Raw genomic sequence first — 62,775 nt, forward strand, 5'->3', positions numbered from 1 at the left:
TGGAAAAGTCGTGGGAGCACTCGCACCAAGACACAGCTGTGGAGTCAATCCCATCCTGAAGTTTGCCTTCGGGGGTTTCCCGGCTCCTGGCTCTCCTTCTCACATGCGGATTGTGCGTTCTCAGCCCAGCATCCCCACCCCCAGACTCAGAACTCTTTCCCTACTCAAAATAATATGAGAACCTTCTTGGAACGCTTTATTATTTCTATGAAATGCTTGGGTAAATGATGGCTCCTTTTACCTCACAGTGGATTTAGAGTTTGGTCTTTGTTGTTATTCAGTTGGTCTGAGAGTTGGAGCACAGTCTCTTATGCACTCTATAGCACTTACACGCCCCTCCATAAGGACACACCACGAGCCCAGGCAGGAGGGTTAAGATATGGCCCAGAGTAGATGCTCTGAGATTCTCCTACTAACAGTCAGAAGATGGAAGCAGCCACACCATGCCCCGATTCAGCGATTCTAACTGAACCCCAGAGAGCATCTCTATGAGTACCATTGGAATCTCAGATATGCTCTTACATAGAGGGAGCTTGACACCTGAGCTCAAGTCATCAGCTGCCATATGCTCTAGTGGAAGCCAAGGGTGGAGCCCAGGGTGAGGGTGCAGTGAAACCTTACCTTTGCCAACATGTAAGACTGACTACTTATGATCCACAGCAATAGAGACACAATTCCCTGTGGCCTCAGCACATTTGTCATCCTGGAGAAATACACTAGCAGCTTGACATCACACCTGAAAGCTCTAGAACAAAAAGAAGCAAATACACCCAAGAGGAGTAGATGGCAAGAAATAATCAAATTTGGGGCTGAAATCAACCAAGTAGAAACAAAAAGAACTATACAAAGTATCAACAAAATCAGAAGCTGGTTCTTTGAGAAAATCAACAAGATAGATTACCCCTTACCCAGACTAACCAGAGGGCACAGAGACAGTATCCAAATTAATAAAATCAGAACTGAAAATAGAGACATAACAACAGAAACTGAGGAAATTAAAAAATCATCAGATCCTACTACAAAACCTATACTCAACAAAACTGGAAAATCTGAATGGAATGAACAATTTTCTAGACAGATACCAGGTACCAAAGTTAAATCAGGAGCAGATAAACCACCTAAACAGTCCCATAACCCCTAAAGAAATAGCAGCAGTCATTAAAAGTCTCCCCACCAAAAAAAGCTCAGGATGGTTTTAGTGCAGAAATTTATCAGACCTTCAAGGAAGACCTAATATCAATTCTCTTTAAACTATTTCACAGAATAGAAACAGAAGGAACACTACCCAATTCTTTCTATGAAGCCACAATTATGCACATACCTAAACTACAGAAAGACACAACAAAGAAAACTTCAGAGCAATCTCCCTTATGAATATTGATGCAAAAAAAAATACTCAATAAAATTCTCGCAAACTGAATCCAAGAACACATCAAAACAATCATCCATCATGATCAAACATGCTTTATACCAGGAATGCAGAGATGGTGCAATATTTAAAAATCTATCAATGTAATCCACTATATAAACAAACTCAAAGGAAAAATACACATGATCATCTCACTAGATGCTGAGAAAGCATTTGACAAACTTCAACATCCCTTCATGTTAAAAGTCTTGGAAAGATCAGGAATTCAAGGCTCATACTTAAATGTAGTAAAAGCAATATACAGCAAGCCAGTAGCCAACATCAAACTAAATGGAGAGAAACTTGAAGCAATCCCACTCAAATCAGGGACTGATTTGTCTGGCATGCCCACTCTCTCCCTATCTATTCAATATAGTACTGGAAGTCCTGGCCAGAGCAATTAGACAACAAATGGAAGTCAAATAGGAAAGGAAGGAAGAAGTCAAAATTTCACTATTTGCAGATGATATGATAGTATACTTAAGTGACCCCAAAACCTCCACCAGAGAACTCCTAAACCTGATAACAACTTCAGCAAAGTGGCTGGATATAAAATCAACTCAAACATATCAGTAAGTAGCCTTCCTCTACTCAAAGGATAAACAGGCTGAGAAAGAAATTAGGGAAATGACACCCTTCACAATAGTCACAAATAATATAAAATACCTTGGTGTGACTCTAACCAAGCAAGTGAAAGATCTGTATGACAAGAAGTTTAAGTCCCTAAAGAAAGAAATTGAAGATCTCAGAAGATGGAAATATCTCCCATGTTCATGAATTGGTAGAATTAATATAGTAAAAATGGTCATCTTGCCAAAAGCAATTTATAGATTCAGTGCAATCACCATCAAAATTTCAACTCAATTATTCATAGAGTTAGAAAGAGAAATTCTCAAATTCATTTGGAATAACAGAAAAAAAAACAGTATAGCAAAACTATTCTTAATAACAAAAGAACTTCTGGGGGACTCATCATTCCTAACCTCAGGCTGTACTACAGAGCAATAGTGATAAAAACTGCATGGTATTGGTACAGAGACAGGCAGGAAGATCAATGGGATAGAATAGAGGACCCAGAAATGAACCTCCATACCTATGGTCACTTGATCTTTGACAAAAGAGCTAAAACCATCCAGTAGAAAAAAGATAGCATTTTCAACAAATGTCTCTGGTTCAACTGGAGGCCAGCATGTAGAAGAATGCAAATCGATCCATTCTTATCTCCTTGTACAAGGCTCAAGTCCAAGTGGATAAAGGACCTTCACATAAAACCAGATACACTGAAACTAATAGAAGAGAAGGTGGGGAAGACCCTCGAATACCTAGGCACAGGGGAAAAGTTCCTGAACAGAACACCAATGGCTTATGCTCTAAGATCAAGAATTGACAAATGGGACCTCATAAAATTGCAAAGCTTCTGTAAGGCAAAGGACACTGTCAATAGGACAAAATGGCAACCAACAGATTGGGAAAAGATCTTTACCAATCCTACATCTAATAGAGGGTTAATATCCAATATATACAAAGAACTCAAGAAATTAGACTCAAGACAATCCAATAACCCTATTAAAAATGGGGTACAGAGCTAAACAAATAATTCTCTCTCTCTCTCTCTCTCTCTCTCTCTCTCTCTCTCTCTTTTTTTTTTTTTTTTTTTTTTTTTTTGGTTTTTGGTTTTTCGAGACAGGGTTTCTCTGTGTAGCCCTGGCTGTCCTGGAACTCACTCTGTAGACCAGGCTGGCCTCGAACTCAGAAGTCCGCCTGACTCTGCCTCTCAAGTGCTGGGATTAAAGCATGCACCACCACCGCCCGGCTAAACAAAGAATTCTCAACTGAGGAAACTAGAATGGCAAAGAAGCACCTAAAGAAATGTTCAACATCCTTAGTCATCAGGGAAATGCAAATCAAAACAACCCTGAGATTTCACCTCACACCAGTCAGAATGGCTAAGATCAAAAACTCAGGTGATAGTAGATAGTGGTAAGGATGTAGAGAAAGAGGAACACTCCTCCATTGTTGGTGGGATTGCAAGCTGGTACAGCCACTCTGAAAATCAGTCTGGCGGTTCCTCAGAAACTTGGACATAGCATTACCTGAGGCTCCAGCTATACCACTCCTGGGCATATACCCAGAAGATGCTCCAACATATAATAAGGACGTATGCTCCACTATGTTCATAGCAATCTTATTTATAATAGCCAGAAGCTGGAAAGAACCCAGATGTCCTTCAACATAGGAATGGATACAGTACATTTACACAATGGAGTATTACTCAGCTATCAAAAACAATGAATTCGTGAAATTCTTAGGCAAATGGATGAAACTAAAAAATATCATCCTGAGTGTGGTAACCCAATCACAAAAGAACACACATGGTATGCACTCACTGATAATTAGATATTAGCCCAAAAGCTTGCAATACCCAAGATAGAACTCATAGACCACATGAATCTCATGAAGAAAGATCAAAGTGTGGGTGCTTTGGCACTTCTCAGAAAGAGTAACAAATACTCATGGGAGCAAATATGGAGACAAAGTGTGGGACAGAAACCGAAGGAGGGGTCATCTGGAGACTGTTCCACCTGGGTATCTATACCATGTGCAGTCACCAAAGGTAGATGCTGATGTGGATGCCAGGAAGTGCATGCTGACAGGAGCCTGATCTAGCTGTCTCCTTGGAGGTCTGCCAGAGTCTGACATATACAGAGGCAGATGCTCACAGATAACCATTGAACTGATCATGGGGTTCCAAATGGAGAAGTTACAGAGAAGACTGAAGGAGCTGAAAGGGTTTGTGGCCCCATGGGGAGAGCAACAATACCAACCATCCAGAGCTCCCAGGGTCTAAACCACCAGCCTGGGAGCACATAGGGAGAGACCCATGGCTCCAGCTGTATATGTAAGGGAGTATAGCCTTGTCGGGCATAGGTGGGAAAGGAAGTCCTTGGTCCCTGAAAGCTGGATGCCCCAGTGTGGGGGAATTTGAGAGCAGGGAGGTGACAGTGGGTGGGTGGATGGATGGGTGGATAGGGGCACATTCTCATAGAATCAGCAGGAAGAGAGATGGGATAGGGGGTTCTAGCTGAGGAGGAAATGGGAAAGAGGGATAACATCTGAAATGTAAATAAAATATCCAATAAAAATGTTTTTTAAAAAAGTAATTAAGCCTGCCCCTCTGTGGCATACTTCCTCTAGCCAGGCTCCTCTTCCTACAGGTGCCATAACCTTCCCAAATAGTGCCACCAGCTGGGGACTTAGTGTTCAAATAAACAAGTTTTGGGGGAACACTTCTCATTCCCACAGCTATTTATTAGTGACCTGTTACAGTTTCAGTGCTGAGGACTGAAGCCAGGGCCTTGTTCATGCCAGACAAACACTCGGCCACTGAGCTATGTCCCCAGCCCAGATCCTGGGACTCTATCCACCAGTTACAAGTTAAATACATACTATCAAATGAAATAGAGAGACAATGTTTCTAATTCCTCCTGGAAGCTGCCCTTGTGTGTTGAAAACGACAAACAGCACCGCCCTTTGATATACACTGCCATTTTCCAGAAATTATCCCAGAAAAGAAGTATGCACAGCCTAATGTTCATGTGTTTGTATTTCTAATATAAAATACAATAAGCTGATAATAGAAAATATAATAAGCCATAATACTAAAGCTGCCTAGAAACTCACCAGAAGAGAAATGTAAATATTTTATCTATTTAATAGAATATTGAGCAGGCATTTGTGTATCATGCTTTAAAAGGCATAGAAATCAATAATGTCATAATAAAATAGAAATCAGGACCAAAACACACCAAATACAGCTTCACTCAATGTTTAAAGATATCTATGACCAAAAAGAAAAGACAAAATAAAAATACTTCAAGTATTAATAGTATTTTTCCCTGGTGTATAGTCACCTGAATACTTTTATGGTCTTTTGTTGCTGTCGAATTTTCTAGTGTGGCTCTGTATTTATCTAGTGTGCTGATTTTTATTTGTGTGTAGTGGTGCCAAGGACAACTTTGCAGCTATGCCCCTGACCTAAGATGATATTTATGCTGAGAAGGATCAAAAGTAGGGAGTAATGATGACGATCAGGGCTGGAGTTACATATCATTCATTGTTATAAACTCCTGCCGTGGATACAGGAACGGAACTCCGGCCCTCTGGAAGAGCAGCAGGTGCTCTAACTGCTGAGCCGGCTCTCCAGCTCCCTTGACTCGTTCTTCCGAGTCGCTCTTCTTCAGTAGCTTTTGGAGGTTTACATTTCTCCCTGACCTTTCTCCCTGAAGCCCTCATCTGAGCCTTTCAGAACAGCAGGTTTGGTTTCTCTCATCTGTTCAGGGAATATTTTCAAGTTGCACTTGGGAAGTTGGAACACAGGAAAATGAGTCCCCCTCACCTTCCTCTAAGGAAGGCTGTGACAGAGCCCTCAGAGCCCACAGCACAGGGACATGACAGGGTAGTGCATGGCATTCCTGTCCATCAGAGTGACTGTCCCTCTCTCTTCTTCTTCTTTTGACTCAGCCTCATGATGATCCTGAGACTTGTCCTGCTGCTGCTGTAGCACCTAGAGAAGCCGAGAGCCAAACTCCCAGCATGCTACTGTGCCTGGCACAGCAGATTCTTTTTTTAACCCTAATATTAAGGACTATTTTTTTTAATTTAAAGTACAAATTTTTAGATGTTTCTATTTGCTAATCCTGGTCTTTAATGAATTGTTACATGGTCATTTGTTTGTTTCATTTTATATCTGGAAATTGGAGTTTGCTATTTTCTGCTTTTGACAATCTCAAACACTATGACTAGAGTAAGTTAAATACGTTTAAGTTAACTGCAACCTTTCAGACAATGGGATTCCTGGAGTAAACAGCAGGGAGTGTTAATGAGTTGTGTGTCACTTTGTACATTAGGGGCTTTGTTTGTATCGTTGGAGGTGAGGTGTGTTTTCATAGACGAAATGCTATTCTCAGCACATCAGCGTCCTGACAGAATGCACTCAGTGTTCAAATAAAATGCATCTTAATCTAAGCCTTCTTATTCATTTCTGACTTTTCTAGAAACTCAATCAGTCATTCATTTTGGCTTTTACATGTTCATTATTAGTGATAAGGATGTCAAGGGAAGGTTGTTTACATCAGAGCTCCATACTGCTCAGGGGCATCTGCCTGTCTCCCAAGCCCCTTTAAGATACCACTGCATTTGAAAGAGCAGTTATAACTTGTGATGTCCAAGGCAGTTTAGAGACCAGATGGACCATCTGGATATTCCTGGTGATTTTCTACTGTTTGCTATGGTCTGTGAAAAAACTGTTTCTCTCTTGAGGACTCAGTTTCTCATCTCAGTTGGGAGGAAGGAATGTCAGTGGCTAGCTTGTCCTCCAGGACACTAGACTCACAGTTTCAGTTCTTCAGACTGTGGCCTTGCTGACTTGGAAAGGGGTGGAGAGCTCCATCTACTGGCCTGGGAGGCAGGAGTACTTACTCTGCTTGTAAGTGCCAACAGGATGTTAACCTTTGAGCCATGAGGAGATAATTGGAGGAGGGAGAAAGTAAACCTTTTAGTTAAACCAAATAAGAAACCCTGCAAACTTCTTTAGTGTGCTTTCAATGATTCCCCATTTAAAAAGGAAAGACAAATCCCTCTGATTCCAGCAATTCTGAGCATGTGGTTTCCACTGGCCAAGGTGGAAATGGCAGGTAGTCTGTTCCTTTCCATGGCAACAGGCAAGTTTGACAAGGGCTTCTGTTCACACTGTGATTGACACTGACCAAGGTGAGTTGAACAATTGATTCCAGAAACAGTTGCTGTATCTGTAAGATACCCTAGTGATGGAGACATTTACAAGCTGTTGGAAGCTATGTTACACTCTGGACTTTCACCAAAAAGTAGTGAAAGTGAGTGATTCATTCTCTCTCTCTCTCTCTCTCTCTCTCTCTCTCTCTCTCTCTCTCTCTCTCTCTCTCTGTGTGTGTGTGTGTGTGTGTGTGTGTGTGTTGAGTTCTAATTTTTAACCTTTGATAGTGAGCAAGATGGTTCAGCAGGTGAGGTTGCTTGCTGCTAAATCTGATGACCTGAGCTCAATCCCCAGAACTACAGGATATGAGGAGAGGTGTTCTCTGGCCTCCACACATGTGCCACAGCAAACACAATCACATACATACATACATACATAAATACATACATACACACACACACACACACATGCGTTCAATGTAATAAAAACTCCTTGACTTTCACTTACTACATACAAGTTTATTTTAGGACCATACAGAAGGCAGAGGACTCCTTGGGTTTTCTGAATTTGGCAGCGTGTCTTATTTTAAACAGGAATTGGCACTTCTACTTTATTGATAAGTATCTAGTAGTTTATTTCTTTACACATATAATATTATCATTACTAATATTCTAACATCGCTAACATACTACATTACTAACATTTATTCCTAACTTCAGGATGTTTCTCTGGTCATTGATAGAAAGGCAGTGTGAAGTTACTCAATACATTTACTGAGTACTTCAGCCTCTGTCACTGTTAATACTCAGCTACTATGGTGCTCATGTTTTTAAGAAACATGCCTCGTTCAAATTTGAAGATGTCCTTTGCAGTCCCAATGGACTGCTCATCCAGCGGCGGCTTCCTCTGGCTCCCAGGTTGGAGAAATCTGTTAATTGTAGGGATCTGACTGATTCTCACCTTGAAGTCCTACAAGGTAAAAGGCCACCGTCCATTAAAAGAGAGCATAGCAAAATAAACAGAAAAGAGCATGTTGTTACAATGAGAAAAATTTGTAGAAATTTGTGTTTGCTGGAGATATGGCTCAGTGGTTAAGATAGCTACTCATTCTTCTAGAAGACCTGAGTTCAGTTACCATCACCAGGTGACTCAAAAATCACCTGTAACTCCTGCTCAGGGGGATGTGACCCCCTGTCCTGACCTCTTCCAGGACCTATACGTGTGTGTGTGTGTGTGTGTGTGTGTGTGTGTGTGTGTGTGTCAGAGAGAGAGAAAGAGAGAGAGTTGTGTATGAGTGTGCGTGTGTGAGCATGTTTCTATGCATATGTGAATATGTGTGTTTGAGTGTGGGAGTATATGTGTGTGTGTGTGTGTGTGTGTGTGTGTGTGTGTGTGTGTAAGTGTAGACACTTTAAAAGAAACACATAATAAAATTTGGATTCTGCACTGTGAGAAAGAGGAAAGATAATGGTCTTAACACTGTATATTATTGCCAAGTGGTAATAGATTGTATATTATTGACAACAGAAGTAACTGTAACTATAAGCTATAACCAATTTATCTCATTTTAAGAATTGCATCCTAACATCTTAAATGTGTAAAAGCCCGTACCAGTCATGATGCTGTTGATGTACGAGCTATAAAAGCAAACATCAGAGCATCACGGTGAGGGCCACAGTAAGGTGAGTTCTCATTTTCTTAGGCTGCTTAGGCTTATTTCTTAAACTTGTTCTCTTAGTGTTTTTAATGTTGTTATGTGAAGAACAGCTTTTGTATAACCTTATATAGTCTAAGTTCTCTTGTTTTTGTAACTATCTCTCAGGTATTAAATGCTTCTGGATTACACTACTTAAAATAAGCTCAATAACCACTATATGATCAGGAATTTTTCCAGAAATATAAAATAGGCAACACTGAAAAAAACTGAAGCAAACCAAATAGCAATTCTAAATACGCTTATACTGTAAAATAAACTGGAAAAAAATGTGGCTTCAGAATTGTAACAAGTCTCAAATATTCTTTTAAATATTCATTTATTTTATGTGAGTACAATGTAGCAGATTCTGACAGACCAGAAGAGATCATCAGATCCCATTACAGATGGCTATGAGCCACCATGTGGTTGCTGGGAATTGAACTCAGGACCTCTGGAAGAGCAATCCATACTCTTAACCACAGAGCCATCTCTAAAGCCCAGCAAGTCTCAAATATTTTAAGTTTTTCAAAGATAAAGTTTGAGAGTTCGGCTGTGTAAATCAGATTAAAGTTCGAGTCCCAGTCCTTGCACCAACTCACAATGGAGAAGTTTCCTAACTCCCTGAGTCCTACCTGTTTACTTTGAGGATGAGTTAATGAATGAGTGAGTGAGTGGTTCTTGGTGCAATGGAAGGTATATGATAAGCTTCAAAAGTAGGCACTGTTGTTGTTACATAAGGGCTATGCCCCGTGACGGTGTCTTAAGTGCCTGCCCCCAGAGAAGAAAGAGACTCTGTTCTTGAGAAAGGGATCCTGCTACATAGTCTGGGTTGGCTTTGAACCAAGATCTTCCTGCCTCAGCGTCTACGGAGCTACAACTGCAGGTATGTACCACGGGATCAGCTTAGGAAACAGCGACTACAGGTATGCACCGCTGCATCATCTTAGGAAGCTGTACCTTCAGGTGCTCACTGCTGCATCAGTTTAGGAAACAGCTTTATTAAGCTTCTGCCACATCCCATGCAAAGGCAGGGAGATTCAATTCCAGCAAGAAGCTTCCTTCCGGTTCCTGAGAATGGTCCAGGTGGCCCTTAGATGTTTTCCCGTATTTTTAACTTAGTACATTACATGGAAGGTACCTGCCTGTGTGCCTGTTTTCTGAACTAGATGTGTTTACTAGTGGCATCTTTATATATTCTCTAGCACAGGTTGTGGCATAAAGATGAAAGTGACTTCCTAAATAATAAAGTACGTCCGAGTGAAGAAATAAATCAAAAACATGCGTTCATTCTCTCTGAAGTCCCAGGAGCTGTTAGATGCATTACCTGTAACAGAGGGAAGCCGGAGAGAACACCGGCTTCACATTCTTCAGCCATTAAGATGACTTCAAGGAGCTGTACATCAGCCCAGCTCAGCCGATTGCCCACAAGAAAATCTTGCCCGTGGTCTCTTAGGGCCTGCATGGTGGTTGCGATGGAGGAAGCAGAACATGAGGGCCACTCTCAGGATGTAAATTAAACTGATGTTCAGAAGAAAATCTTTAAGAAGTTAGACCTTAGTTGCTAATCTGTTCTTTGCCTCCAGATAGTATCATGAGCTTATGTCCTATCGTGCTTGTCTTGTTCTTTCTCCTTAGTTTAAACCATCCAGTCCGCACAGGAAATCCTTGCACCCACCCTGTGAGTTTGGCAGCATCCTAGTCTGGGGACTCTTCTTGTAGTGATATTGTCCTCACCCCATCTATGGGCACCTTAGGTGTGTCGTCTTTAGAAGGCTCTCTGTGTACAAAGAGAGTGTCCTCAGAGGGACACAAATCTATTTTTTCTATAAGTATTTTCTAACACAGCTGTAAATCATGTGTCATGTTGATTTAAAATTATTGAATGCAAAAATAAAAAAATGGAATAGGCTAGAATTCTATATATTCTGGCCCCCAAATTTGTTCTCTATTACAGACTTGGATGTGTGAGCAATATCTGTAGAGCTGTACAGGCGAGTGTTGACTATTATTCATCAGGTATACGCCATTGGTCGGGTTCTTCTAAGTTATGGTTTCTCATTTATAAGTGGAACGATATCAGTACCCATTTCTTGGAATTAATGAGTTGGCATAGTGCATATGGCCCTATCCTTTGCCCTCAGTAGAGATGACTCTCATTATTATTAATGTTGTTAGAAGTATTATATTGATTCTGTTAATACTTTCAGCCATGGGAGGAGCCTCTGTGCTTCATGGTAGCCTGGGGGAAATTGAGATAGCAGTGTTCTAGGATATAGCATTGCCTGAGTGAAGCCCTGGGCTTTATCCCCATCACTGCCATAAGACCACACACACACACACACACACACACACACACACACACACACACACAAAGGAGCTTGGAAAATACTGGTGTTAAACATCTATTCTATTGATACTTTTTGTTTTGTTTTGTTTTTCTTTTGAGACAGGGTTTCTCTTTATAGCCCTGGCTGTCCTGGAACTCACTCTGTAGACCAGGCTGGCCTCAAACTCAGAAATCCACCTGCCTCTGCCTCCCAAGTGCTGGGATGAAAGGCATGTGCCACCACTGCCCGGCAATACTATGTTTAAAATTAGAAAACAAAATACCTTAAATTAGATGCTAACTAGAGATGAATACCTTTAAAAGAAATTTGTGCAGAGACAGTGTGCAGAATATAGTATTTATACTTTGATATCTTTTGAACCAAAAAGACTAAAAACTTACTAAAGATTATTAAGAGAAAAGTATAGATTCAGAAGGTAGGGCACCTGCAATTCATGATAAGCGCACAGTAACAAATACATGCTCGTGACTAATACGTGTAAATGTATGTACTAATCTTTCAATTCTAAGATAACAAACCAGTATTGCAGGTAAGTTTGGGAAATGCATCTGGCTTTTTATTCAAAGTATGAGTCATATTTCATTATCCTTCCCTGACATCTGTACTTGTGATAATGAATGTACCTGGGTCCTACTAAACTTATACGCTTCCTGAAGCTCTGGTGATACCTGGAGCATTTGAGAGCTACTGTTCATCCTGCTACCCACTGATGGCAGGTCCCAGGTTTAGAAGGTACTATTTGACTTCAAACTTAAATAAGGTAACTGACGGCACAGGACCACAAATAGTACTGGAGTTACACTTAAAATCCTTAGGAAGAAAATATAATCCAGGAGAGTTCAGTAGGAGCTGGAAAGATGCCTCAAAAGTTAAGAGTGCGTCCCCTTGAAGACTGGAGTTGGGATCTGTTGTAGAGATTATTAATCTCAATCCAGGGTTTCTACCCCACCTTGATGATTTAGTTTCTGAATAAAAGAAACACAGTGTTTATTATTCTCCATAAACTTTAAGAAGCACAAATGCTGAGCAGATATCTGCCTACTATTTTATTAGAATCTAATTTCCTACAAATAATTTCATGTTATTTCTTCTTATGTTTCATCTGGCTGCTCTTAACTCCAATTGGCCAGGCCTCAGGGCCACATTTTCTTGACTCACCTAACCCATGGTGGCTTCTCCTCCACTCACCTTATTCTATGCCTTGTGGGTCTCCTCCAATGCCAACCTCAGGAATCCTAAACCCATATGTCTATTCTACCCAGCTATTGTATTGACATCTTTATTTAGCAGTCAGAAATCACTTAACAGCAAGGTCACACAATGTCACTTGGGTCTATGCCAGCAACTTGGTCTTGAGGAACCAATATTAGCATTAGAATACAAGCAGTATCAGGACAACCCACTACACCAACACCTTTAAGTCCAACTTTGACATGGGTAGAGAAGGATATCACTGAGGCTTGCTGGCTTCCAGCATGACTGTGAAAGGAAGGCATCTAGGTTCAGGGATGACCCCCTGCCTCAAAGGACTAAGTAGAAAGTGACAGAGGAGGATACCTGATGTCCTTGTCTGTGTGCATTCCCAGGTGTGCTCATCTGCTCACTCCTACACACATGGGCACATGTGCACACACACACACACATACACACACACAGACAGACACAAGAGAAGAAGAAGGAAGGAAAGAAGGAAGGAAGGACAGAAAGAGAAGGGAAGGAGGGAAGTAAGAGAGAAGAAATAAGAGAGTATGATAGGTAAGAAGGAAAAGGAGTGAAGAAAGGGAAAAAAGAAAGGAAGGAAGAAAAAGAAGGAAGGAGGGAAAGGAAGGAAAATAGAGAAAAAGAGAGGAAGAGATGGAGAAAATAAGGAAGGGAAGAGGAAACCTCAGAGAAAGGAAGCCAAGCAGGTTTGTTTCATCCAAGTGGGGGAAGATGGTCAAGCTTTCACAGAGCGTTTGCCATCTTCCATCCACCAAAGAGGTTCTGCTCTGTTTCGTTAGATTCTCTCTCTCTCTCTCTCTCTCTCTCTCTCTCTCTCTCTCTCTCTCTCTCTCTCTCTCTCTGGTGTGAGCCACACAACAGCCAAAGGTCATTGCTCACCTTCTCATAAACAGGGAAGAATCTTGTCTTGGCTCGTTCGAGGATGTATTCAAGGTTCATCTCCTTCTCTTCCGGCAGAGAGAGTGGAAAGTACATGATCATGTCGCTCAGATCCCTTAAGCCCTCTACGTACATATCAATCCTAGAGAAAGGATGGACATTTAAAAGAATCACTCAAGACAGGGAAGAACATTGTATGGACCAGTGACACATTTTATTTACATAGTGCCTTAATCTCATCTGCCTGGTTATCAGTCCCCAGAGAATATTGTCTTATGAACTCCACTCAAGCGTTTATACCAGCAAGCAGTTCCTTGAGGATGTTAGCAAAGCTCAACCTGAAATAGGTGACAATCCTCAGAAGGCTTAGCGTGGAGGATCCGGGGCTAAGAGACAAAACCCTGCCCTCGCAGATTAAGAGTTATCGAACCACGGTTTGTGAGTAGTTACACTTATGTTTGTATAAGTTATGCAACCACACCATTAATAAAATGCAATATGCTCACACAGAGGCTTAAAGTAACAGTAAAGTAATGCATTGCATAACTGTGGTGTTTATGGTATTTATCTGTTTACAGCACAACTCAGGTCCATGTGGGAGAAGAGGTATCTAGGGTCCTCAGTCTAGTCCAAAACCTCTCTGCAAGGACCCAAGGGACTCAACTACTCAGAATGGCATTTTACAGAGCACAGAGTTTGCTCTACGAGGTCCTCATTTTCTGCTACCTACAACTCTGTCAGAAAGAATGAAAAAATGGACACCAAAGCCCAGTGAAGAAACTCCTGAGATTTCACATATGTCTCTATCCTGATCTAACACGAATCTCTGATCTTTTTGAACGACAGGTCCTGAAGCTTTACCCTGAGATAGTACCTAGTGTCTGCAAATGGTCGTGAATTCTTGCTGCTTCTGCCTTATATACAGTAAGAAGAGATTTATCAAAGACTACTAAAGTGGGGTTATTTATAGTGAATGCTTAAGGGAAGATCACTCTAAAAATTGGCTTTGCATCAATTTTTTGGATATTCAGACATGCGTTTTTGAAATAAAATGATGTCATGGCAGATCCATTTGAAATACACCTCCTCTATCATTCATGGGATATTTTGTTCCCCAGCTGTGTTTATCAAATTCTACACAGGAATTTTCAGCTTAGAGCTGCTGCTTTAACTTCCAGATAGGAGACAAGCCTGGAGTTTAGAGGTAGGGCCACCAATCATGCTCAAAAGATTGAGATTTTGTCTTGGAGGCTGAAGGGGGCAGCTGATATAAGCAGATACCTTGTGATGGTTTCTATAGTCTTGGCCCAGAGAGTGGCTCTATTTGGAGATCTGGCCTTGGATAGAGTAGGTGGGGCAATGTGGACATGGCCTTTAATACCCTTGTCCAAGCTGTCTAGAAGTCAGATTTCTCCTAACAGTCTTCAGATAAAGACCATGCCTGCCTGGATGCTGCCATGTTCTCACCTTGATAATGGACTGATCCTCTGAACCTGTAAGCCAGCCACAATTAAATGTTATCCTTATAAGAGTTCCATTGGTCATGGTGTCTGCTCACAGTAGTAAAACCCTAACTAAGACAGACCTGATGTGCACTTTCCTATAATCACTTTCAGTCTTGTGTTTACAAGGTAAGGTAAGCCCCTCCCCGGAAATAAATGTATGACTCAGAGTTCTTGTGACTTATTCTTGTTTAACATTCCCACCTGGTAGAAGCAAACCTGGCATCATGAGAAAAAAAGCTAACTCCCTCTTGTAATGAAAGCCAAAATGCAACTAGAAAAATAAACTAAAACTATAGTAACCTCCCAAATGAATTCTTGCTGAAGGTAAATGTTGTGAAATGGGGTCTACAATGATAGTTTTTCTCTTTAGCACTTGTTACAACAGAGTCTTCCTGTCTAGAATGAAAGTGGGCTTTGTATCAACCTATCAAGATCTATACTGGGAATGTGGCTTCTAAAGATGCCAAGTGTTGGTGTTCCGGTTGTGGCCGGTTTTTGTTTTGCTTTGTCTCTTGCTCTAAATACCAAAGTGTCTTTATACCAGGCTTGTTCTTCTGGGTTCCTTCCATACAAGCCATACTTGGCAGCTACATATCTTAAGATGGCTCTGGTCTGCACCAAATTCATTCCATCGATTTCCACCATGGGCACTTGCTCATACATCAGGGTTCCACCTTGAAATACACAAAAGTCAGCTAGGTTACTTATCAGCCTTCAGAGAAGTAACTATATTTCCTTTCATCCTAAAGGCTCTATAAAATAGGACCACATGGCTCATTTATCAATTTTAGAAATGAACAAGAAATATGTATGCATTTATCTACAAACCATATACAGTTATATACTATAAACAGTATACAGTGTGATACTTGGCATTTTGAATCAATAGTTTTGGATATTTTGGGACATTTTGGATACATGTAGTTACATGTGGATACATGTGGATACAAAGCATTCCTTCTGACCATCTTTCCCCTTCTATTTCCTTATTGTCTTTCCATATAGGTATGCTGTTCATTCAGATACCGTTTACCCTTTGAACTGCGATAGCACCCTCCATTGTAATTCTGAGTCCAGTTGGGATTCTTGCCTACCCCTCGTGGTTGCTTCCTGAAGTTCTACAAGACTGCTTAGATCTTTCTGTCTCTCGCCATTGCTACTAATGACCCTCACTCTGAATTCAAAGTCTCTCTTGAAATTTGTTCTGTATATACCACTACAGGCAAGCTCTGCTCTGGTGACAGTTCTTTACTTTGGGCTTTACTTATTTCTTCAACTTTCCTAAGATGCTCTGTAGCAAAGCAAACCAACCAAGAAATCACAGGGAGATAAGGAATGCAGGATGGCTATGTTCCTTTAATTAGAAAGAATTCTGTCTCGTTTCTGTCTGTCTCTCTGTCCCTGTTTCTGCCTTCCTCCCTCCTCCAACCCTCTCATAAAAGCAACAGTAAGGCTTACCCTACACTTTTCCATTTATAATCTGTCACCTTGGGTGTGTTGGGCTAGTATCCTATCCTCGTTCAGTATCTAACAGGGAGGCCAAACCACACAACTTGCCTTAGCAGAGAGAATTCAGTATAAAGATGTTAGCTGTGTGTGGTGACATACAAGTGTAATTACAACATCCAGGTGAAGGTAGGAAGAATGGGGGTTCAAGATCATGTTTAATTGTACAATGAGTTCCTGTAGCCTAGATTATAAAACTTTTTCTCTCTCTCTCCAAAATACACACACACACACACACACACACACACACACGGAAGTACATACATACATGAAGTGCCATGAAGCATCTGTGGAAAGTATCACCTCAAATTAGGGGGAAAGTTAGGAGTGGGCTCCTCCTATTTGCAAGATTCAGGTGTTACCTTCCTTACACAGAACTAGGGTCCTGGTAGGTACTGTCCACATGACTTCCACTGCTCTCTTGGAATACTAGAGAGAGGAGCAGAAGGGGGCTTCCACAGTAACAAATGACCATCTCAGGTTGGTCTCAGGCAACACTGAGTGTGGACAGGGTTTTCTCTTACCTTGGATTAACTTCTCAAATTCTTCACGGGTTTCAAAAAGTTTCTCCTCAAACTAAAGAAAGAGACAAAGAAATAAGACTATGCTGCTTTTAGCAGGTTCATTGTTGCTGCTGTTGATGGCATGGGAAAGCTGAGTAGGATTCAAACACCTACTCTCCTGTTAGGCCAGGAGTTTATGGATACCAGGACATGGCTCCTTGCTGGGCATTTCTGAGTACCTGGACTGTTAAACTGAAGTGTGAGGTCATCTTAATTTATGATTCCCAAAGACAAGTGTGACTTGAACTCTGAAATCCAACAACCAGATTACAGGTTCTGGGAATTATATTACCTTTTCTTTTTTTTTAAAGATATTTTCTTTGTTTACATTTCAAATGTTATCCCCTTCCCTGGTCCCCTACCCTGGAAACCCTCTATCTCATCCCCACTCCCCTTGCTTCTATGAGGTTGTTCCTCAACCCACCCACCGACTCTCAACTCGCCACCCTTGAATCCCCCTACACTGGGGCATAGAGTCTTCACAGGACCAAGGACCTCTCCTCGCATAGATGACCAACAAGGCCATCTGTGCTACATATGTGGCTGGAATTATGGGTCCCTCCATATGTACTCCTTGGTTGGTGGTTTAGTTCCTGGGAGCTCTGGGGGAGAAGTCTGGTTGGTTGATATTACTGTTCTTACTGTGGCATTTCAAACCCCTTAAACTCTTCCATTCCTTCCCCTAACTCCTCTATTAGGGTTCCCATGCTCAGTCCAATGGTTGACTGCAACCATCCACATCTGTATTTGTCAGGCTCTGGCAGAGCCCCTCAGGAGACAGCTGTATCAGGCTTCTGTCAGCATGAACTTCTTGGTGTCTGCAATAATGTCTGGGTTTGGTGTCTGTATATAGGATGAATCCCCAGGTGGAGCAGTCTCTGAATGGCCTTTTCTTTAGTCTCTGCTCCGCACTGTCTCCATATTTCCTCCTGGATTTTGCTCCTTCTCTAAGAAGGACTGAAGCATCCACACCTTTGTCAACTGCATTGATGGATTTAAGTTATCCATTTGAGTTATGATGGATTTAAGCAAATCCCACAACAAGCCAAGTTCCAGATAAATAGTGATTATTAATATATCACAATTATTGAGGGAATGTGCTTATGCTAAAAAAGATGTTTTCTTTGAACTTCACATTGACATGGTGTCCTGGATTTTATCTTCTCCCCAAAAGGCCTTTGGATGTGTTCTGTGTTCAGTTAGGCTCCTCCACCTTCAGGACTATTTAATTTTCTCAATCATTCTGTCTTGAATTATGTTTACATTATATGTTTCAAGTGTTTCTAACATGGGCTTCGGGTTCTCATCAGAGAACCAATGAGGTAACTTCTTTTCCATTGACCCCCTTTCAAATGAGTTCATCTTTCTATACTCTAGAGCAGTGTTTTACAATCTGTGAGTCACAGCGGCTTTGGGGGTCAAATGACTCTTTCACAATGGTGGTCTAAGACCATGGGAAAACAACAGAGATTCACATCACAATTTATAACAGTAGCAAAATTACAGTTATGAACAAGCAACAAAATAAGTTTATGGTTAGGGGTCACTAGTTGCCTTAAGAAAGTTGAGAAGCCCTGCTCTAGAGCCTTTAGCAGGTAATTTCTTACTCTTAAAGATACTGCTCCTGTTATCCCCATGCATAGTGGAAGGTTTGCCTTTAAGTTTGTCCATTTCTTTGTAAACTTTGTTTACAAAGTTTGTCTAGTGCTTTAAATTGACCCGTGTTCCCTTCCTTGCCATGCTGGACATTTCTTTTTAAAACTCCAATTTGTGTTCTCCTTCCATTGCCAAATCTCACGTTTCTTCATCTTTATGCTCTTTGTCACTGTTGATCTGAGTTAATGAACTCGTGCATTAATGCATGCCACCACCTTGATATATGTTCCTTGTACCATTATTTTTAAATTCAGCCTTACTCATATGTTCAGGGCATGCGTCAAATACAGCCATGTTCACTGCCAGAACGTAACCTCAAAGGCCTCTCCTCTCCTTCTGGATCTCAGTGTAAGACCTGATACCCTGAAAGTGCTAGAGGAAAGAGGATGTTGGTGAGATTGCTCAGTAGTTGGGCACATGGGAGCAGACTTGGTGAATTGAATCCAATCCCCATATTCCACACATCAGGAAAGAACCAACTCCCAATAGTTATTCTCAGACATCCACATGACACTATGGTATATACAGTTCTGCACATGTGCACATGTACACACAAAGTTTTAAAAGACATCTTCATTTTTGGATAAAAAGAACTGTGGTTCTTCTATTAAGGCAGAGACAGAGTATAACAGTTTCCAAGAGTACATGGTATTTTTATAATATACTCTGTGGCTTGCCATAAGTTTAAAGACAGCTCCCTAGCCATTCACCTTTGGGAATATGACAGTATGTTTTAACTTACAGGCACAAATAGGGCTTTCTGAATAAGCCTTCAGTGACATTTAGATATAAGACCTCAATCAACAAATGGGATCTCATAAGCAACTAAAGAGGTAGCCCACAGAATGGGAGGCCATCTTTTCTAGGTATTCATCTGGCCAAGGAATAGTGTCTAGGGTATATGAGAGCAAAACAAAAACAAAACAAAACATTTTTAAAAATTTAAGATAATCTATTGAAATGAGTAGACAGTTCTGAAAAGATAAAAGAGAAATAACTAATAAACAATTTTTTTAAAAAAATGGTCAGCATCCTTAGTTACAAGGGAAACGCAAGTTAACACTGCTTTAAGGGTCTATCTCATCCCAGTCTGGATGACCCTCATCAGGAACACAAAGGACAACCAATGCTGCCATAAATGTGTTCAAACAGATCTCTCACTCACTGTTGGTGGGGTGTAATCTAGAGCCGCCACTTTGGAATCAAAACCCTAGAAATAGAACCAATAGCCATATGACCCAGCTATACTAGTCCTGGGCATGAATACAAAGGGATTTATATCCCAGTACACAGACACTTCCATGTGCATCCATGTGTTTGTTTCTTGCCATAGATTAAGAAGGGAGTAACAGGTCTCTTCACAGTAGCTAAGAAGTCAAACCAACCTAATACCTAAGATAAATGGATAAGAAAGAGGAGGTGCACACACACAATTGACTCTTACTCGGCTGTAAAGAAAAATTAGATTGTGAAACTTCTAAGTGGTTGGGAGCCATTTCCCTGCTTCTTTGAAGCAGAGGGAGAGGGAGAGGGAGAGGAAGAGGGAGAGGGAGAGGGAGAGCGGGAGCCAGAGCGAGCGAATGAGAGAGAGAGAGAGAGAGAGAGAGAGAGAGGCATGAATGTTATCAGGGTAACTAACTGCAGTCTGGTTGTATTTGAGACCTGCTCCATAGGTATGACTCTCATGCCTGTAAATGGAATCCTGGTCAATATCTAAAATAAGTATTATCTCTTAATGCTCTAGAGGCAAATGTGATTAAATGATAGCCTGGCTATGGTGATAAGAATTAGCTGAAGCTATGAGGCAAAATGATTCCCCCTTCTTATCCTTTCTTCTTTCCATCCCCTCTTTCTTACCTTTCTTTTTCTTATTAATTATTGTAGCACACCATCTACACTATCTTTGAATGTGCTTAATATCCATAGCTGGTCCCCACGGGATCTGAGCACCTATTTCAAAAACTAACTCACCGGCAGCCCAACATTTAAAGACTATTTGTCAAAAGCTACATTTGCTTTGGAAAGAGTTTAAAGTTTTCTATGATATTTAACCAAGTAAGTGCTCAATGAATGACCCGGAAATAACATAATAAACTACCCACTTTATCAGGAATCTCACCTCGACGCCAGCTGCTGCCAGGAGCCACCGGATGGACTCCATTCTCCCTCTTCCATTGAAGTAATGGAGCACGGGTTTCTCAGTCATACTGAAATACTCCTGAGAGAGAGAGAGAGAGAGAGAGAGAGAGAGAGAGAGAGAGAGAGAGAGACAGACACAGACACAGACACAGACACAGGCACAGGCACAGACACAGACACAGACACAGACACAGGGACAGACAGGGACAGACAGACACACAGTGAGAGTCTCAGAGAATGAGTTTACAGGGCATAAACACAAGGCTAAGAAAGCTCTGACTTGGAATTTGGCCTCTAAGCCAAGTTGCTCCTCTGTCCCAAGACTGTGTGCACTCTTTTCCTCCCTGCCAATGAAGTATATCCCCACAGACTGATTTCCTAACACCTTCCCAAACCTAATTAAATAACTGATAAAAAGAAGAGGAAGACAGGTCTGCGCACGCCAACAAATGGACAGAATTCAAGCTCGAGATGCATCAGCCTCTCTTCTGTGGCAGGTGGCTCAGATCAAGAGTTCTGATCGTTTCTCTTTTTATGTGTGGATTCCTCTCCTCCCTCCCACAAAGACAAGCCTAGACTAGAGAAACAGTGTGAACAGGAGGGTGGGATTGCTGGTATTTTTTGCTTTCCAAATTAATCTTGATAGTTTAATTGTGGTGTTCTCTGAAGCCAATAGCAGATTCAGTGATTCGTGGCAATTTTAACTACAACACCAACCACAAAAATACAGCTAAGCTCAGGGTTCCTTTTCTATACTATATTTTTCCTTGGAAAATAATGTTTTCCAAGATACAATCTATGTTCACTTTAAAGAAGCTGAAATAATATACAAATCTAGATATTAAATTCCATGTTCATGTCTCAAGATAAAGTATAAGGTTTGCAGGCTATGAGAGACAGGCTTGGCCGGGTGATAGACCTGGGACATGATTGGTAACTTGAGGGATCTGGACGGAGGGTGCCGGATCAAATGAGGCTGAGGGAGGAAGAGGATGCCTTTATGAGCAAGCTGGTCTTCCAGGTAAAAGCAGAAACGGAGTCATTTTACAGCATATTAACTGGTCAGCTGCAAATCCCAAATTTCATATCTCTACACATGAAAATCCAGTGAATCAAATGTAGAGAAAAAGATGTCTGATGAAAAAAATCACTATTCTGAAATTTAGAATAAAATAATAATAATAAAATAAGAAGTGTTTCAACCTAATGAATTTATTCATCCCGGTTGCTTCTTATTAGAATTGCCCGAGGGGCTTAAAATGCCTGCCAGTTTCTTCACTGACACAATGGGAATGGACACAACACTGTCATGGGTTACTGAGATTTGAAATCTTTAGCCCCATGATTACATCTTTAAAGCTCAGACAAGGGGCTGGAACTCCACACACCTCAGCCTGTCCTTCCTTTTTGCCTCTCTCTATTCTTTTCCTTCCACAAACATTGGCAGCTCCTAAGCACTCCACATCAGAGCTATAGCAAGTCAAGAGACACTTGGCTAAGTCTCTTGACCAAACCCAAAGCTGTAAAACAAGGAACTGACCTACTCCACAGGAACATGCAACTGCAGAGATGAGGAAGAGTAGGGTCATGATGGAATTTTGCTCCTTCTAAGTGAGTTACAGAGAGGAAAAGGAGATGGCAAGATAGACTTTTCTTTTCAGGGGGGTTTTGGGAAGTAGAAAACTCTAAACAGTCTTCTGAGTATCAGGGTGCTGCATTGATATTAACTAAACCTTCTGGGAGTCTCAGAAACACCCAGACATTGTTTTTCTGTTATCTTTCTATTTTGTTTAAATAATTATTTATTTTATGTATGTGAGTAAACTCTTGCTTTTTTCAGACATACCAGAAGAGGGCAGCAGATTCCATTACAGATGGTTGTGAGCCACCATGTGGTTGCTTGGAACTGAACTCAGGACATCTAGAAGAGCAATCAGTGCTCTTAACTGCTGAACCATCTCTCCAGCCCTTCTGTTATCTTTTTTTAAAAATTATATATATATATGTGTGTGTGTGTGTGTGTGTGTGTGTGTGTGTGTGTGTGTGTATGTGTGTGTGCGTGCATGCATGCATGTATGTATATATTATATACATATATGTACATATATGTATACATATACATACATATATACATATATACATCATATATACATATATACATCATATATACACATATACACACACATACACACATATACACATATACACATATACATATATACATATGACTTTTCATAGGGCCTTTAACATTAATTGTCCTTCTCCATGGTCTCTCCTTTTCTCTGTCCTCTAATCCTTCTTTACATTTGACCCTCTGATTCTAATTTCTGCTTTGTCTCTTTATAGTACAATACTTTATTTTCATTTCCTCCTTGAAGATCTTTACATTTCTTGAGACCCTGAACAAAAATATCTCCTTGCTCAGTACAATTCCCTCTACAGCCCCAGCCTGTGTACATTACTAATGTCCATTTCTTCTTTGGTTCAATCTTTCAAAGTACTTTGAAAGGAACACCTTTACTAACACACATTATGTGCTGTAACTATCACCCCGCTAATCGAACCTCTTCAGTGGTTTGACACATTCATAAAATTCTGCAAGTATTGACCCCTGGTTCTAGAACATTCTTTTCACCTTGACAATCATGACGACAACAACTACAACAAAACCCACCTATATGCTCTGTCTGTTAGCCACTCGCCTCTCACTCCTTCAGTTGTAGCCAACCACCAATCTACTTAGGCTTGGTGGGATTTAAAGGGTGTTGAATCTTCACACCAGTGAATCATACAGTAGCAGAACTTCATGCCTTATTTCTTTTGTACAACATGGATTTTCCATGCTAATCCGTCTAGCAAACCCCACCGTATTGCTGTAGGACATCCTCTTCATCTATTCACCGGCTGATAGATATTTGGTTTATTTCCAGCATCTCAATGATGCCACTATAAGCAATTTTAAACAAGTATTTGAGAGGGTATATTTTCATTTATCTTGGATATACTGTTAGTGGTGAGTTTTCTGGGTCGTGAGTAGTTCTATTCAATGTATTGAGGAACTCCCTAGCATTTTATGTGTTTTATTATTAAGCAAGGAAAATGACTACATGGACAGTTTAGAAGCACTTTGGATGCATTAGTCTAACAAGAAATCTCCAGGTAAATGCTGAATCTTGCACCTGCCTACAAGAAACAGTGTCAACTTGAGCAGTCCATACATTTGTGGGACTCATTCTTGAGATGTCTAGAAAGAGAAACTCAACCATCTTAATTTTTCTCTTCCCCAATCTTGGTGTCAAGACACTCACTCTTTTCCTTGACCGAAGGCTTTGGCTGGATTCTAGCCTCTAAAGGCTGAAACACTGAAATTATTATTTCTGCCTCCCTAGTATTACTACTAATAAGTTTTAGGAAACATCTGTCACTGTGCTACATCCATGAACTGCTTCCGGTTCAAAATGGACTCTCATCTGGATCCACCTCAAACACACTCTTTTGTCATCTCCACTGGTCACTCTGATACTGATGATGCCCGTGTGTGGTGGTTTGAATATCCTTGGCTCAGGGAGTGGCACTATTTGGAGGTGTGGCCTTATTGGAGGAAGTGTGTCACTGTGGGTATGGGCTTTAAGACTCTCCTAGCTGCCTTTGGAACAAGAGATGGAACACTCAGCTCCTCCAGCCCCACAGGTACCTGGACACTGCCATGCTCCCTCCTTGATGATAGTGGACTGAACCTCTGAAGCTGTAAGCCAGCCCGATTAGCTGTTGTCCTTAAAAGAGTTGCCTTGGTCATGGTGTCTGTTCACAGCAGTAAAACCCTAAGTAAGATACTATATATGTTCCCAAAGCCCATCCTGATAACGTTCAGGATCTTCTGTGATTGTCCAACTCACTACATTTGGCACATAAACCTTCGCCGAGATATTTATTGAGGTAAGATAGAACATGTACAATTCAAGGCTCTTTCCTTGTCTTTCCACAAAGGTTATGTGTGGTAGCAATGAACTGGCAATGGCTCTGGTCTGAACCAGCTTCGCCTCATCAGAATTTACTGTGACTGTTCACCATAGCTAGCATCAAACTCTTGTTTTTTTGAAAGAAGGAAAGGGCAGAGAGTGAGATGTCTATCGTTCTCACTCTTTCAAGGAGGGAAAAATGCTTGCTGAAATGACTGACTAGAAAATGAAAAAGGCAGTTATATGGTAATCTCACCAGTTTACATCAAACATAAACAGAAGCAGAACATTTTGACTTCTTGTTTGTATCCCCTTTCTTGTCCATTTTTTTTATGTTAGCTTATTAGTTCATTAATGTTTAATACCTTATCTTGATATCAGAACCAGGTTCCTGATTTCTTTGTGACTCTAGTTCATCTTTATATTTAGTGGTTTATTTTAACTGCTTGCTTGAGAAAGACTCTCCTATAAACCAGGCTGGCCACACACTCAATATGTAGCCAATACTGACCTTGACCTATCTTCTCCTGCCTCCACCTCACTATGATGGTAACTTCATACACATTTTAAAAGTCAGGTTTTACTTCATTTAAAAGAGTATCTATGATTTAAAGGACTATTAATTGTAGCATCCAAAGAGATAGTTGTGAAGATTTAGTTGATTCTGTGTTGGTATAACTTGGTTCTAGTCTTGGTTCTGTCTCATATAAGCTATCACACAGATAAATCTTGACCTTAGTTTCTTCATTTTTAAAAGGAGGTGGGCCCTTGGTTTTTAGTATGTTCTGTGGAATAGTTTAACATTTCTACATGAACATATATAGCTAGGGAATACCAAGGCCTTCTTGGTCTGTGACTCACACACCAGATAAGCAAGTAGAGCCCAGATAGCCATGAAGATAATGTTTGCAGGCTTCAACACTTCTTTCATGGCCAGCTATATAGCTATAGGGCTAGCCCAGGGAGAATGAGTCATAGTGAGTATGTATTTTCATACCTTTTTTTCTATGTGCTGGGAACATACACAGATGTTCCCAGGCTTAGCCACGAACGCCTTCCCAGATCTTAGAATCCAGAGGCCTAAAACAGAAAAGACATAAACTCAGAGTAAGTACACAAGGCCTTGGGGAGCCTGGCAGTCACCCTCAGAACTTTAGCTCAGACAAATCAAGCAACCATCAAAACTATCATAGAAACAAAGGGATGTTTACATTAATGTCTCTGTCAGAGCCCACACAAGCTGTGTGATGGGCAAACCAAACCAAAGATGCTAACAATTGTGAAGTGTTTATTTTATCAATTCTTTGTAAAACTGATGTTTTTAAGCAAGGGTTTATTAAGTCATACAAACAAAAGTCATTTGGATTAATTACTACATATATTTTAAGAAGGTTATTTCATTTTATTGTATTTCAATGAGACAAGGTCTCACTACGCTATGTAGGCTTAGTTTGCCTGGCACAGGCCACTCTGGCTTCAGACTCACAGAGATCCACCTACCTCTGTCACTGACTGTTGGTACTAATGGTGTATGCCACCACACCCAGCTAAGTTTTATTTTTTTAGTGCCTACTTCATTTAAGTAAATTACATTAGGTTATAAATCTATTATAAAACTCACATGCCTGTAGACCCAAAGTAACGTGTAGAAACGTGTTTTATGCTGTTATCAGTGCCTCAGATCCTATAATTTAAGATGTATTACTTGAGTTTGACAAATGAGACAAATTATGCTAATGAAGGTCCCTTAAGATGTTCTTTGCTCAAATTGCAAATAGTCGGTCAACTGCTTATTGACTTGACTTGACATACTAAGAGTATGTCATGGGGGCTTTTTAATTTTAGATTGGCTCTGGTTTTGACCATTTGGTTCATTTTAGGGCAATCCATAAAGCAGGGAATACACAAACAGAAACAAAAAAGAATTGTCGCCAACCTTCCTGGAGACAAGGAGATCTTCTAAGGGAAGGAATTTAAAGATGCTCCGAATTTTCAGATGCTTGTTTTATTTTTCTTACAGGGATGGGGATGGAGCCCAGGCCTTTGCACATACAAGGCAAATATTGTGCTATTGAGTTTTGTCCTTATCCCTGATGCTTGTATTCGGGGTCATGAACAGTAACTAAGATAAATAAATAAATAAATAAATAAATAAATAAATAAATAAATATTAAATAGTAAAAAGGAAGAGTATGACTGCTCCTAGGTATGGTGGAGAAGGAGGCGTATTATTAAATAAAGGGGAGAGCATAGCCAGAGGCTGGGACTGGGAGAGTCCAGAGTGAACATGACTTGGAGCAGGGCCATGTGAGGATAGGGAAGAGTGTGGGAAGAGAGAGCCAGGAGATCGAAGAACAGACAAAAGGCTTACTTTGTTTTAATACAACATGTCTGCACTACATAGTGAAGGGCAGCTGGGGGAAGGGCAGCCCAGCCCCTGTGCTGGAGGAGTTTAGGGTAAGAGGTATGCCAGCCATACCATGTAACAGGTAGAGACTCAGCAATCCTGGCCAGGTCTGCTTTGATATGTTCAATAGGCATCTCCATTAGTTAGCTATTTGTCCCAGGTTCGAGACCCACCAGAGGTTTCTCTGAGATATCTGGTAGATGTCATCTTCTGAAATATTACTAAGCAAGATTCTGAGATACTTCTGAGATATTACTATCCAAGAATTACTTTTGGAGAACCATCCAAATATTTAGTTGTATTTTAAACACCAGTTTCTCTTGTTGGGTTTTCTTCCCCTTTCTCACCCAAATGCACAAATTAAACTGTCAAAATATCACCAAGCAGTTTGGAGTTTCTAGCTACCAACAAAACAAAAGCACACCCCCTCCCCACCACCCTTAGATTAAGATGAAGCAAATCATAGACTCCCTACTTTGTTTTAATAGCCGTTAGAGCTTGACTGTGAAAAGTCCCCAGCCAGTTCCTGTACTTGACCACTTGGTCCCCAACTGATGGCGCTGCCTGGGGAGGTCGTGAGAATCAAGCTCTGGAGCAGACACTGGAAAGTTACAACCTGGTCCTGCTTCTAACCTGAGCTCTCTGATTGCTGCACGTCAAGCTGTCACCAAGCCCTACAGCAAGCTCCCATTGCCACAAACTATGCCACTGTGGCTGTCACGTCTTCTGTACCGTGACTAACTGAAGCCGCTAAACCAGGAGTTGAAACTTCTCTCCACCCCTTACTTTGTTTCTGCCTTGTGTGCCCAGCAAACAAGAAAAGTATCTAATCCGTTACCTGAGCCTAAGACGTAAATGACTCGCACACAAAGCCACACCAAAAATGTATTCTCCTTTCTTTCTAACTACTACTCAGCGCTCCAATTCCTTTAGTTGTCTCTAAGAATTGTAAAGTCAAATCATATCAGGATTCAAACAAGGTCCACACAAAAGCATTTGAACATCATGTGTGAATATGAGCTGGGGGTCAGGGGAGGGGGGACCCTGCGTCCCATTCAGGACCTCGGTCACATTAACAAAGTAGTTGAAATGCACACTGGGGAAGCCGGAGGAATTTGTTAAGTCAGAAAGCCCGGAGGGACAGGGTGGAAAGGCTCCTGTCTGAGCAAGCGCAGGCAGCTGCCTAAAAAGGGATGCTGCAAAGGTATACTCCCGGAGGCAAGACTGGGCAAACTCAGTGCCGAAAGTAAGCAACAGCTTCCAAGGAGTGGGCTCTCAGGCTTAGAGGTACATAACTGGCACGGGGTGGGGGGAAGGTTAGTTGTCCCACTCCTTTCATGCCCTCCGCCATGATGTCTTTCTAGCTTGGCTTTTGGCCTAGGCTGGTCTTTCCTCTGGCCTAAATGGAACACAAAGAACAGACAGCTGAAGCTGTATCACATTTGTTACCATCCTTGCTATTGGCCCCTCTAAAACATATATCATAGAAATGAGCCAATGAACACAGAGCTCAGACAGAGGGCATGGGACCGAGAGGGAAGGGAATTCTTAAAGACTGATGTTCTTCCGAAGAACCCAGGTTCAATTCCCAGCACCCACGTAGTGGTTCACAACCATCTGTAACTACAGTTCCAGGGGATCCAATAGCCTTTACGGCCTTTGCAGACACTGTATGTATACTGTGTATAAACATACATGCAGACAAAACACCCATAAACATAAAATGTAATAATAAGGGTATAGATTATTAAAAAGCCTATTTTGGAGGCCCAGAAGCAGAAACTGTGTCGATCAGATTTACCCTATTATAACAAATTCCCTCAGTGAATCAAATTTTGACTCACAGTTTTGAAGTTTTTAGACTAAGGGGTTTGTTCTGTTCTTTGGGAATGGAGTGGTATACCATAATGCAAGTATGCTGTGAAGCAAAACTATATATACCTCAAAGCAAGAAACAAAACAGAAGAGAAATGTACTAAGGTCCCATTATCCCCTGAAAGACTACACCCAAAATAACCCAAAGGCCTTTCTCTAGGCCCCACCTCTGCTCTCTATTTTCCCATCACATGCTAGGGGCTAGAGAGTAAAACTTGGCATGTACTTTGAGGAATGCTCACAGGTTTAACCTGAGACAAGGATTAGCCAGGAAAGACTGGCTATCTCAATCTTTCCAGAACCTGGGTCCAAACATTAGATTCGGAAGAGATGAACTGTTTCTAAGAAGTCAGTTCAGAAGACAGTAGTACCGTGCTTGCTTTTCCACAAGGCATTAACTTCATGCATCAGTGAGTGTCAGTGAATGCTAGTGTTAACGCCCTGATGCCCCATCGTACAAGAGAAGACTGTGAAGAACACTTGTTCCATTTATAACTTATTTTTAAAGTTTCAACAAAATCTCCAGTCTAAATCCTTAGATTTAAAGATCTCTGCTTTACTGAGAGCTGGAAACAGATCCCCTGCCACAGCAAGGTACATCCAGAAGGCTGGGAAAATTTTCTTCCTGGCTGGAAGAGAATTTAATCAGGTTGATGTAAGCCCTGTTGGTCTTTTGCCAGCAAGCCTGTGGCTCTCAAATATCTGAAGAATCCTGGGCATCAGCATGATACACTGTCAGACTGGGACTCAAGAGTCCATGACTCTCTATGATCAACTCTTCCCAATCAAAGTACAGTCAGGAAGGACCATCAAATCTAAGAATCTGGACTGGAGATTTTGTTGAAACTTTAAAAATAAATTATAAATGGAACAAGTGTTCTTCATGTCTTCTCTTGTACCATGAAGTTAGGGTGTTAACACTAGTATTCACTGACACTCACTGATGCATGCAGTTAATGCCTTGTGAAAAAGCAAGCATTGTACTACTGTCTTCTGAACTGACTTCTTAGAAACAGTTCACACCATCACGAACAGTTTCAAAAGCAAAAAAAAAAAAAAAAAAAAAAAAAAATTGACAAATCAATCTCCCTTTGATCAAAGTAAGCTTGGCATCTTTGGTCAGGTGATCAGATTGGCAGAGAGACAATCATACCTCTCAAATGTGCCATATCCTCTGCTTATATAGTAATCGTCAGAGACAAGAACAAATACTCTCCCACAAACTTTGTATCCTTGCAAGAGAGTTCACTGATACAGAACACTGAGATGTGTTTGCTTTTGTGTGTACGGTTAATCCTTAGGACTCCACTAGGATGACTAATGTTACATTGTATATCCCTAGCAAACCCCCAGGTGTGCAGATTATTATGATCTTCAGAGCCACCGCTGAGGTAAGTATTTGTAGAATCATTACTAGCAAACGCTGACAAGGTACTTAGGGCTGTCTTTGCTCTGGTCTGTTCTGTGCACAAACATCGTGACTCTGGAACTGGAGAGATTGCTCAGTTGTTAAGAGCACTGGCTGCTCTTTCAGAGGATCTGGGTTCAGTTCCTCGCACCCACATGGTTACTCCAGCTCCTTGGAATCTGATGCCCTCTTCTTGCCTCTGCAGTCCCTGCATGCACACAGCGCACAGGTATACATGCAGACAAAGCACCCATACACATAAAAATGCAGTCTTAAAAAATACACAGCTCATGCACAATGAAGACCTGACTCCCAAGTAAACTTCAAAGTCCCCAGCATGGCAATTCCACCACAGGCACATCTCCCCCTCCTCCATCTTAGCCCACACACGACTTTTCTTGCAATAATTTCCCGTGTTGTTGGGGGCCAACTTTTAACAGAAAGCGGCTATCAGCTTTGCAGCCATCTTGAGCCATATACCCTGACATGAGATTTGGATTACAATAGCCTACAACGGCTGAGAACACTCCGATAATCTTGGTTTACATACCTTGAGATTAAAGGTGTGTGAAATTAAAGGTGTGTGAGATTGAAGGTGTGTGACTTAAGAGTATGTCTTAGAAGTATAGAGATCAGAGTTAGAGACAAGACCTAAGGGCATGATTAAAGGTGTAACTTAGAGGCGTGGCTTAGAAGTGAGACATATAAAAGGCAGAGACAGAACAGATCAGAATTCAGACTATAGAAGACAGAACCAGACATCAGAATATAGAGGGAGAATCAGACAGGAGACACTTAGAGGAAGAGAGACTGAAGAATAAACGGGACTGAATCACACCCTGTCTGGTCTCCATTCTTTGAGTCTGCCCTCACCCTCGCTCTTGCTGAACCCCGACCCGCAGACTGGAGCAGCAGCTTGGGCCGGGATACAGTGGCCGCCCAAACATAGGTTGGCCCGGGCCTCAACATTTTGCCTGGGCTGCAACATTTATTTTGGCCGCCCTAACATGGGGCTAGTGTGGACCCCAACATTATTTTGGCGCCCGAACAGGGACTCAAGCCTGAGCCTCAACATTATTTTGGTGCCCAACGTGGGGCATCGAGAACAAGAGATCCAGTGAGGGACATTACTGGAAGAAGGATCTGTTGATTGTCGCAGGAATCTACCGTGTTGAGAAAGGTAAGGAAATGGGACAAGAAATTAGTCAACCTGAATCCAACTCTCTGTTTTGGTTTGCTCAAGAAAGGTAATGAAAATGGGACAAGAAATTAGTCAGCCTGAATTCAACTCTCTGTTTTGGTTTTGTTATTTGCTGCTCACATGTGTTAATTTTCTGCTTTTGTTCTTGAATGCTGTCTTTTTTGTTCAAAATAAAAGGAAGCGTAAGTTAGAATCCAAAATACAACCAAAGGTTGATGACAATTTGTCAGAGCCAGATTGTGCTGACCAAGAGAAAGAGGAAGTCAAATTTTATGACGCTGAAATGCCCCCTTCCTATGCACCTCCACCTCCAAGTGCTCCCCCAATGGAGATGGTGGTTATAGATCCCATAAGGGAGTTACAGGAAAAAATATCTGTTCTTAAACAACAAATAGAGCTAGAAAAAGAGTATCAGGACTTAATTAATCAGCTACAAAAATTAAAGACAGGAAAGATGTCTCAAGAGGTAAACTGTGAAAATCCCCTGGCTCCTTGCATTCCTCAACCAGGAATCCAAAGGCAGTCCCTATCACCTAGCTTAAGATTAGCCACAGATCAGCCAGAGGAGGGAAAGGCTGAGGCTTTCCCTGTATCCGAGACTAGAGACAATCAAGGAGTTGCTTGGAGACATCACACAGGTTTTAATTTTCAAATTATTAAGGAATTAAAAAATGCAGTATCACAATATGGTGCCATTGCTCCTTTTACTCTTGCAATTTTAGACTCTGCCGCAGAGGAGTGGCTAACTCCTAGTGATTGGAATACGTTAGCGAGAGCAGTTCTTACTGGTGGAGACTATTTAATTTGGAAATCAGAGTATCATGAGAATTGCAAAGAAACAGCTAGGAGAAATATTCAGGCAGGCAATGGTTGGTCCTTTGATGCCTTAATAGGAGAAGGGCAATTTGCTTCTAGTGATAACCAGATGCAATATGACCCAGGTTTATTTGCTCAAATTAAAAATGCAGCCATGAAGGCTTGGCGTAAACTTCCGGTAAAGGGAGACCCTTGTGCATCTTTAACAACAGTCAGGCAAGGGCCTGATGAGCGATTTTCTGACTTTGTTCATCAACTAATGACAACAGCAGGGAGGATTTTTGGTAATGCAGAGGCAGGTGTAGATTTATACCTTGTCCTGAGGCAAAGACACCTGGGTTGGAATGGCAACCAGTAGCAGATACTGCTCTGTCTGGCTAGAAGTTCTGTGTGGTCACATGTAATGAACCATCAAGAAGAAAACCTGGTTCTTATTTAACATACATTATTCAGTGAGTGGACTCACTGTCCAACTAGAAGTCCATTGGGACAGTCAAGATCTTTGGGTTTCAATTGCCAGTGTGTTCTGGTTTCAAAGGAGGCTCTGCGTCATCTAAGACATGTGATCCAGGCAGTGACTGGCAGTGACAGAGGCCTTTGGTTGCTTTTTAAAATGGAGACAGAGCACTCTCTTAGACTGAAATAGACCTGCTGTAACACATTGTGCTGAGTCAGGCCCACACAATCCAGGTAGTAAGCAATATCGGTGTTGATAGTGGCTACTGTGTTTTTACAGAGTTTCTTATAAAGAAAAGTCAGGGTTCTGGGGTTCCTAGCATCATCTTGTGTCTGTATATAACCATGCAGGTCATATTGAGGAGAAACTAAGGAGATATGTGCAGTCATATCCAAGATATGTGCAGTCTTTATCCAAGAAAGATAGGTGTCCAAGAAAGAAAATGAAGGACATCATGGTCATTGCAGAAGGGTGGGGGAGTTGGGGAGGGGATGCCATTGGCTAATATGGTGTTCATAGTAGGGCTCCTGGTGCATAATGGGGCTGTAATGATCAGCCTTTGGGCACAGAGATCCAAGCAGGCCTAAGCAAATGTCTTCAGAAAGTCCTGCCTGCCATCCTATTTTGTCACACTGGGATGGAGAATAAAAAACCATAAGCTATTCCCATAGACTCTACTCTTTGAGCTTACATTGCCCACAGAATCGTATTCTGCACTGTATACCCGACATCTAGACTGTGCTGAAACCAGATTAACCATTCATTACAAGTACAATGACCTGGAACAATACCGTGGTTTATGAGTATCACTTGCTTATTTCTTTGTAAAGTTGAGAAATGATCAGGCCAATGTCTGTGGTCTCATGAAGCAAAAAGTGCAATCCCAAGACTCAGGCAAATTCATTGCTATGTAAATGAAGGGAAGGCAGTAGCACCCACCCATAGGGATGTAACCTCATTCCTTAACATTCCTCCTCTACTCTCAGGTGAAGGACGAGGGCCTCTGAGAACACACATGACTTTCCAGTCAAGAAACCCTCACAATTGCTGGATCCTTCTGGTCTGAACCAAGAGGTTTTTTTTTTTCCCTAAGACCTCTAGGGGGTTAGCACCACAGTCCAAAGATCCTTACTAGGTTTTTGCTCAGGCAGTAGGAACCCTTATCAAATACTTGATCTTGTCCTCTTGATATAGAGGTTGCCATATCACAGGGACCCATCTGTCTTTGTCAACCTGTACCCACACCCCAAGTACAGCACAGATCTGACACATAATAAATGCTGCAGCAAGTAGTCCCATGGCTCACAGGTAGTTACTACCCTAATCTACTCACTTTTGATGTCCTGTGCTCATTTTGACTAATTGATTTTTTTCTAATAGTATAGTTTTAATTAAGTCACTAAGAACATTTATGAAACATGTAAACATGCAGGAAAGCAGACAGCTGTTCTTTGTACCAACAACAAACTGTACAACCCAATAAACAAATAATTGGTTCAATAATGCCTTGTCTTCCCAACCCCCACCCTCACCCCTTCTTACCCCTCTGGCTTAGTTGTGCTACGCCTCCGGCCTGTGTAGTGTTTTATTTTGATACTTCCGCCCCACCCAAAATTTTCACTAGAATTGACAGTCACTCCAGTGATGCCTCTCCTTTAAAAAAGTAAAAGGGGGAGATGTGGAACCATAAAAGGTAGCTTGGTCCCTGGTTGAGCTAAGGCTAGAAACCCCAGAGATCCTGAAGGGACAGTAGGAGTTTTATTTGTTCCCTGGTACCAGGCCCCTGTCACTACCCCTCCCCCCATAAATTTGTGGCTATCAGACATGTAAGGGCAATGCCTCAAGCCCCTCCACATGTAGAGGACATGACCTGTGGTGACATAGGCTCAAGATAGATCTCCATTTTAATGAGGTACCTAAAGGCCTGAGGAGCTTAGCCAATAAGCTTTCTTTCCCAAACACTCCTCCCTGCCAAAGGTATTTAACTTCAGGCCCACCCTGAGAAGTGAGGTACAGTTCTACTCATCCACTTTCCACCATGACAATAAATGCCTTAAAACCATGGACTGTCTCTTTTCATCAGGATCCGCCATGGGGAGCCATGGAGAAGGCCTTTGCCTATAGAGCCACCATCTAATCTTCAGTAGAAGGCCTCTCTGTGCTCCCAGCCATGACACCCCAAGCCTAAGCCCAAGACTTCCACCATCAAGCCAAGGACTCTCCCCACAGGACCCAGCCTCTGCAGGATCCCTGTGTGGCCCCTACTCCATTCTCAGCTCTTCCAAGCATTGCCTGAGTTTCCAAGAGCCTAAGAACCAGACTACCCTGGCCTCATCACACTCCCAGGCACCCCTGAACCAGCTCCAGCTGTCCCATGATTCTGACTGTGCTTCCCGACCCCTGGAGCAGTGTCTTGGGGCTTCCCTAAAGCCCAACAGCTGCCTGGCAACAGTGTGGGGTAAGCACTGTCAAATGTCCCATGTCCTGTCTTCCCAAGGGGTCAAGCCCTGTGGCAGAGTGGATGCGGGACTTCAATAACCCTACATCCATCCATCCATCTATCTATCTATCTATTGAAAACCTCTCAGAGAAGGCTGTTTTTCCCCAGCATTCAAGTTGGTTGAGATTCTTTGAACCACTCACCCCCTTTAAGCTTCATTTCTTCCATTCTGGCCTGGTGCACAACACAGCAGTGCCTGGATACTCCAGGGAAGAAGCAGGCATCATACTCCAACAAGGCCACAACTCCAATAATGTTATTACCTATGAGTCTAGAGAGGCCATTTTCATTCAAACCACTACAGATGGCTCACTGGGTAAAGGTGCTTGCTGCCAAGACTGAGAATGTGAATTCTAGCTCCAAACATATATGGTAGAAGGAAAGAACTCACTCTTACAAGATATATTCACACACACACACACACACACACACACACACACACACACACACAGAGGCCAGGCCATATGCTTGCTCACTCACATACACACAATACAGAAATAATAACAAATGCATTAAAATCATAAATTGATGAGTAATATATTTTTCAGGACATCCCACCATTATTAATAAATACATAACCATATTTCATATTTCAGTAATTTAATTTGTTTCTCTAAAGCACAGGAATCATGTAAAAATAACTCTAATGCATGATCACAACAAAAAAGATGATTTAGCCAGGCGGTGGTGGCGCACGCCTTTAATCCCAGCACTTGGGAGGCAGAGGCAGGCGGATTTCTGAGTTCGAGGCCAGCCTGGTCTACAGAGTGAGTTCTAAGACAGCCAGAGCTACACAGAGAAACCCTGTCTCAAAACAAAACAAAACAAAACAAAAACAAAAACAAAAACAAAAAGATGATTTAGTCTCATTACTCAGGACCCATATCTCTACTTTTTATTTAAATGACAGATTATTTTTCAGTTTGTTTTAAATACAAATAAAGAACATAAAAGTGATGTTTCTTATGTTTCTTTCAAACTTGGTAAGAAGAAAGATTTAATAATTTCTTAGGTCAAGCCTGTAAATCTCTCTCTTTTTAAAGATTTGTCTTATTTATATGAGTACACTACAACTGTTTTCAGACACACCAGAAGAGGGCATCAGATCCCATTACAGATGGCTGTGAGCCACCATGTGGTTGATGGGAATTGAACTTAGGACCTCTGGAAGAACAGCCAGTGCTCTTAACTGCTGAGCCATCTCTCCAGCACCCATGAATCTCTTAATAACTGAATTTTGTATTCCAACTAAAACTCTTAATAAATGATCCCGTGAGGCACATCATCTGGCTTATGAGAGGAAAGTATTTCATTCAGTCAGCTCAGGTCCAACTTATAACCTACCCATCTTGGGCCAATCTTAGAAGCTACCTCTACTCCAGCTGCAGCCAAGAGCCAGCAGACTCCATTCTGCCTCTCGAATTGAAATAGTGAAGGATGGGCTTGCGTGCCGTGACAGCTATCTCTTTGTTTCTCTAAACATGAATGAATAAGAGAGACCATGGGAAATGCATTTTATGATAGATGCTTGCATACCATCAACTAGAATAAAAAAGTATCTTTCTTCCTGACACTTAAATGAATTCCTGGATTCTTGCTCCAAATTGTTACCTGCAACGGCCAACCATGGATTAAAACATACCAGACCCAGATCACCTTTGGTTAAAATGCTACTGCTCTTGGCAGCCTGACAGGTGTAAAATAACATTTGTGATTATGCCTGTTTGGGAGTTAGTGGAGAAAGAAAAAACCAGAGAACCCAAATTCACTGAAAACCTCCCAATGAAGACCCCCAGACTCGGGAGACCCTTCCTCGAGTCTCAGGAAATCACGACCACCCAAAGATCACAAGAAACCATACCTGGATGCAATCAGCAGAGGCTTTATTAGGGAAGTTAGCCGGCGGTCAAACCACAAGCTCTCTAGCTCTAAGAGCAAGGTTTGGCCTCGAATGGCAGACTAAGGGGTCTTTTATAGCATGGGGTGGGGAAAGGAAGGCATTTTCGCGCAGTTAAACATGATTGGTTGTTTTACAAATTTTGAACATAGCACTGGGAAGACCAAGGGAGGGAGGGGTAACCAAGAACAGTGGAACATTTCAGAGGAATCTAGCCCAAATGATCTAGAGTCATGTGAAAATCACTCTGCACACTCATTCTTCTCAAAAATGTGGTCTTACCAAGTCATTGTCCCCTATACCGTCATTACAAAATATTTCTCATTTCCTCCAGTCACAGCCCCACCTAGATGGCTTGTATTTTTTATGGTCAGGAATGTGTCTTCCTGCCTTGGGCCTCTTCCACCCATAGGCGGGCCTACTGCCTGAGACTTGATTCAGGGAATAATGTCCTCCCATCCGGAATGTGCTCCGGGGAAGTGAAGGCCTGAAATCTTATTTTCAGTTCCTCGTTCTGGAATCTGCACTTTTCTGCCCAGGTCTAAGGACAAAGAATCTATACATATTTCATTAAATGGTCTTTATAATTTTTCATTCTACACTAACCCCCTCAATACCCTCTCCTGATACACTGTCTTTATTATTCATGCTATACCTATAAAGTTGCTATTATTTCTACATGCCAGTTAATGAAACTAAATGTTAATGATATTAAATGTAACATCTATCACACTAAAACCAACAACAAACATGAAAATTTACAGTGATCACTGAAAGCAAAGAAAGTGTCCGACCCACAGCAGGGAAGGTCCAAGAAACTTGTCATAACCTTGACAAGAGCAAAAAATCTGGGCCTCAAGAATCATTCAACTGAACAGATGAAGCTTAACCACAAAAGGTGTGCGGCTACTGCTTCCTGGGTTTACCGAAAATGGTGTGCAGCGCCACTGCTTCCTGGGTTCTTGTTGTTGTTGTTTGTTTGTTTGTTTTTCTTTTTTTAATCAGTGGGGTCCCCTGATTTTCAGACTCTGGCAAGATCCCTCTTGCTTCTTTAGACTTGGTACCCCACCTCTACTGATAGAATTTCACTGTATAATCAAGCAGAAAAGGATGTGTCTGGTGTCTTTTTACAGTATATAAAAGGGACCTGACAGTTAGTTCTTCATTAGCAGACAAACAATGGGTCTTCACAAATCTGTCTTTACTTTCCTCTAAAAACCATCACATAAGAGGACACCTTTTAGCATTTTTATCTTATAGATGGAGATGTTCTAAGAGGCTTGCTCGAATGAAGTGCAGTCTGAGGGATTCAGAGCCACTACTATTTCAAATCAATCACTTTTGCAGACAGTGGTGCTCAAAATGCTGTGTTGGTCCTCAAGGCAACAGAAAAGGACAGAGAGAGGGTGGTGGAGTGCAGAAGAGGAATGCATGGGGAGTCTTCAGCCTCACTCACAGGCATGTGTCATACATGTGGGCACATGTCCGTGCTTGCTCACTCATTCTACATGATAACATACATATTGATCAGGCCTAGTCAAGGCAGCTGGATAGCCCTTGATCTATCTCAACCTGTTCGGAAGGTGGAACATAGCAAAGAGTCAGAGCATGAAAACCACCAGCTCCTGGCATGACCGTTATCAGGTTCCTGTATGACTAATCTCATCATGATAACACAAGCAAAAGGCTCATCAAAGGCAGGGGCCCAAGAGACCCGGGGAGAAACAGCTACATGTTCTGAAGCTCTTTTATAAAACATTTAGGATATATAGTGCTGCACAACACACACACACACATACACACATAGTGCTGCACAATACATATATATATATATACTACTGCACACACATACACATATATAGTGCTACACACATAGCGCTGTATAACAAAAATATAATGTTGTACAACAAATATATATATTGTGCTGCACAGCATATATGTATATTTATAGTACTGCATACATACACACGTATGTAGTGTCATTATATATATAGTGCTACATATGCATGTACAGATATATAGTGCTGTACAATATATACATATTTAGTGCTTCACACACACATATATCACTGCACACACACACATGTATAGTGCTGCACATATACATGTATACATATATGCACATATACATCATATACATATACATCATATACATATACGCCATATGCATACACATACATATACATAGTTTGGAAAAGGAAAGGAGTCAGTTAAGAGAAGCAGATAAGTATGATGAGGGAAAATATAAACTAAGTAGAAGGACACATGTGTGAAAATCTTATAACAAAACTCACTATTTTACGTACCAACTAAAAGTTAAAGGTTATTTTTTATTAAAGAAAAATTATTCTTAGAGGTTGCTTTTTTAAATAAAAGCAAGAATACACTAGCTTTACCAACACTCATATTTCTGAGAAATTGTGTGACTTGAATTACAGGGATCCAAATGTTTTAAAAACACATATTTTAAAATGGGCAACTCAAAAAAAAAATCAAGCCTTTATAAAGTATAACGACCTTAAAAATACACAACTCGCTTGTCTTACTAGTTGTAGATCACAGTGTATACTGTAATTCCTTATCGGGGTGTGGCGTGATTAGAAGAGGGGCCTGAAGAGTGAAGTCCACACTGCTTGAGGCCCTGACAACTGTTAGGGAGAAGAGCCAAGGGACTCAGTCCTCCCAGGAGTCCTGACTGAGGATCATGTTAAGGAAGGAAATGACGTTTTAGCTTAAGAAACACTTTACCGAATGTCCCTTACTGTTTCTGAAAATGAGGCTGTCCAAGGCCAGGCCAAAACTAGGGTAAAGGTTACATTAATGTGTTGCTGGGTAAACAGGAAACGAGGCCAAGGGAGATAATGATTCACGGTGGCTGTAATATACTTTTGATGAATGATTAAAACTGAAAGCTGTTTGACAGGGGCTCCCTCTCTTCTGTCTGGACAGCCTTGAGTGGAGAACTATCAGCCAAGCAGTTCCATCGTGGCTATTGGAAGCCCAGATGTTCGAAAAAACTTTATAATTACTCTAAAACCCTTCAGCAGCTGAAGAGAAAGACGTGTTCCAGCTATCATCACTCTGGACTGTAGAAAATCCGCACTGTAAACAAGGTGAGCTTGGTGAGCCCCAGATGATCTTGAATAGGCTGTAGCCATTTCCACTAAGGCCAGAGGCAGGGCAGGGCACTTCTGCTAAGGTCTGAGATTAATACATTGTAGCTAAGGTCTGAGATTAATACATTGTATCAAGACTATCGGGTACCAACCTACTTGCCATGCTCCACCATCCAAGCTACAAGATGCTCTGTACCTCTACTACACTATCTAGGCTGTTTCTTTGTGTTACCAGTTCAGCCATGCTACACAGATGGGAACAGACTGCTCAGGAGGAGTCTTTTTACTGAGCCTAATGTTTTTAAACAAGGGGGCGCAGCACATGAGAATATCTCCCAGATAAATCACCAAGAGAACTGAACAACCCACTTATATGTACAACACGGCAAGCCTTGTATGCAAATAAAGGTTTGTGTCTGGACCAATCACAGCACTGGCCCATTGGCTCCCCAGGCCATAGCAGTCCTTCTGCTGGGTCACAAGGAGAGGTGCTTACCCTCTGGAAAATGGTTGCTACCATGTTTCTGTAGTTTCTTCAAGGCATCTGGAGAGTTCAAAATGAGAGTAATGAGATAAAGATACATGAGGGGGCTGTTTGGACAACAGTTCTTTTGTGTAAGGCAGCCAGAGACATCTAAGACTTTGCATATTTCCAGGGGCCTGGACAAGAGAAGGCATGCTTACAATAAGAACCGGAAGGAGTTATTGTTAACACGCATTATTGATTTTTAACCAGTACTTTAATAATGTTTAACATCTGCCCAGTGCCCCGGGGAAAGGGAAGCGTTCCAAAGCTTTCTCAAAACTATGGATTTAACTCACAAAAGATGAAAGCTCAGCCCCTGTAGCTCAAAATCTAAGGTAGAAACTGATATTAAATAAGTAATGCCGAAGTAATTCATGGAAAGTCTAAATCGAGAAACTATAATAGCAGCTGGAAGTAAAACACACTAATCGGGGCCAACAACTTATATAAAGGTGAATTGGCTGGCAAGGTCCTGAGAGTCAGGCTCCAAAGGGAAAACACACAAATAATTGCCGCACTAACTAGATAAAACTCTAGACATGTATACTTCATGTATACTTCAGAGAAACAACACTGGTATAGATATGGTCCATGCAATGTTTGAGACACACTTGGATTGATAATTACTGTTTGTCTGAAGTTCTTATTTGACTTGGAGTTGTGTATCTTGTTTGGAAACATAGCAAGAAAGCACTCCAGTTCACCAACTGGTTGTTTGCTTTTTTTTTTTTTTTTTTTTTTTTTTAAGAAACATTGCCGTCTAGCTGAGCTCAAAACTGAGTCTTAGCAATTGCTGTAGACTGCGTTACATTCACAAAAAGCACACAACTCGGGTTCTTGAAAAAGCCAACCACAGAGACAAAACAAATTCTACCTGAAATGCTCCAAGTTTTAATTACAACCTTGAGAGGGATGAGCTAACCTGTTCTCTTGTCAGAACAGCAACAGCAGTAAAGAGTGGATGGTAGCTGCCTCCCACTGTGACAACAGAAAGCAATTACAACAATAAAAGACAGCTTCAAGTTCAAGGGAACAGCCAGGGCAATAAGAAGGATGGTAGAAATACAGAGAAGGAAAAAAAAGTGGGAGAGGGGACAAAAAGTTGAGGCTGAAGGGCTAAGGCTGTAACTCAGTTGACAGATTTATCTCGAGTGCACATGGACGTATGTTCAAGCTCCAACACCACATGAAACTAAGCATGGTGGGCCATGCCCTATAATCCCAGCACTTGAGAAGTAGAAACCGGAGGATCACAAGTTCAAAGCTGCCCTTGGCTAGATCGAGCTTGAGGCCAGCATGGACCCTCTCTCCAATAAAGAGAAGGAGTGAGGGGATCCAGAATGCAGAAACTAAAGGAGAATGGAAGACTAAAAGAGCTATGAGCGCCATGGAATAGAAACTGCAAGCCCAGACACCAGAAGAACTCCAAAGAGTAGTCGCGTTTCCAACCGCAAGGGTCTCGAATACTCTAAAGTAGCGAATAAAGCAGCGGAATCGCAACCTTCCTAATGCTGCGACCCTTTAATACAGTTCCTCATGTTTTGGTGACCCCCAGCCATAACATTATTTTCGTTGCTACTTCATAACTATAATTTTGCTATGGCTATGAATCATAATGTAAACATCTGGTAGGCAACAGGGACTTAAAAGGATCTAAAGAAATTCAGAGTGATTTTTGAAAAAACTATTCCGGTTTTAAGTGGAGAAGAGAGTAGAGAGAGGAAAGCGGCGCCCCATCCCTACCCCCATTCCCACCCCCACCCCAACCCCGCATTTGTCTGCCCCCTCTTCCTTCCAAGCTGGGAAAGCTCACTACCACAAAAAGTCAATGTCAGCTTTCCTGTAAGATGTTTTATTTTATCCTACCATCTGCTGACAGTAAAAGCCACCCCTGATCCTAAGGCAGGGGAAGAAGTGACTACGTCTGGCTTCAAACTGATACAACGCCGGCTGACCTGTGAAAACTAGACACGGCCTTTAACCGCTCTAACTGTGCATTTTTACGTGCTGAGGCTTTAACCAGTATGTTTCCTTGAGGTCCCTGGACATGAAAGACATTTCCCAGCGATGTCTGCATGATTCTGAGACGCCTGGAATTCATGAGCTTACTCTGTAACCTTCACCAAGACTCCAGCGCTAGGAAGGTGAAAGGCAGTTGGGTAGGAGATTTAGGTATGTGAAAAATTAGAAAGTCAGAACATTGTCCGCAGGTGGCATGGGGGTGGGGGACTGTCTTGGCACCAAGATCTGCGGTCAGGGAGGGCTCACAGCAAAGTCCATTTTATTTCTGCACCTTAGCAAGACAATCCAGGCAGGAAGTCAGCACTGTGGGATGAATATATACAACATCTGCTGTCCCGAGCCGCAACTGTGGCTAAGGAGAGAAACAGTGATGGGGGGCCGGGGGGGGGGGGCAGAAAGAGCGACACGCAAGCGCAGTACCTCATTCCGAAACCAATCACAACGCAGTCGCACTCCCGCGATGCGACTCACCCTTCTAACTGGGGGGGGAGGGGGGAAGAGGGGCCCGCAGCGCGCATGCGCGGTCATTTCATCGAGCCCCTCCCAGGAGCGTGGGTGTTGCTCAACTGCCTAGAGAGTTCGAGCCTGAGAATGCCAGGCTGGGTTTTGCTGCCCCCTCCCGGGCTGGCTGACACTTGCAGCAAGTGCATTATCAGAAGAAGACAGAGTTCAAGTTGATCTGATTTCAGTGCCCTTATAACCTCACTACTTAGGCAGATCATGATCTGCTTTTAATCTGAAACCAGGATAGCCAGGATCGCCAGTGTTGGAAAATATTTTGAGTCTTGCAAGTCCAGGGGAATCAGTTCCCCAAAAAAGAACCTTAAATTGACATGAAATTGTGCCTCATGGTAATCTCATGCCACTCCAGTTTTTTACTAAAAACGGGACGAACCCTCTGCCCTCTGTTACACAGCGGTAGTCCTGGTATTGAGGAAGTCCAGTTGAGTGCGGAATAAATGAATTCTCACCCCCCAGCAGACAAAGGAACGTAATATGTACATTAAACCTGTAACATTCCTTTGCTGAACCTATTTCTTCCCCCACCTCCTCTCTCTCTCTCTCTCTCTCTCTCTCTCTCTCTCTCTCTCTCTCTCTCTCTCTCTCTCTCTGGAAGGGTTTCAGGAACACTGGCAGCAAGACACAGGGGTGTCGAGGCATTTGCATCCTGAACTTTGCCTTCGAGTTCTCCTGGCTCTGCTTCTTACCTCCTGTTTGTTTGCCTTCGCCCCAGCCTTCTCTCCTCAGACTCAGAGAACTCCTTCCCTACTCAAAATCAAATGCAAACCTTCTTCTAAGTCCTCATTGTTACAACATTACATCAGCTGAATACATAGCTTTTGCTCTGAGAAAGTAATATTCCTTCTAAGAGAATGTGTCTCAGGCTAGCTGGCTCCAAGATCTTTTTCACCTTGCCACTAAAAACTTAGAAGACAGAAACAGGTGTGTTATGTTTCTATTGGACTCATGTTGTCTAAACAATTTTAAGACACCTCTGTACACTATGGGGATCTCACACTCACAAACATATAGGAAGAGGACCTTCTTCAGGCTCAACTTCCAACCGCCACAGCCAGCAAACCTATTTTACAAACTGACAACCAGGGGCAAACTAAGGTGGTTCATGACCACTATGATGGCACTGCAGAAAATAGCTTCAGGAATGCTACACACAGAAGAGGAATGTTTTGATCACACAAGCATAGGAAAGACTGAATTAATGGGAAGAGTGAGAAGGCGAGGAGAATCTATTTGTGCCTTACATGGTAAACCAGCAACGCCCTAACACAGATAGGAAAGGAAAAGAAGAAACAATAATCTGCCCAATAAAATCACACCCCTCCATAATAACCTTAAATGTAATGACTTTGGCTCACCAGATAAAGACATGCAGCCTGGTGACTAGATTTAAAACACTAGATCCAAATGTCTATGGTCTCCAAGAAACACACCTCAGGGGTAAAGACACTTGCCAATCTGCCAAGTGAATGGAAGCCAAAATCAAGTGGGCATGACTAGTCCCATCTGCTAAATATACTTCAGGTCAAAGTTAGAAGAGATAAAGAAGATACTATATTATTAATAAGAGGAACAAATTTATTGAGAAAATATAGCAAGCATAATATATATATATATATATATATATATATATATATCTCCACCAAACATTGGAGCCCTAATTTCATCAGAAAATTTTAAAGATCATAAGAAGTAAAATATGTCCTGATAAAATAATAGTGGATGACTTCAATACCATAAATATCCTACCCTTATCTTTAATTAACATTCAATGTAGTATAACAGTATCCTATGAATTGAAATATTTTCTCCTGCGTGGAGGTTCCATAAAACTCAGGACATTCTAAAGCAGTGGTTCTCAACCTGTGGGGTCAGGACCCCCTTGGGGGATCAAATGACCCTTTCACAGGGGGTCACACATCAGGTATCCTACATGTCAGATATTTATATTATGATTCAAACAGTAGCAAAATTACAGTTATGAAGGAGCAATGAAAATAAGTTTATGGTTGGGGGTCACCACAACATGAGGAACTGTATAAAAGGATTGCAGAATTCAGAAGGTTGTGAACCAGTTAGGAAGGTTGAGATCCAATGTTCTAAAGGGATACGCAAGAGCTCTTGGTAAGGAACTCACAATTCTCAGGAAATCCCTGAAACTTACCAGATTCATGAAGATTCCTCCTCGAAGCTATACAAACCATAAGACTCTCCTCTGAAAGAGAAGAGTCTCCAGCATGATGAGTTGCCTGCAAGTCACAGAGAGCTCCGAAAAATGGACCTTTCATGACCAGTGACTTGGGGCGATGTAGCTGCCTATAAAACAGTCCCATTCCTGTAAGTGACCCCCAAAACCTCACTGCCACACCAAGTTAAACTTTGTCAGAATCCATTCTCCGGTCTGTAATCAGTGCCCTATCTGGGATGAGAAGAACTTTCTTCACATGTCCCATGAAACACACACAATGGTTTCTTCCTGTGCAACTAACACAAACATACCTATCTCAGATTGGACTTCAGTGCCTTTTTAAGACTCATGTGTGAAATAGTAAGCATAGTGCCCAAACAGGCACACAGACAGGTACGAAGTGCCAACTGCCCTCTTCCTGGACCCTGAAGCCCACATACCTGTGGGAACAAGTCCCTGAACTCTACTTACCCCAAAGTACACTTGACCATATCTGTGGCTCAGACAATTCCATCTTGGTCTTTCTCCACCCTGCTTTCCTCTTTCTAGAATATTCCACTGAATCTCTTGGTCTGCCAGTGCTGGCATCCCTTTTGACAGCCTAGTCGGGGGTCACTCCAACTTTGGTTGATTAAAGGTTTTGGGAGGGTTGTTTGTTTTGTTTTTTGTTTTGTTTTGTTTTCCTTTCTGACCAATATTCCAGCTCAGTCTATCACTGAGAGAAGTCAGGACAGAAAGCTAAGGCAGGAGCTAATGCAGAAGCCGTGGAGGATGCTTACCCACTTGTTCTCCGTGGCTTGCTCTCCATGGCTTGCTCAGCCTGTTTTCTTATAGCACCCAGAACCACCAGTCCAGGCATGGCCTCACCCACAATTAGCTGGGCCTTAACAAATCAATCACAAATCAAGAAAATGCCCTATTGACGTGCCTACAGCCCAATCTTCTGGAAGCATTTTCTCAGTTTGAGAGTTCCTCTTCCCAGACAGCTAGCTCTAGCTTGTGGCAAGCTGACATCAAACTAGCAAGCAAGTTCACAAAGAATTTACCTCTGAATGATATTCAGAAATCTCTACAGCTCTCTCTGACAAAGACTAGTTCACCTTATCTGTTTCCAGAGAGCAAGGAAAGAGCCTGGCCACAGTGTCGGCCCTAGGAACATAGGAAGTTAATCTGGAAACCCTCTTACAGAAACAGGCTTACTCTGGTCCTGTTCTTTGCCTGGGAATCCCAGAAGTAGCTCAGAGAACTGTCCCTCTGAGCTCAAAGCCTGGGGATTGAGAAAGACACAGTGCCCAACTGAAAGGCAGGAGGAGTAAACAGAGGAAGGGTTGGAGTGATGCAAAAGGCTTTGAGGACCGAGACCCCACTTGCTCCTCCAGGTCTGTCCATCAACCCTTTCAACCAGGTGGTTCCAGAATCATGCCAAATTCCATCTGGTAATTCTGCAGCTCTGAGATGCATCTGGTACTCTCGGTCCCTGCTGCTGAGCGACTGTTGGATCTCCACTCTCTGGCCTCAGTCCCAGAAGGAGGGTAGCCTAGCCTTTTCATGCAGATTCCTGGTGGGTCAGTATTGGGGGCTATTTACTGTCATCTGTTTCTGACATATAGCTAACCCAGGTGGTCCCCACACATATGCACAAAGCCACTCGACCACCCCTCCTAGCATTCTAAGGTGCCATCTCCAGCCAAGGACAGCTTGGTTCTGGGTTCCGGAGCACTTTATGTTGAACGTAATAGACACAGAGGCAAGGCAGTGGTGGTGCATGCCTTTAACCCCAGCACTTGGGAGGCAGAGGCAGGTGGATTTCTGAGTTCGAGGCCAGCCTGGTCTACAGAGTGAGTTCCAGGACAGCCAGGGCTACACACAGAAACCTTGTCTTGAAAAACAAACAAACAAAGAAACAAAAAATAGACACAGAGGGCATGAACTCCGGTAGTCCAAAGCCCTCTGGGCAAATCAGTCTGCACAACACACCGCCTCACGGGCCTGCTCTAAATCTACCAGAAGTCACCATCATGCTGGGTGTCCCCACAGGCCACTTATCCCTGGACATGGTCATTTGCCACGTCATACTCCTCGTTGAGTTTTGCCAAACTGAAAAAGAGACAAGGGTAGGACAAAATTTTAAATAATCAAAACAAAACATCCGAAAATCAAGGAAAACAAAAAGACACGAAAAATGCCAAATAAAGAAAAAAAAGCAAAATTTGCAAATGAAATACAAAGAGATAAAAGTTAAATCTGAGAGAACAGATTAAAATAATATAAATCTAATTTCAGTTTTAGTATATTTGCATGGAATTTTTATTAGGACGTCCAGAATCAAACATGGTAAATAAATAATGCTTTTTCTCATCCAATTGTATTTTCCACAGAGAGGCAGCAGGAGGCGCTAGAGGCCAACGCTTCATAGAGCAAGATGATGCCTTAGCCTTTCTGATATTGAAGATCTTCATGGAAGATAATTTTTCTGGTGTTGTTACAGGATATAAGATGGAACTTTTAAGTAGAGCAGTGAAGAATGACCAGAACAGGGCCTGCCTTACCTGTCCCCAGCCAGACATCTTGACTCAAAATGGACGTCTGCCAAGGCTGTGGGACCTTTGATGCTAACACTGGGGATAAAGTTTTCTCAAGATGGAGACCATTCCAATAAGACAACAATGACAGTATAGGAGCAGCTGGTGATACTGAGCATCTTTTGCGTGCTGTCCAACACTTTAAGTATTTTATAGTTATCAGCTGTCACCTTCACAGCCACCCAGTGAGGTAGGTACCACACATCATCCCCATCTTACGGAGGAAGGAACAAACAGCTTGCCTTGGATCATACAAAGAAGCATCAGGCACAGGCTTAGGAAGGGCATGTGCCAATTCTGTGGTCATTCCGCCTGAGTTGTCGTGCGCAGCTCCACACTTTCTTACAAAGGAAAACACTGAGTGGCTGTTGTAGGAAGTACACAGTAGAAAGCATACAATAGGAAATATACAGTATTTGCTAGTGTTATTAATACAGTTGTATGTGTCCTCTCGGTGTTTCATATCTAGTTAAGGAGTTTGGCAAGATTAATAATGCAAGAGGGGCACCAAATGAATGAGTTAATCAGTCAGTCAATCAATCCAAGAAATAATAGATGCACATCGGCATCCCAGTGAAGGAACAGAGATGCAGAGGGAGTGTCAGGCCTGGGTCATAGCTGGATCAGTGAAACATCTGCTTAAATTTTTACATGAGAAGCCTCTGTGCCATTAACAGAAAGCAATTTCTGATCCTAAGTGGCTGAGATAATTGTTACATTCTGAATGTTTGATTGCATGGATTAGACACATTAAATAATCCTCACATGACAGGAGGCATCAAATCCACCCGACTTGAACACATTAATAATGAACTCCGAGTTACCAATAATGTGTTGGTGCGGCATTAAGGAATGGAATCAAAGCACTTTGGATTTTATTTCTGTACTTCAGGCTCCCTGTGTCTTCCACCCTCTTGTCTGTGTGTTGATTGAGTTTGAATCTATGCCTGCCTGAAGGCTGTCCCAGTGTCTGTCCGTCTGTGTGAATGTGTCTGTCTGAGAGCGACTGTTCCTAACAAAGTGTTTTACTCTGTGTTTATTGAACATCACAGAAAGCATTACATGATGAAGGAAGGAGGGGATACTTTACAGAACTCTTCAACAGAGCTTACATGGGATTAAGCCGCTGACTCCAACTGATACCGGTGGACCCAGAGAACACAAACAACATTGCTCTTCAAGCAATAGCTGTGTGTTGTGCTCAATACTTATGGTGGATATAAGATTGCTTTCACCCTCTATCTTTGCTGCTTTCTACAAATGATTATCAGAACACACATGCGTTGCTCTAGGTCTGGCATGGAGCAACACATAAACCAAGATTACAGCTATACATTGTAGCATGGCTTGTAAACAACGATTACACTGCAAATCTAAGGCAGGTAATATTGTTTGCTAACATTGTTCTCTTAAGGAAGGTTAAAAAAAAAAAACAAAAAAAAAAACCAGACTGCGAGCACAGTAGGACAGCAGCCTGAAGTCTTAAGTAACCTCAAAGTGCATTATTAACTGTGTGGAGTCCAGGAAATGTCACAGTCTTTTAAAATGTAGAACTATTTTATCATAATGCATTGCCACATTTGATTGTCAGATGCCTGTAAATGTTCGACTAAACATATCCTCTTCCCTAAAATTCACTAAAATAAAGCAATAGCATGATGTCTATATTTTGGTCAAACTAGTTGCTGATTTTGAGTGTCCATTTATTTCATGGGTATTTTTTCTATTAGTTCCAGAATAGGACTCAGACGTGGACTGTGGAGGAAGGGACATGGCTAGGCATATCATGTTAATTGAAACTCCAAGTCTGAGAGGGAGCCAACAGGCAATGAGCCAGTTGGACCACATATTGGAACCCCATACTGGGTACATGGAATAAATAGGTTTCTGGTGGGGGAAGGGCTCTGTGAAGGGTGGGAACAACATGAGAGTACTTGGTGCTACAGACCTGGGAATTAGAAGCACAGTGGATTGATTCATCAACAAGCTGAATTCATAATGTATTCATAAGTGACCTTGGCTAAGCATGGTTTCCCGCCCCTGAGTCATCTATTCAAGTTACCTGGACTTTTGCAGCCTCCAGATGATACTGAGTTGGAAATTTGGCATGAAAGGTGATTTTTGTGTGCATTTTGCTTTGCATTGGTTGTCATTAAGTGAACTCAGTGCTATATGTTTCTATGCACATGCAAGTCCAGAAGAATGTCTGCCTTAAATGGCTCTTCATTCTATGTCTTGTTTAACAGTAAAATAAGGGGCAGGTAAAATGGCTTAGGAGGTAAGGATGCTTACGCAAAACCCAATAACGTGCATTTTGTCCCAGAACCCATGTAAGGGTGAACTCAAGAATGGACTCCACAAAGGTGTCATCTGACCTCCATATGTACACCATGACATGAACACACACACACACACATCCACACACACACACCATCATACATAGTCATAATAAGCAAAATTAACCTTTAACAGTTAGAGAATGTTCTTCGTTACAGTGGATTACATGCATTCGCTAGCACACAGGAATAACGTAACTTCATCTCATCGGAAATAAATTTCTTGACAATGAAAGACAAATAGTTGAGATAACTCAAATGTCCTGGTCCGTTAAAGTCTCACAAAGTTGCGACTGTACTTGTGACTCTCAGAATATAAACATCAAACAGAACATCGGATGATGAAGAAGAAAACTTGATGTTCAGGGTTAATTTATATTTCTTCCTCGACTCTTTTTGAGCAAAGTAATCTTTGCAATAAAATTGGCATCCTTGGGGGAAAGGATATTATTGAGTCTGATAAAGCTGCCTTTCCTCCTTACAGTATTCCACTAATTCATTGAACACTGTTTTTAATCTAAAAGGAGAAATCTCAAGAGAAAGCTTAGGGAAAAACAAAAAAGAAAGAAACGATATCTAAAAACGTCCACCTTTTGTAAGTGTAACAGGAGTTACTATTAAGGTCCGGTCTGGTATAAATTTAATGAGAGGAAAGATCCCAGCCCATTTCCTCTCCTTTGCTTTTTTGGTGTGATATAACATGCTGTTTGTCGTAGCTGGTCGAAGTGGGATCTCTAAGAAGTTTCTTGGGAAGAAAGGAAGTGGATGTTAAAGGCATTGGAGTGCTAGCCAGGTGCTGCTGTGGAGTTAACACAGCGGTGGTTCCTTAAGGCAGGCTCCAGCATACCTTGCAGAAATTATGTCAGGTCAGGCTAGCCTTAATAAAAAGTTAGAGGAGCTGGAGTTCAGTGGCTAAGAGCATGTACCAGGATGGTGGGTCCAGAGCACCAACATCAGGAGGCTCACAATTGAAAGCAAGGGGGGGAAGGAGAGAGAGAGAGGAGAGGAGAGGAGAGGAGAGGAGAGGAGAGGAGAGGAGAGGAGAGGAGAGGAGAGGAGAGGAGAGGAGAGGAGAGGAGAGGAGAGGAGAGAAGAGAAGAGAAGAGAAGAGAAGAGAAGAGAAGAGAAGAGAAGAGGGAGGGAGGGGTGGGGGAACGATTACTTCTAAAGTATTGAAAAGACTTTTATTATAGATTTATTATAAGGGAGAAACCAGTCAGAGGGAAAAGTTCAGGCTGAGTATAGCCAGCAGACTAAACCTGAGGGAGAGAGAGAACAAAAGAGGATCAGTAGAACAAGAGAGGCCAGTGGGCCAAGAGACCAAGAGAGTGAATTAGATAGGGATCAGACTGGATCAGACTGGATCAGAGGGGCTGGGAATCACAGGGCCCTGGAAGGGCATGGTTTAGGAGAGAGAGCAGAGTGAGAAGCACTGGGAAGGAGCCATGGGTACTGAGTGAGACTTGTCCCACGTTTCTTTAAGACCTAACGACAACCATGTGTGGTCCCAGCCCACAAGGATCTTTTAAGCTCTTCAGGACTCTGAAAACACCTGAACTCATGTGCACATGAACGTAAAGATAAACAAGCAAATGTTCATGGCATCTCCTTCATATTAACTGGGGATGTGGTCAAATCATAATTGGATGCTTCTTTGTGACTTCATTTCACAAAAATGGTGCTGCCGCTACTGCTGCTGCTTCTTCTTCCTCCTCCTCCTCTTCCTCTTCATCCTTCTTCTCTTCCTCCTCTCTTCTTTTTGTTCATCTTCTCAAAGATCTTCTTAGTTCTGTGTTTTCTAATTCAATGATTCTCAGCCCTCAAGGGAAGCACTAATTACGCCTGATTCCCAGTTCCAAACTTTATAATTTAGTTGGCACGAAGAGCAACCCAGGCATGAGAGACATTTTCTTTTCATTTTTTAAAAAGATCTGTATTTTATATATGTGAGTACACTGTAGCTATCTTCAGACACACCAGGAGAGGGCATCAGAACCCATTACAGATGGTTGTGAGCCACCATGTGGTTGCTGGGAATTGAACTCAGGACCTCTAGAAGAGCAGTCAGTGCTCTTAACCACTGAACCATCTCTCCAGCTCCAAGAGAGAGGCATTTTCTAAATTAGTCTTTCTATATTGTGACATTTGTATATTCACATATGGCTGTAAAAAACAATACCACGAGATTGCTTGTACATTTTATTCAAGTTCCTTTAAAATCAGGAGTGAGCCAAGGATGTCTGCTGTTATTCAGTAGAGTGTTCGAAGTCTTAGCTGAAGTAATACAAAAAGAGATGAGAAGAATAAAGCAGCACAAGGAGAAAATCAGAGTATCTTTCTGCAAATGGCATGACATGATGCTATACTTAAAAGATCCTTAAGACTCAACCAAAAAGCCCTTAGACATGATACACATTTCCAACAAAATCAACCTACAAAAGCCTGTAGTTTTTGTGTCCCCAATAATGAACCTGATGAGAAAGAAATCAGGAGAAAATTCCATTCAAAATACTATCTAAAAGTAAATGCCAAGATATAAACCGACATGATGAAAGACCTATACAATGGATACTTTAAGACACTGAAGAGGACACCAAGAGAAGGAAAGACCACCCATGCACATGGATTAGCCTAATTAATTCTGTGAAAAGGGCCATATTAGGGAAAATCATCCCAATGACCTTCTTCACAGAGCTGGAAAACATCGTCATCAAATTCATATGGAAGGGACCTGACACCATTGCAGACAAGGGTGCGGAAAGTGTGTAAGTGTCAGAGGTAGGAGAAGACTAGACTAAAAAGGCCACTGTACTCAGGAACACACATCAGCCGTGGTTGCCTGCACAGGATCAGTCTTGACAACATTCCAACATGGTGGTGAGCAGGTTCTCAACAACCTCCAGCCCAACTGAATAGCTTAGGGCTCCTGGGAGTCGGTGTCTTCTCGGGAAGCCATAGTCCATTTTCTCTAAGGAGGTTGCCCCTGGTAGGCCAACCTCGCTTCAGCGGATGGCTGCACACCTGTCAGTGTATAGGCAGCATAAACTGGAGTCAATTGGTTATTCATTATGAGTTGTGAGCAGTAGGGAAGTGAAAGTATTGCTGGAAGAAGAAGTGGCAAGTGAGTATGGTCCAAATGCATTGTATGTACAGACTTCTCAAGGATTCATTTAAAAATCAAACATAGAAACAGAAAAGGTGTCAAGTAGCCAATGCCATCTTAAATAGAAAGTACAATACTGAAGGCATCAAGACACTACAGCTCAAATGATACTACAGAGACACTGTAACAAAAACCATATGGTCCTGGCACAAAAAGACTCGTTGACTGAGGGAATAGGAAACCCAGAAATAAACCTACATGACTTCAACCACCTCATTTGACAATGATGCCATATATATATATATATATATGTGTGTGTGTGTGTGTGTGTGTGTGTGTGTGTGCATATGTATGTATACATACATATATATATGCACATATATATGTATATATATATATATATATATATATATACACACACACATATATATATATATGCACTACAGGAAAGATAACCTCTTTTAACAAGTGGTCCTGAGAAAGGGTGACTATCCATATATAAATAATTAAGCTAGATCCATATCTCTCCTACTGCCTCAATAAATATGTATCAAGTAACTTAATGTAGACTTACAAACTCTGAAACTGCTAGATATAAATCCTAAGTAAAATAACTCAAGATATAGGTATGATCAGAGCTTCCTGGGAAGGTTTGCAAGGGAATAGAGATTCATTTCAAGAACTGGGAAATGGGACAGCATGAATTTCTTAGAAGTTTCTATACAGCAAAGGAAGCAATCAGCACACAGCACAGCAAAGAAACATCCAGTAGAATGGGGTGCGGGGAGGAGTCTTTTCCCGGTGATTTTGTTTGTTTGTCGATGTTTGGGGTTTTTTTGTTTTGGTTTGATTTGGGTTTTTTTGTTGTTGTTGTTGTTTTGGGTTTTTTTGTTTTGTTTTTTGTTTTTTGTTTTGAGACAGAGTTTCTCTAGATAGAGGTCTGACTGACTGCCCTGGGACTTGCTCTGTAGTCTTAGGCTGGCCTCAAATTCATAGATTGCCTGCCTCCGCCTCCCAAGTCCTGGGCTTAAAGGCATTCACCACCACTGGAGGGAATCAGGGAGAAGGAGGCAGACAAGAGGGAGGAGGGAAAGGTGAAAGGTAAAGAGGAGGAGGGGAGAGACAGTGGGGAGGGAGCAGAAGTTGGGAAAAGAGGAAGACAAAGAAGAGAAGGAGGAGGAGGGGAACCAGATTCTTTGCTACAGAGGTCTAGTTGTAAGGACAAACCAGAGACTTTTTGTCATCTTTTTAGAAGCAGACCTTTCTCCTCCTCCTCTTATATCTGAACTACGGTCTCCCAACCCCCTCTGTGCTTGAAAGTGCCCACTTCTATGTTCAAGGGCCACATGGAGGTCAAGCCAGGTGATCCTAGAGTGGGAAACAGTGGGGGAATTGCAACCAGGACAATACTGAGGACTGGTCTTTCTCCAGTTCATCTTCCATGGTTCACTTTTCACGAAATGTCTTGGTGCTTTGTAAGTGCATCAAGTAGGAAAGATCGGGTCCACGTCTCACTCAGTATTATCACAGGAGCACAACTCCTCACAGTCTATCTTCTTGGCACTGTCATTTTAATTAAAAAAAATATTATGTGTGCAAGTATTTTACCACTTGTGTGCCTGATACCCATGGAGGCCAGAAGTGGGCATCAGACACCCTAAAACTGGAGTTTTAGATGTGTGTGAACCACCATATGGGTGCTGAGAGTCACTCGGTCTGTCCAGAAGATAAGCCACTGTTCTCAGCCTCTGAGCTACTTCTCTAGCCCTAAATCAGGCAAGAGTTACAAAACCCCAAAGTTTCTATGTCTCTAGAAAGTTTAGATCACCCTAGATTGGTCACACTTTCTTAAGCTCTGTCCCTCCTTTTCGTATTTGTGGGTGAAATGAAACAAAACAAAATTGACCGAACTGGACAAAAACATTCTCTTTTGTTTATAGTTATCACCCAAACAGGATGAACTGTGAGTTTCAAAGGCTTGCTGCCTGCTTCTCAGTGGCCCACACATGAATTACTGGATCCACTTACAGTCTGCATGCTAGAAAGCCCCAAGAACTTGAACAGCAGACTTTTATTTCTGTCTCCTCAGTGCTAGGTCTGATATGTGACTGCATCCAAACTTAGGCAGTGACTCCAACACAAAATAAACTCCAGCTCGTCTTTTCATTCTCGAGTCTGGCTTTGATGAGGACCACGGGGACCAATGGGAACGCTGTGCGTTCTCGAGATTCCCAGGAGAGGAGAAGGGCCTGCTGAGTCCTGATATAAAACATCCCAAAGGAATCCTTCGCTTTTGGTTTTTTTGAGGGATGGGTTTTGAACAAAGATGCTGATAAAGACAAAATTCTCATCGAGAGCTAAACAGGATCCCTGACACGGAGGAAACATGAGCTTCTGAGAACCATATCCAGTTGTCTTTGCGCCAAGGCTCCATCAATGCACAAGGCAGGAAGCCAACCAGGGTGTTTCCTCCTCTAAACCTGGCGAGAAATGACCCTTCTAAAGACGTTTTTCCCACTCTGTCTTATTCCAAACGAACAATCAGCTTCCTACCCTTAGTCATCAGACACCACTGAGTCTAAGTATGACTTTCACGGTTCCTTTGGCTACTCTGGACGATTCAGCCTCTTGAATAGCGTGTTCTGTCTTAATCTATCGCAGAGGTGAGTTGTATCAATACTGAGTGTGCTCTCTCTCTTTGAAGCTATACAGAGAAGCTAAAACCCTTCATGCGTCTAATCTAGGCCCCAGGAGCTCCAGAGAAGCAGCCAGGCACATCTGACAAAGTAGTGTTTGTTTCAACACTTCAGGTCTTTTACTGCATTGTGTAACTTGTTTGCTTAGAATTTTCACTGGAAAGGGGTTAGTTTAGCCACTGAATCTGTCCTGACGTTGCAGTAGCCCACTATGTTTCATTCTGTTGAGTAGGACTCTGGCATAGCTTTGGTCCTCCAAAGATCTGGCTCCTTCAGGAACCCATGCTTTGCTTCTGGTTGTTCAATGAAAATGTTTGCCCTTTCCTCTGTGGCTGGATTCAGCAGATGGGGAAGAGAATGGCACTGTCGTGGTTTTTTTGTTTATTTGTTTGGATTGCTTTGTTTTAAATTTCTTCTATCTTTAATCCACTCCAAAAACATGTGAAAAGGATTACAGTCCTAAGTTCTCAAGTTACCTTTCAAAAAAAAAAAAAAAAAAAAAAAAAAACCCTCACCTTAAAATAATTGTACAGGTAAAATTAGGTAAGAGATAAAGAAAAAGAGAGTGAAACATCCAAAATAATGTTTTCTCCAATGCCATTACCCTAGCAACCAGTTGAAATGTTTTCTCCAAAGTATCTAGCTAAGTTGCTTTAAGAAAGTTTTCTCTCAGGTAAAGCAAAAAGGAACATTCAAGCACAAGGGAAGAGGGGGAGGGGGAGGGGGAGGGGGAGGGGGAGGGGATGGGGGAGGGAGGGAAACAGCATATATCCCAGACTGCCTTCAAACTCAAGAACTTCTATCTCAGCCTCCTACAGGCCTGCACCACCATTCCAGGATAAATCAAATGCTTTTAAAACACAATTCAGAGAACCCTCTGGGAAGCCAGGCCTTGCAAATCTTGGCTGTTTCTTCAGTAGCTTCTACCAGTCTCAGTCTTTGGGTTTCTTGACCCTTGAGAATTTGTAGCTGACCTTGGACTGCTCTTCATCCCTGAAAAGCAGCTGCTGGCCAGGCGAGAGCAATCTCCCCCACTCTGCATAGGGCGCGTTGATGCCAGAGGCTCCCTTCCCTTGAATAGTCTAAACCTTTCCCAACTTCCCTTTTTGGGCAACGTAGCACATATAAACTTCAGTCATCAAACACAGGGATATAACAAATTAAATGTTCCTTAGTTTCCTACATCCTAGTTTGTTTTCTTCTTCAGGCCTCCACATCACCCAATAACAAGAGGCTAATGCATCACTGTGGGATTTAGACACACAGTCACATTGTCCCTGTGGTAGGTCACTTGAGTCAACATCTCTTTATACAATGCCCCCCCCCCGAACCCCCGGCATGGGAAATCTTCTCTCCTTTATCCTTGGACTGTTTCCTACTCTGTCATCCTGGACCTGAGATTCCATTTCTGCCTCACTCTTCCTCTCAACTTTTACATTCTTTGAGACACTTAGGATATGTCTTTTGTTCCTACATAATACTGGGTAGAGTGAACATTTGTTAATTTACTGTGGGAGGAATCTCTTATGTCTGTATGGAAGTTCACCTGGCAAAAAAAAAAGCTTATAGGCTTATAGCAGAGGCAGGAAATGGAAAGTGGGACATCCGGGAGAGATAGAATTCTGGGGAATAGTCAGGAATGAAGAGGATTGGCCCCAGGACTTTAATGCATTGAGCCTGAGCAGAGGTAACCAGCCACATGTTAAAACTTAGAATAGAATAAACGGGTTATTACTTGTGATCTAATCAGGGAAACAGCCAAAGCTCATGGCCAAGCTATTTGTAAATATAACTGAGTCTCAGTCATTATACCTGGGTGTGGGAGTTTCTATTGCTACTGTTTTCTAGAATTGCAGGGAAGCTCGTCCATTCCAGTTGTTTCTCTAAGTACTCTCTCCCTCCATCCTCCCCTCATCTGATCCCTCCTGTTCCCATCCCCATCCCTGTTCATTCCCCTCCCCCCTTCTACCCATGGTCTCTATTCTATTTCCCCATCTCAGTAAGAATCACACCTCTGCCAAGAGCCCTCCTTAGCTTCATTGGGTCTGTGGATTGCAGCATGACTGTCCTTTCCTTTAAGGCCAACATACACTTATAAGTGAGTACATGCCATTTTTCTTTCTGGGTCAGGGTTACCTCTCTCAGACTGATGTTTTCTAGTTCCACCCATTTGCCTGCAAATTTCATGGCATCATTGCCTTTAATGGCCGAGTAATAGTCCACAATGTAAAAGTACATTTTCTTTATTCATTCTTCGGTCGAGGGACATTGTTTCCAATTTCTATTCATTGTAAATAAAGCTGCTATGAACATAGTTGAACAAGTGTCCCTGAGGTATGGTGAGATGTTTTTTTTTTTATATATGTCCAGGAATGATATAGCCTGATCTTGAGGTAGATTTAGTCTTTTGAGAAACCACCGAATTAATTTCTGAAATGACCCTAGAAATTTGCACTCATACCAGCAATGTAGGAGTGTTCTCCTTGCTCCACGTCCTCACCGAGCACAAGCTGGTGCTTGAAGTTTTTATCTTAGCCATTTGATGGGTGTAAGAGGGAATCTCAGAGTCACTTTATTTTGCATTTCCCTGATGTCTAATGATGTTGAACATTTCTTTAAGTGTTTCTTGGACATTAGAGATCTCTGTGGAGAATTCTCTTTTTAAAACCCATTTTTAAGTGGATTATTTAGTTTGGTGATGTCTAGTTTCTTGAATTCTTCATATGTTTTGAATATTATCCCTTTATCCAATATGGTGTTGTCGGGACCCCTTCTTATTGTGACCACCCAGCTCAGGATTGCTATTATCAAGAAAACATCATCTTGGTGGATTTTCCTTTGTTGAATATAATGTGTTCTTCCTCATCTCTTTTGATTTGTTTCGGCTCAAAGTCTATTTTGTTAGATATTAAAGTACACCAGCTTGCTTCTTGGTTTGTTTGCTTGGAAAATCTTTTTCCAGAATAACCCTTACCATGAGGTAATGTCTATCTTTGATGTTGAGGTGTGTTTCTTGTATGTTGCAGAATGATGGGTTCTCTTTTCACATGCTGCTAGCCTGTGTCTTTTTATTGGGGAATGGAGTCCATTGATATTGAGAGATATTAATGACTAATGATTGTTAATTCTTATTATGTTGGTGGTGATAGTAGTGGTTGTGGTGGTAGTCTGTTTCCTTTCTTTTGATTTTATTGGTGTAATGTTGTTTATTTCCTGTGTTTTCATGGGTGTAATTGGGTTAGAGTTTTACTTCTAGTACCTATTGTAGGGCTGGATTTGTGGATAGATACTGCTCACATTTTACTTTGTTATGGAATATCTTGTTTTCTCCATCTATGATGATTGCAGCTTTTTATTAAAAGCTTTTTTTCTGTCCTCTCTGTTTGTTTGTTTATTCTGTATGTTTAGTGTTTTGATTATACGAAGGGGTGTTCTTTTTCAGTCCAATCTATTTGGTGTTCTCCAAGCTTCTTGCACATGACCTTCTTAAGGTTAGAATTTTTTTTTTTTTTTTTTTATGATTTTGTTGAAATTCTTTTCTGGGCCTTCAAGCTGGGATTCTTTTTTTTTCCTATTATTATTCTTAGGTTTGGACTTTTCAGACGGTCCCAGATTTCCTGGATGTTTTGTGTCAGGAATTGTTTATATTTAACATTTTTTTTTGGCTGATGTATCAACTTCTTCTATTGTAATACCAGGGAAGTGTAGTGATCCCCCCAAAAAGCAGACAGGAGCTGATCTGATACAACTCACAGAAGGTCTTTATTCTATTCAAGCTAGCTTGAACTCCCAGATAGCACACTACTGTCACACAGGATGGTTTTGGTGGTGGAAGATCCCCGAATATCTATCAGGGGAAGGCTTTATAGTAAGTAGCTGGGGGGGAGGGGGGTAAGTATACTAGAATCTGATTGGCAAGCTACTGTGGCCTTTAACATAACTGGCTGGTGCTAGGAGTCATATCATAAACTTAATTTCTGCTCTCCTTTGCATTGGTGATCATGGCAGGGGGTAGGCTTGTAACCTGGGGGTGCACATCTCTTGGGGTAATAACCTGGAGATGCTGGTCTTGTTGAAGGTATAACCTGGAGACACTGGTCTTGTTGAGGATTAGCCTAGAGACTGGAGCTAGGCTCGGGTTTTGTTGGGGGACAACTTGGAAACTAATGTTAGGAACCATCCTGTTAGTTTACCTGAGTTGAAACTTGGGTCAGGTTCTCTAAAATGAAGTTTGGACTTAAAATATCTGGCCTCTATCTATCACAACTTCCCTGCCTGAGATTCGCTCTTCTGTGTCTTGTACTCTGTTGTTGATACTTTCATCTGTAGTTCCTGTTCACTTACCTAGACTTTTTATCTCCAGAATTCTCTTTGTTTATGTTTTCTTGATTGTTTCTGTGTCCATTCATTTCCTTCACCTGTTTGTTTGCTTGTTTATTTGTTTGTTTGTTTGTTTTTCCTGGCTTTCAAAAAAGGGATTCATCCATTCCCTCTCATTGCTTGTGATTTCCTAGGTTTCTTTAAGGGGTTTATTCATTTCTGCTCTAAAGACTTCTATCATCAGAGACCTGGGAACCAAACAGGACTGGGAAAAACAGTCAATGAAATTATTCCTAATGATACGCTGCTGTACTGGAAGACATGATCATCATCAGAGAGGCTTCATCAAGCAACTGATGGGAAGAGATGCAGACCCCACAGACAAACATTAGGCAGAGTTCAGGGTGTCCTTTGGAAAAGAGGGAGGATTGTAGGAGTCAGGGGGCTCAAGGACACCTCAAGAAAACCTACAGAATCAACTAACCAGGGCTCATGTGGGGCTAACGGAGACTGAACTGACAATCAAAATTCATATTTGGGTCTGATCTATGTCCTCTGCATATACGTTGTGGATATGTAGCTTGGTGTTTTTGTGGGACTCCCAACAGTGGGAGTGAGGGCTGTCTCTGACTCTTTTGCCTGCTTTGGGGACCCTTTTTCTCCTTCTGGGTTGCCCCATCCACCCTTAATAAACGAGGACGTGCCTAATCGTGTTGCAAGTTGGTATACCTCCTTTGGTTGATACCCCTGGGAGAGCTCCCATTTCTGAAGGGAAAACAAAGAGGAGCAGATCTGGGAAGAGGGTAGGTAGGGGGAAGGGTCTGGGAAGAGAGGAAACTGTGGTCAGGGTGTAATATATGAGAGAAGATTAAAAACGAAAGAAAGAAAACAAATTTTGGTAAGGATGTGGAGAAAAGAGGAACCCTATTCACTGCTGTTGGGAATGTGAATCTGTTTAGTCATAGAAATCATGTATATATTTTAAAAAAGAATACATATATGCTGTACCCAGATATATCACTCCTGGATATTTATACATAGGAGTTGAAATCAACACACCACAGAGATACTAGCACATCAGTTTATTGGGGCACTACTCCCAACTGGGAATGAAATGAAATCCATCCTAGATACACACACACACACACACACACACACACAGAGAGAGAGAGAGAGAGAGAGAGAGAGAGAGAGAGAGACAGACAGAGAGACAGACAGACAGAGAGACAGAGAGACAGACAGAGACAGACAGAGACAGAGAAACAGACAGAGACAGAGAGGAATTTTATGTGGCTATAAAGAATAATGAAACCATAACCTCTCTAGGAAAATGGATGCAATTAAAAAGCATGACACTAAATGAAATTAGCCAGACACGGAAAGACAAACATCATAGTATCCTTCATATGGTAAGCCTAGATTTCAGATTTTGTGGTGTGTGTGTGTGTGTGTGTGTGTGTGTGTGTATGTGTGTGTGTGTGTGTGTGTGTGTTTATGATCAGAGGGGTGAGGAGGTATTATGAAGGTTGAAAAAGGATCATGAAGGGAGGAAGTGACCTTAAGGGAGGGAAGGAAGAGAGAGTGTGGTGAAGCACAGTGATAGTTGTTTTGCTCACTGGGCAGGGTGTGAAGCTGTCTTCTAAGTAGTTACATTTATAACCATAAATTGGAGCTTCTCTCAGCTTTGTTCAGCAAAGCTTCTGTTTGGAGTGTGCAGCAGTTAATGCTCAGACCCTTGTCAGGGTGCTCAGAATAAATGACCACTGAGTGTTCAGCCCCAAACAGTATATCTCTATCACAGCCCCTGCCCACCCCCGTCCCTAACCTCAGGATTCAGGGAACACAGCAGAAGAGGGAGAAGAAATCATGGAAGAGGCAGATGATTGGAAGGAGTGCTGTCAAGTGCTGTCATTTGTATGTGACATAGAATTTTCTCTCATGAGCTTACTGCAGATGTGCGTAACATGAGGCCTGTAATCATTAAATCCTGTACAGGGAACGGCTCCTCAGGCTCCACCACTCCTGAGGAGCTACTGGCTGTTTTTAATGGTTGCTGGGGGAGAATCATTTTCCTCAGTGGTGCAGCCACTGCTAAGTTACTCATACTCCAGCCATAGTCACACATGCAGGAATATATATATATATATATATATATATATATATATATATATATATATTATATGTATACATATATG

At 41.8% G+C, this 62,775-nt stretch overlaps 1 protein-coding gene and 1 long non-coding RNA gene across 7 annotated transcripts; one reads left to right on the forward strand and one right to left on the reverse strand.

Moving 5' to 3' along the window:
* Positions 1-7,636: 7,636 nt before the first annotated feature.
* On the reverse strand, positions 7,637-43,325 carry LOC117722423 (glutathione S-transferase-like). Of its 6 annotated transcripts, XM_076915217.1 has the most exons (9): positions 43,257-43,287; positions 25,609-25,691; positions 22,499-22,630; positions 20,633-20,731; positions 16,819-16,870; positions 15,330-15,462; positions 13,284-13,425; positions 10,160-10,291; positions 7,637-8,108 (listed from the first exon to the last, which is right to left on the reverse strand). In XM_076915217.1, the coding sequence occupies exons 4-9, from the start codon at positions 20,717-20,719 to the stop codon at positions 7,938-7,940; spliced, it is 717 nt and encodes a 238-aa protein (XP_076771332.1). In that variant the 5' UTR covers positions 20,720-20,731; positions 22,499-22,630; positions 25,609-25,691; positions 43,257-43,287; the 3' UTR covers positions 7,637-7,937. The 6 variants fall into 6 exon arrangements, with proteins under 6 accessions (XP_076771332.1, XP_076771331.1, XP_034377464.2 ...); XM_076915216.1 differs by lacking the exon at positions 22,499-22,630 and having other exon boundaries at positions 43,257-43,325; XM_034521573.2 differs by lacking the exons at positions 22,499-22,630; positions 43,257-43,287 and adding an exon at positions 40,785-40,887.
* On the forward strand, positions 40,144-49,806 carry LOC143434859 (uncharacterized). The gene is made up of 3 exons (XR_013104679.1): positions 40,144-40,285; positions 47,922-48,315; positions 49,178-49,806. It is a non-coding gene; the product is annotated as an uncharacterized LOC143434859 (long non-coding RNA).
* Positions 49,807-62,775: the final 12,969 nt, after the last annotated feature.

This window comes from Arvicanthis niloticus, chromosome 17 (genome assembly GCF_011762505.2).
Source record: "Arvicanthis niloticus isolate mArvNil1 chromosome 17, mArvNil1.pat.X, whole genome shotgun sequence".
NCBI classification, from domain to species: Eukaryota; Metazoa; Chordata; class Mammalia; order Rodentia; family Muridae; genus Arvicanthis; species Arvicanthis niloticus.

Bases quoted from the DNA above. Each gene is read 5' to 3' on its own strand.
- LOC117722423 (XM_034521573.2), bottom strand. From the start codon at position 40,872: ATGTATCTTTATCTCATTACTCTCATTTTGAACTCTCCAGATGCCTTG. The intron at 20,732-25,608 runs GTATGAAAATAC...TCTCTCTCTCAG, and splicing joins CCCAGCACATAGAAAAAAAG to GAGTATTTCAGTATGACTGA. The intron at 15,463-16,818 runs GTAAGAGAAAAC...GTGTATTTCAAG, and splicing joins ATTTGAGAAGTTAATCCAAG to GTGGAACCCTGATGTATGAG.